This window comes from Arachis hypogaea, chromosome 11 (genome assembly GCF_003086295.3).
Source record: "Arachis hypogaea cultivar Tifrunner chromosome 11, arahy.Tifrunner.gnm2.J5K5, whole genome shotgun sequence".
NCBI lineage: Eukaryota > Viridiplantae > Streptophyta > Magnoliopsida > Fabales > Fabaceae > Arachis > Arachis hypogaea.
In genome coordinates this window covers 112,131,678-112,203,766 of record NC_092046.1, presented here as the reverse complement: position 1 = coordinate 112,203,766, position 72,089 = coordinate 112,131,678, and the positions used below count along the sequence as shown (strand labels likewise).

General features: G+C 34.5%; 4 protein-coding genes and 1 long non-coding RNA gene across 12 annotated transcripts; all 5 read left to right on the top strand.

The window, feature by feature from the left end:
- The first annotated feature begins 32,018 nt into the window (after positions 1 to 32,018).
- On the top strand, positions 32,019 to 34,706 carry LOC112722376 (uncharacterized). Of its 3 annotated transcripts, XR_003162646.3 has the most exons (3): positions 32,019 to 32,178; positions 32,270 to 32,406; positions 34,621 to 34,706. It is a non-coding gene; the product is annotated as an uncharacterized lncRNA (long non-coding RNA). The 3 variants fall into 3 exon arrangements; XR_011867659.1 differs by having other exon boundaries at positions 32,323 to 34,706; XR_011867658.1 differs by having other exon boundaries at positions 32,270 to 34,706.
- Positions 34,707 to 35,751: 1,045 nt separating this feature from the next.
- Positions 35,752 to 40,989, top strand: LOC112722374 (ubiquitin-conjugating enzyme E2 5). Of its 6 annotated transcripts, none has more exons than XM_072207086.1 (8): positions 35,752 to 36,009; positions 37,447 to 37,519; positions 38,316 to 38,369; positions 38,453 to 38,532; positions 39,208 to 39,322; positions 39,691 to 39,743; positions 39,842 to 39,970; positions 40,623 to 40,989. In XM_072207086.1, the coding sequence occupies exons 4-8, from the start codon at positions 38,454 to 38,456 to the stop codon at positions 40,754 to 40,756; spliced, it is 510 nt and encodes a 169-aa protein (XP_072063187.1). In that variant the 5' UTR covers positions 35,752 to 36,009; positions 37,447 to 37,519; positions 38,316 to 38,369; position 38,453; the 3' UTR covers positions 40,757 to 40,989. The 6 variants fall into 6 exon arrangements, with proteins under 6 accessions (XP_072063187.1, XP_025629158.1, XP_025629160.1 ...); XM_025773375.3 differs by having other exon boundaries at positions 35,758 to 36,009; positions 38,316 to 38,373; XM_072207085.1 differs by lacking the exon at positions 35,752 to 36,009 and adding an exon at positions 36,038 to 36,178 and having other exon boundaries at positions 38,316 to 38,373.
- A 2,844-nt stretch (positions 40,990 to 43,833) lies between these two features.
- On the top strand, positions 43,834 to 47,360 carry LOC112722373 (probable inactive receptor kinase At2g26730). The gene is made up of 4 exons (XM_025773372.3): positions 43,834 to 44,503; positions 44,575 to 44,958; positions 45,185 to 45,628; positions 46,550 to 47,360. Exons 1-4 carry the CDS (start codon positions 43,918 to 43,920, stop codon positions 47,122 to 47,124), a joined length of 1,989 nt encoding a protein of 662 aa, XP_025629157.1. The 5' UTR covers positions 43,834 to 43,917; the 3' UTR covers positions 47,125 to 47,360.
- Positions 47,361 to 51,356: 3,996 nt separating this feature from the next.
- LOC112721633 (uncharacterized) lies at positions 51,357 to 56,444 on the top strand. The gene is made up of 2 exons (XM_025772678.1): positions 51,357 to 53,585; positions 53,751 to 56,444. The coding sequence occupies exons 1-2, from the start codon at positions 51,357 to 51,359 to the stop codon at positions 56,442 to 56,444; spliced, it is 4,923 nt and encodes a 1,640-aa protein (XP_025628463.1).
- A 9,388-nt stretch (positions 56,445 to 65,832) lies between these two features.
- Positions 65,833 to 67,456, top strand: LOC112722372 (RING-H2 finger protein ATL46-like). The gene has a single exon (XM_025773371.3). It carries the CDS (start codon positions 66,107 to 66,109, stop codon positions 67,136 to 67,138), a length of 1,032 nt encoding a protein of 343 aa, XP_025629156.1. The 5' UTR covers positions 65,833 to 66,106; the 3' UTR covers positions 67,139 to 67,456.
- Positions 67,457 to 72,089: the final 4,633 nt, after the last annotated feature.

Here is a 72,089-nt window from a genome sequence, read left to right as displayed (position 1 = left end):
CAACTTTGCTGCACCATGATAATGAGCTGAGGATTCAACTCAAAGCTACTGACTCCAATGGAGGGTATGCAGATACTACTCCCATATGAAGCAGTAGAGGGGTTAGCATATGACCCCAGAGTCTTCCTGGACTGTTCATTTCCACTTATATCCATAATGGAGAAAGGGAGATGATGTCAAATAAAAAAAATTATTTTTATTTATTTATTTATTTAATTCAAAAATAAAATAAATTAAAATAAAATAAACAAAAATGGTTGAAAATTTTTGAAAAAATGAGGAGAGAGAAAGTGGTTAGGAAGTTTTAAAAAGGATATGATGATTTTTGAAAAAGGTTTTAAAATTTAAAAAAAATCTGAATTTTTAAAGGTAAATTTCGAAAATTTGCTTTAAAATAGAGAGAAAAGTTATTTTTGAATTTAAAGAGGAGAGAGAAAAATAATAAGATGGCACAAGATTTAGGATTTTTAGATCTGATGCTCCTTGTTTTTGAAAATTTTGGAGGAAAAACACCAAGGTACACCAAACTTAAAATTTTTATAAAACTAAACTAAAATTTTCGAAAACCAAAAGGGAAATCAACAAGAAAACACCAAACTTAAAGTTTGGCACAAAATTTAATAGAGAAATTATTATTTTTGAAAAAGATTTTTAAAAAAGAGTATACCAAACTGCCACGGACTTAGACCAACGCTCTAGCCAATTGGGGAGTAAATGTAACACTTGTTTTGAAGAATTATAAAATTTTAACCAAGAACAATAATAAGAGACTCTAAACCAAAAAGAAAAATTTTCCTAATCTAAGCAACAAAATAAACCGTCAGTTGTTCAAACACGAACAATCCCCGGCAACGGCGCCAAAAACTTGGTGCACGAATTGTGAATCACACTTTTCACACTCGTACCACTAACCAGCAAGTGCACTGGGTCGTCCAAGTAATACCTTACGTGAGTAAGGGTCGAATCCCACGAAGATTGTTGGTTTGAAGCAATCTATGGTTATCTTGCAATTCTTAGTCAGGAAGTCAATTATATTTATCAGTTGAGTTGCGAATAAACAAGAGAGCATGGATTAAAGGTTACTTGTTATGTAGTAATGGATAATATGTTGGAGTTTTGGAGATGCTTTGTCTTCAGAATCTCTGCTTTCCTCTGTCCTCTGATTCATGCACGCACGTCCTCCTATGGCAAGCTGTGTGTAGGTAGATCACCGTTGTCAATGGCTACCATCCATCCTTCCAGTGAAAAGGGTCCAGGTGCGCTGTCACCGCACGGCTAATCATCTGCAGGTTCTCAGTCGTACCAGAATAGGATTTACTATCCTTTTGCGTCTGTCACTACGCCCAGCACTCACGAGTTTGAAGTTCGTCACAGCCATCCAATCCCAGAATCCTACTCGGAATACCACAGACAAGGTTTAGACTTTCCGGATTCTCATGAATGCCGCCATCAATCTAGCTTATACCACGGAGATTCTGATTAGGGAATCTAAGAGATATTAATTCAATCTGATGTAGAACGGAAGTGATTGTCAGACACACATTCATGGATTGAGGAAGGTGATTAGTGTCACTGATCATCACCTTCTCCATAGTTAGGCGCGAATGGATATCTTAGATAGGAACACGCATGTTTGAATGGAAAACAGAAATACTTGCATTAATTCATCGAGACACAGCAGAGCTCCTCACCCCCAACAATGGAGTTTAGAGACTCATGCTGTCAAAGAGTATAAAGTTTTGATCTAAAAATGTCATGAGATGCAAAATAAATCTCTAAAAGTTGTTTAAATACTAAACTAGTAACCTAGGTTTACAGAAAATGAGTAAACTATAACAGATAGTGCAGAAATCCCTTTCTGGGGCCCAGTTGGTGTGTGCTGGGGCTGAGATTAAAGCTTCTCACGTGCCTGGGGCTGTTTTGGGTGTTCAACGCCAGCTTTAGATCCTTTTCTGGCGTTGAACTCCAACTTGCAACTTGTTTCTGGCGCTGGACGCCAGAATTAGGCAGAGAGCTGGCGTTGAACGCCAGTTTACGTCGTCTATCCTTGAGAAAAGTATGAACTATTATATATTGCTGGAAAGCCCTGGATGTCTACTTTCCAACGCAATTGGAAGCACGCCATTTGGAGTCCTGTAGCTCCAGAAAATCCATTTTGAGTGCAGGGAGGTCAGAATCCAACAGCATCAGCAGTCCTTTTTCAGCCTGAATCAGATTTTTGCTCAGCTCCCTCAATTTCAGCCAGAAAATACCTAAAATTATAGAAAAATACACAAACTCATAGTAGATTCTAGAAATGTGGATTTTGCCTAGAAACTAATGAAAATAAACTAAAAACTAACTAAAACATACTAAAATCTATATGAAATTAACCCCAAAAAGCGTATAAAATATCCGCTCATCACTTGGCTTACCCATTCACTGTCTGAGATGGGATAGAAGATATCTGCCTCTAGTAGTCTGGTCACTTCCTTTTTGACAACCTCTAAGATAGTGGGATTCAGTCTTCTCTGGGGTTGATGAACAGGCCTAGCTCCCTCTTCTAAAAATATTCTGTGCTCACAAACTTGAGGATTGATGCCTACTATGTCTACCAAACTCCACCCAATTGCCTTCTTGTGCCTCCTCAGCACACTAAGTAACTGCTCTTATTGTTGAGAAGTGAGTTCCCGTGCAATGATAACTGAAAACTTCTGCTTGTCCTCAAGGTAAGCATATTTGAGGTGTGGAGGGAGGGGTTTTAATTCTAACTTCGGCTCATGGCCAGGCTCTGGATTGTCTGGAGTTGGTGACAATGGTAAAGTACTTTCATTGTCCTCAGAAAGTGTCCCCACACTCGGACCTTGTCCTATGTACTTCTCTTCTAACTCCTCCTGGTGAATTTCAGCTACGATTTCATCTATGATGTCAGACTGGAGGATAGAATGATCTTTTGGAGGGTGCTTCATAACTCCATTTAGATTGAAGCTTACTATTCGGCCGTCTATTTCAAAAGAGTATGTTCCTGAAAAAAGCATCCAATTTGAACTTCGAGGTCTTCAGAAATGGTCTTCCGAGTAGGATTGATGATGGCTTCTATGAGTCATTTTGGGGCATCTCCAGGATATAAAAATCAATGGGAAATGTGATCCCCTTAATGCCCACTAATACATCTTCAGCAACTCCAGCCACTGTAATAATGCTTTTATCTGCTAACACAAAACGAGATGCCGACCTTTTTAAGGGAGGGAGCCTCAAAATATCATATATAGACAAAGGTATTATACTCATACATGCTCCTAAATCACACATGCAGTCAGAAAATACCACACCACCAATAGTACAATTAACCATACATGGACCTGGATCACTACACTTTTCAGGTATACCTCCCATTAAAGCAGATATAGAACTAGCTAAAGGAATAGTTTCTAATTCATTAATTTTGTCTTTATGTATACATAAATCTTTTAGAAACTTTGCGTATTTAGGTACCTGTTGAATAACATCAAAAGGGGAACAGTTACCTCAACCTTTTTGAATATTTCTACCATTTTGGGATCAGGTTCCAACTGCTTCCTGGGCTTCCTTGCAAGTTGTGGAAATGGAATAGGAATGGCGTTTTCTACAGTGTCTGCGCCCTTTTGTGCTTCTTCCTGTGATTGAGCTTCTTCTTCTTCAGCCATGTCCTGTATGTCCTCTTCCTCCTCAACATCTTCTATTTTCACTACCTCTTCAGCTGATGCGTGTTCTGGTGGGTTTGGCTCTTCCTGATTCCTCTCTTGTAATGTGGTTCCGGATCTTAGGGTGATGGCATTAATGCTGCCCTTTGGATTAGGTAATGGTTGAGAGGGGATTCCACTGGAGCTCAAAGGTTGGTTATTGGAGTTATTCAGTGATCCAATCTGTGAGACAAGAGCTTGCAAGGTAGAGTTCAAACCATTTAGAGTAGAAGTAAGGTTGTTTTCCATGGCCTGTTGTCTCCGATCAATAGATTATAGTAACTCATCATTAGAAGATGAAGAAGGACAAGTGATCTGAGAGGTCTACTATTGGTTGTGCTGTGATCCTTGGAATTGCCTCAGGTGAGGTGCTTTGTAAGGCTGGTTCTGGTTCTGCTGCTTGTTGTTGTTATTATTCCACCTCTGATTTCCCTGATTGCCTCTGCCTCCTCTGTTATTGTTATCCTTCCAGCCCTGGTTAGAACTATCTCTCCAACCTTGGTTCGAATTGTCCTGCCATCCGTGGTTGTAATTGCCACCTTGATTGTATCCTTGATTGGGACGGTCATAGAAGTTATGAGTGGCTGCCACATTGTTGTCTTCTTGCTGGAGTTGCGGACATTCATCAGTATAATGGCATAATCAGCACAGATTCCGCACACTCTCTGTGGGACTAACTGTTGGCTTTGCTGTGGTGGAGAAGGTTGAGCTTGCTGAACTTGTTGTTGATTCAATTGCATCTGCTTCAATAAGTTGGTCATTTCACAGATACTCTGAGTTAGAGCAGCAGTCTCTCTGCTAGAGGATACTTCTGCAACAGCTTTTGAACGGCCTTGTTTCTGCCTGTGATTCCGAGTAGATTCAGCTAAGTCGCTGATCAATTGCCATGCCTCATCAGTGGTCTTGTACTTTTTCATAGACCCATTGCTAGCACTTTCCAATGTGGTCTTATCTTGGGGCCTCATGCCCTGTGTGACGTAGCCGAGCAACACTATCTTGTCAATCATATGGTGGGGACATGCTTCCAGAAGATTGTTAAAGCACTCCCAATATTCATAGAGAGTCTCAGATTCGTCCTGAACAATCATGGAAATATCTTTCCTCAGTTTATCAGTAACTTCAGCTGGAAAGAATTTTTCCAAAAATTCTCTTCTAAGCGTATCCCAGTCAGAAACAGTTGCTGCGGGTTGAGTGTAGTACCACTCTCTTACTTTTCCCTCAAGAGAGAACGAAAAAGCTTTCAATAGAATAGAAGTTTCATCTACACCATCATGCCTGACAGTAGAACAGGCTGCTTGGAAATCTCTCAGGTGCTTGATAGGCTCTTGAGCAGGTAAGCCATGAAACTTAGGCATCAAATTGAGGAGTACAGTTTTTATTTCAAAGTTTGTAGCCACTGCTGGGTGATGCACTTGAAAAAGTTGCATTGTAAAATCAGGGGGCTCCAGCCTCCTGGATAGTAATTCTTCTAGGTGCTGCCATGTCACCTACACGTAAATCAACCGAATCAGCAGAAAGGGAGCTTGTTTTTTCCTCAAGTGACGTTTCAGATTCGCCCTCGAAGAGGACTAACTGACGCCGAGCTTGCCTTATTCGTGAGATAGTTCTTTCAATCTCAAGATCAAATACTGGCAAGCTTGGATCAGGAAGTGAACGCGTCATTTAACGAAAGAAACATGTAGCTCATAGTAGCAAAAATAAAATAAAATGAAAATAAATAAATTCCAATCAATAACTTAGCACTCTATAGCAATTCTCCGGCAACGGCGCCAAAGATTGACGTGGCAGAAATTGGCGAGTAAAGAAATTGTTATAAGAGATACGTTGCAAGTACAGTTCTTAACCAACTGAAAATCCACTTATCAGTTTAGAAGGGTTGTCACAAAATTAAAATTAAAATCAAAATACTGGGAGTATGAATCCCAGGTCGTCTCCCAACGAGTTACAGAAAGGTGTGCTATTTTATTAATCAGATATTTTCTAAAATGGTTTGAGTTGATAAACAGGAAATTAAATTAGAGAATTTATCTAATTTTAAATAAAAACCTTGACTGGGAGTAGATTAGTTGGAAGCCCTATTCTTGTTGGAGTACTCTCAAGATTAATTGATAATTGAAGGTTATTCTGTTTAGTTATCCCTTACTAGGTAGAGGAAAGTCAAGCAAGTTGGAAAGCTATTTCTATTCACAACTTCCAATCCTCTCCCTTGGAAAGGATTAGTGTCAGTGACTAGAGGACAATATAACAATAAACTCAATTACAATTTTTCTCTTGAGCATTCCAACTCAAGGTCCTCCTTTCAATCAACTCCCAATCAAGTTATGGAACTACTCACTCATTATGAATGTAAACTTCATAACATAAGAAGGGGAAGTAAAGAAAGACATGATAAATAATAATCAAAAGATCAATTAAAAATAAAATTAGTTCTTGTATTAATAAATTCTAAAAATAATCCAATAATAATTTTGAATAAATTGAGGACATGGAAGAGTAAGAGATAAGTAAGGAAAACAAACTAGAATAATGAAGTTCTGACGGAGGTAATAACTCTTCTCAATATCCCAATCCAAAAAGCAATAAAATCAAATCCTAAGAACTATGAATGTGTAGAGAGAAAACCTAGAGGAGAGGAAAAATCAGATCTAAAACTAAGATTATGCGGAATGAATGTTGTCCTTTGGTCTCTGCATGTTCCCTGGCTCTAATATGCTTTTCTAGGCCAAAAATTGGGTCAAAACAGGGCCCAAAATCGCCCCTAGCGAATTCTGCAGATTCTGCAGATCGCGCATGTCATGCGATCGCGTCATCCAGCGTTTTGCCTTGCCATGCGTGTGCGTTGTCCACGCCTTCGCGTCACTGGTGCAGTTTCCAATCCGCGCGGTCGCGTGAGCCATGCGTCCGCGTCACTGCAATTTCCTCTATGTCGCGCGGTCGCATAAGCCATGCGTCCGCGTCACTTCTCGCTGGTTATCTCCTTAATTTCTTGTGTTCCTTCCATTTTTGCAAGCTTCCTTTCTAATCTCCAAGTCATTCATGCCCTATAAAGCCTGAAACACTTAACACACAGATCACGGCATCGAATGGAATAAAGAAAAATTAAAATACAAAATTAAAAGTCTCTAGGAAGCAAGTTTTCAACCATAAAGCATTTTTTGGAAGGAATTATAAATGCATGCTTATTTAATGAATAAGTGGGTAAAGATTTGATCAAACCACACAATTAAACACAATATAAACCATAAAATAATGGTTTATGAGTCTCTCAAGGAATTGCAGAGAAGTGTAGTTATTATTGGTTATGAGAAAGTATCTTTTTGGGTTTTTGAGATGTGGAACAAGGAATGTAAATAACAAGGAAATAAAACAATAATTAAGAAGAGTCCAAGAAAGGATTGATAATTGGAATTCCTATCCTCATTATTAAAGTCAATTGTGATGGTAATTGCAAATTGCACTCGCTTAGTTAACCTCTAACAAATGAAGGAAAGTCAACTGAGAAAATCAACTTGTATTCACAAGTCCTAATCAAAGACTAGAGTTAGTGAAACTCAAGCCAACTAGCAAGTTTCAATCACCAACCAACAAGAGACTTATGATGATTCAAGAGTCTCCAATTAATCAATTCTAGCTAAGAATATAAAAATCTAACTTAAAACCCTCCCAAGCATTTTATCAAATACTTGGAAGGCACAACATAAAAACATAGAAAAATAATAGAGAATGTAAAATCTAAAACCAACAATTTCAAGCATCAATGATAACAACAAAAGAAGAAGCAATAAACATGAAATACCTCAAATTGCATTAAAAGAGAAATCAAATCTAACATGAGAATTCATAAACTAAATTTGCAACATAAAGCAATCAACAAGGGAAATAAATAAACTAGAATTCTAGAGCAAATAAAAGTAGAAGAGAAACTAGATTAAACTAAGATAGAAATCTGAAATTGAAAAGAATTAAAAAGAATCCTAAAACCTAGAGAGAGGAGAGAGCCTCTCTCTCTAGAAAACTACATCTAAAACCTAAAATTATGTGAATGAAAGTTGTCTCCCTGATTCCTTCACTCTGCAGCCTCTAATCTGTGTTTTCGAGCTTAGAACTAGGCCAAAAATAGCTCAAAAATCACATCCAGCATTTTCTGATACGTGCAGCACGTGGCTCAGTCACACGTATGCGTCACCCACACGTACACGTCGCTGAACTTTCTCAAGGTCACGCATATGCGTGATCCACGCGTGCGCATCGCCTAAGAGAATGGCAACTATGGCAAATTGCATATCATTTCGAAGCCCCGGATGTTAGCTTTCCAACGCAACTGGAACTGTCTCATTCGAACCTCTGTAGTTCAAGTTATGATCGATATAGTATAAAGAGGTCAGGCTTGATAGCTTAGTAATTCCTTCAATTTCTTGTATTCCTTCCACTTTTGCATGCTTCCTTTCCATCCTCTAAGCCATTCCTGCCCTATAAACCCTAAAAACACTTAACAAACATATCACGGCATCGAATGGTAATAAGAGGGGATTAAAATTAGCAAATTTAATGCCAAAGAAGCATGTTTTCAATCATAGCACAAAATTAGGAAGAAAAATGTAAAACATGCGAATTCTATGAATAAGTGTGAGAATAGTGGATAAAATCTACTCAATTAAGCACAAGATAAACCTGAAAAATGGGGTTTATCAATCTCCCCACACTTAAACATTAGCATGTCCTCATGCTAAGCTCAAGAGAAGCTATAAAGGAGTGAAGAGGAATGGTAAAACTTATGAAATGCAACCTATCTATATGAATGCAACTAAATATAAAAATACTTCTACCTACTTGGTTAAAAGTAAACAAATTCTCCAAGACAAACATAAATCAGATTCCACTAATTCAAATCACACAATAAGAGACAAGTAAACTTGTAAGAAGATAGCTCATGAAAGCCGGAAACACAGAATCAAGCATTGAACCCTCACTGGAAGTGTATATGCACTCTAATCGCTCAAGTGTCTAGGGTTAATTCACTCTAATCTCCTCTAGTCATGCTTTCTAAAACTTTGTTCTTCATCTAACTAATCAACAAATATTTAATGTACAAATGCAAACATCATGAGGGCTTTTTAAGGTTGTAATGGGGCTAAGGTAAGGGTGAGGATACATGTATGGCCAAGTGAGTTATACTTTGAATCTTTGACTAACCTAAATTTTCACCTAACACACACACACATACTCTATATAATTCTAAAATCAAGCCTAGCTACCCAAAATCCCACTTTTTCATCACATACTCATGTATCAATTTTTAATTCCACCACATATGCATTGATCTTTTTATTGGACTTAACATTGGGGTAATTTTATCCCCTATTCATAAGTATTTTTGGTTTTTTTTATTAATTTTTTATTTATTTTTTTAATGAAAGCATAATATATCAATGCATATGGTTTTTCAATTTTCACATGAGTAAGCACCCAAATTCCCAATATTTTTGTCAATAAAACACAACACATTCTCATCAATCCAAGTTCCCACAATTCCCCACACTTAATTGACACACAATCTCTATCTTAAGCTAACTAAAGATTCAAATGGGATAATTAATTATTTTTCTGCTTAAGGCTAGTGATGTGGTAAAATACAGAACAAATGGGATTAAAAGGCTCAAAGTGGCAAATAAAGGTAAATGGGATGGTAGGTTATTTGGGATAAGTGAGCTAATAACAATTGATGGCCTCAATCATATGTATGCATGCAAATACACTAAACAATGGACATATAAAATGGAACAAACTATAGATTGTAATCATAGAGAAGAAATCATACAAGAATAAAAATCATGGTTAAATAATGTAACCATATAATTAAACTCAAAATCTCACAGGTTGTGTATTCTTAGCTATAAACCATGTTCGAAATTAAAATCTTTAAACAAGTTTAACAAAAAAGTTTTAATTTAAATTAGTGAAATGCTATAAAAAGGGGTCTTGAAAAAGAACTTATCACTCCAACCAAGTAGTGGTAGAAGAACATGCACAAAATCAAACAAACATGCAATCAAACATGCAAATGCAACAACTAATTTAACAAGGAAAATTAAACATTGGTGTTGAAATAAGAAATAACTAACCCACGGAAGTCAGTATCGACCTCCCCACACTTAAAGATTGCACCGTCCTCGGTGCATGCTAAGATGTGCAAATAGACGAGTGGCTCCAACTGACGCTTTTTCCAAAGAATGTGCGTAGGAACTTGTTTGTCGCCCCACGTAAAAGTTTTCCATTTCCCTTCTTAATGGCCATCCTGAAAGAAGAGAAAAGGGAAGAAAAGTAACCCAGGAACAAAGATAGAAAATAAATAAAATATGGGTGGGTTAATGCCAAATAATGAGGGTCTCAACTACATGGTAGCTACAACATGTAAGTGAGAAAACAGTAGAAGTAAATGGCATATCAATAGTGAAAAAATTACAACAATGGGGAAGAGATAGTGGGTAATGAAAGACAATATAAATTCATGTCAATGTAAAAGGAATACATGTATCATAAAAAATTGGCATTGACAGATAAATATTATCACCCAATAGTGTAAAACAAGTCACTAAGCACCAAAATAATACCAAAAAAGGTACAACAGTTGAATAAGAACATTTAACACCAACGGAGAAAATAATAAACATAGAAAAGAAAATAAAAACATGAACAAAATTAAAATGCAAGGAAGAAAAGTATGCAAATAAATTAAGTAATATAGAATGAAAGAGAATAAGGATGAGAAGTTAAAGAAATGAAGAAAAAGAAAGTAAGAAAGGATGAAGAAAGAAGAAGAAAGGAGAAGGAAATGAAAAACAGGACACGACGCGCACGCATGCATCACGCGTGCGCGTGAAAACAGAATTAGCCATGCGACGTGTAAGCGTCGCCCACGCGTACGCGTGGGTGGCCAAAAATGCACACTGACACGTGAGCGTCGGTCACGCGTACGCGTGACTGCTCGCGCGATTCCAGCACAGTGGCAGCCCAACTTTCTGTTCAATTACCTTACTACGCCGATTTTTCATTCCACGCGTACGCGTCACTTACGCTTACGCGTGGATTGGCAAAAACTCTTGGGACACGTACGCGTGGGGCACGCGTACGCGTGGGTTGGCTTATGCGCCAGGCACCCCTCCCGCATCGTTCCAGCACAACTCTCTATCCATTTTCTCAATATTACGCGCTGACACATGACGCGTGCGCGTCATCGACGCTTACGCGTCGAGTGCAATTTTTTTTAGTAATAATAAACCAGAAATTAATAAGCAACTAAACCATAAATTAAAAGAGATAAACATAACTAAAAATGAAAATATAACTTATTACTAACATAAACAAAAAGGGAAATTAGAAAGAATTTACCATGGTGGGGTTTCTCCCACCTAGCACTTTTAGTTAAAGTCCTTAAGTTGGACATTTAGTAAGCTCCTTGTCATGGTGGCTTGTGCTTGAACTCATCTTGGAACTCCCACCAATGCTTGGACTTCCAATAAGCTTTATCATCTCCAAATAAATTCGCTAAGCCTTGATGAAGTTCTCCACAAGCTTCGAGCTCCCAAAGTTGATCCTCTTGTATGTCGGGATCCCAAATCTTATTTCTACACCCGTTCTTAAGTTGATCATCATGATTCCATCCGGGTGGTTTAGCCTTGGAATTCTCATTTAAGCACCCAAACATCCTCCTAGACCCAATCAATTGAGAATTATACCAACCCTTGCAATTAAGCCTTGAGCTTCCAACCATAACAAACCTAGGATGGTATTGCCAACCACTAACCATCTCCCTTTTACTCTTAAAACTACAGATAGCTCTAAGTTGTTCATCCATTTCAAGCAGACCATATTCAAGTGGGAAGGTAGATTTTAAGGATAAGAATTTTACCCACTTGAATGTTGTGTTGGATGGTAATGGCTTGGGGGGAGGTATCTCCAGTGGCGGCCTTGCCAATGTATGCTTCACTCTCTTGGGCTCCTCTTTGATGATCTCCACCTCTTGACAAGCTTCTGCAACATTGACCTCTTCTTTAAGTCCAATGGGGGAGGATTCAATTGTAGATAGGAATTTATCAATGATTGAATCCATCTCTTGACCAACCTCTTCAAGGTCTCCAACTATAATATTTCTTGGAGGTTGTACACCCTCCTCAGCATCAATTTCAAGCTCTTTGGAGGGAGGTTCTATGACTGGAGGTTCCCATGGAGGTTCCGCATCCCCTAAATCTTCAACCACTTCCTCTTCTTCAATAATTTCGGTTTTCTCCACTTGCTGTAGTATAAAATCTAACTCCTCCTTGATAACTTCCACCTCTTGACAACTTTCTTCAATTCCCCTTAATTCTTCAACTACTCCTTCATCTTCAAGGATCTCTCCTACCTCCACTTTTTGGGCCTCCTCTTGCTTCTCTTGAAGTATGTATACGTGAACCCGATCCATTACGTCCCTAAGACGATCCCTTCTCTCTTGTTCCATGTCAATAGCGTAATTGGGATCATGTTGCTCTTGGATTGATAGATATGGGTGAAAAGTAAGTGCACCAGAGCTTGAGGGTTGAGTATTGGGGGTAAAGGAAAGATCCACATGGGATATAAGAGCTTGGAGAGTAGAGGTGAAACTGATGAGAGCAGAGGTAAGTGTTGTTTGAAGCTCCTGTTGCCCTTGGCAAATAACACTAAAGGTATAATCTTTAGGAGCTTGGGGTGGATAGGAGGGTTCATCTGTTGGGAGAAAAGGCTCATAATATGGAGGTGGTTCTTCTTGATAAGGGTATGGAGATGGTATATATTGAGGTGGTGGTTCTGGGTATGGTTCACATGGTTCGTATGGTGGTTGGTGTGGTGGATAAGGGTTAGAGTCATATGGAGGTGAATAGTGGAAAGGGGCTTGTGCGTATGGTGGTTCAAAGCTATATTGAGGAGGGGGTTCATAGGCATATGATGGGACTTGTTGGTAACTACAAAGGGGTCCACCAAATCCATTGTCTTGGTATGAACCTTGAAAAATGGCTCTTGCTCATAGTAGGTTGGAGGGGGTTGTTGCCAAGAGGGTTGATCAAATCCTTGTAGCTCCTCCCATCTCTGATTGTCCCAACCTTGATGCATATTCGCATTATAGCTTCCATTTCCTACAACATAATTTGAACCAAACTCATAGTCAAAGGGGTGAGAATTCATAGTAGCAAATAAAAACAAAAGCTAATAGAAAATACGCAATAAAATCCTAAAACTAACAAAAACTAACAAATAACCAAAATGCAAATATGTACAATAACCAATAATAAGGCACACATTTGCAATTCCCCGGCAATGGCACCAAAAATTGATGGGAAAAAAATCGTCGGTAAAGAATTTCACAAAAATAATTGCGTTGCAAGTATAGATCTAAACCGACAATTCAACCTCAATCAAATTTAATTTGTTTGTCACTTAAGCAAATCCAATAAAAATAAACCGAAGTATTTAAACATCGGGTCGTCACTTAAGGAATTGCAGGGAAGTGTAGTTATTATTGGTTATGGGAAAGTATCTTTTTGGGTTTTTGAGATGTGGAACAAGGAATGTAAATAACAAGGAAATAAAACAATAATTAAGAAGAGTCCTAGCAAGGATTGATAATTGGAATTCCTATCCTCATTATCAATGTCAATTGTGATGGTAATTGCAAATTGCACTCGCTTAGTTAACCTCTAACAAATGAAGGAAAGTCAACTGAGAAAATCAACTTGTATTCACAAGTCCTAATCAAAGACTAGAGTTAGTGAAACTCAAGCCAACTAGCAAGTTTCAATCACCAACCAACAAGAGACTTATGATGATTCAAGAGTCTCCAATTAATCAATTCAAGCTAAGAATATAAAAATCTAACTTAAAACCCTCCCAAGCATTTTATCAAATACTTGGAAGGCACAACATAAAAACATAAAAAAACAATAAAGAATGTAAAATCTAAAACCAACAATTGCCAGCATCAATGATAACAAATAAAAGAAGAAGCAATAAACATGAAATACCTCAAATTGCATTAAAAGGGAAATCAAATCTAACATGAGAATTCATAAACTAAATTGGCAACATAAAGCAATCAACAAGGGAAATAAATAAACTAGAATGCTAGAGCAAATAAAAGTAGAAGAGAAACTAGATTAAACTAAGATAGAAATCTGAAATTGAAAAGAACTAAAAGGAAATGAAAGTTTTCTCCCTGATTCCTTCACTCTGCAGCCTCTAATCTGTGTTTTCGGGCTTAGAACTGGGCTAAAAACAGCCCAGAAATTGCCCCCAGCATTTTCTGATACGTGCAACACGTGGCTTAGTCACGCATACGCGTCACCCACGTGTACGCGTCACTGAATTTTCGCAAGGTCACGTGTACGCGTGATTCACACGTGCGTGTCTCCTAACAGGATGGCAACTATGGCGAATTGCATATCATTTCGAAGCCCCGGATGTTAGCTTTCCAACACAACTAGAACCGCCTCATTCAGACCTCTGTAGCTCAAGTTATGATTGATTTAGTACGAAGAGGTCAGGCTTGACAGCTTAGCAATTCCTTCAATTTCTTGTATTCCTTCCACTTTTGCATGCTTCCTTTCCATCCTCTAAGTCATTCCTGCCCTATAAACCCTAAAAACACTTAACAAACATATCACGGCATCGAATGGTAATAAAAGAGGATTATTTAAGGCCAAAGAAGCATGTTTTCAATCATAGCACAAAATTAGGAAGGAAAATGTAAAACATGCGAATTCTATGAATAAGTGTGAGAATAGTGGATAAAATCTACTCAATTAAGCACAAGATAAACCCTAAAAATGGGGTTTATCAGAGGTCATGGTTGACAGCATCATTCACCTTCTTCTCTTTTTCTGCAGAAACTCCATCAAATCCAGCCGAATGCTACATAAAATAAACAGAATTGCACACGACTCAAAGTAGCATCCATAGTGGCTAAAATATAATTAATTCTTGATTAAACTCAACAAATTGAATGTAAATTCACTAGGAAAAGATAGGAAAGATGCTCACGCATCAGCTTGTACTGTTTCTTGGGTTTCCATTGTCGTAGGTTTTGATCGGGCCATCAGTTTTTTTAGTAAGACTATTTTGTTCTTTTCTTACTACAGGAGGGTAGGCCAAACTGTTCACAGAAGGTGCCTAGATCTTTTTTGTTTTGGGCCTTTTCACGGGCTAGTCGCCTCTGAATTTTGTCATCTTGACAAATTTTTAAGGCAACTTTTTGGACATAAGAAATTAATTGGCCATAACTCAAAGAATCATATGGAATAATTCCATCCGGAGTTAAACTTCTGATTTTGTCCCTAACTTTATCTCCCAGTGATCTTGGGAGTCCGGCTAAGAACTTTTCTTTCCAAAATGACTGTTGGCTATCTTCTCTGGTGAAGACTCTGGTTAAGAAGGTATCTTTATACCACTTGAAATTGGACAGGAATTTGCAGTTAAGATTGGACAGAAGTTCAGCAGACCAATCTTTCCACAAAGATGGATCTCCTATGAAATGGTTTACTATAGTAAAGATCAAGGTGCTAACAGCATCAGGGATGGTTTTCCCATTCTCATTAAGAATAGGTTCACCATTATCATTGGTTTTAACAGCTGATAGGATAGCATCTTTTTCATCATTTGTGAGATAATTATCCACCATCCTTTAAGTTGCCCTGAAAATTCTGACACAATAACATTTGCTATTGCTTCTTCAGAACTTTCATGGGCCGTTTGGTAGGTCTTACATACCATTGTCATATGTTGTAACATATGCATGATGTTATACTCCGTTTTTCCATCTATGTTCCATTCATAGATGTTGTTCGCATTGAAGCTGTTGAAGCCTATCTCTCTGTCTTCCAAAGCTAGGTCAGGAGTAGTAGTTTGGAGATGATAGTGTTGATAAGGTTTAGTAAGACCTTTCCATTTTATAATAGAATTGGTCATGATAGAGTTGATTCTGGGTGAATCTGAACCATTGTCTGAGTCTTGCGACTCTTCATGGAGAACATTAATGGACATTTTAGCTAAATGCCTAGTAACTCTTGTGGATGATTTAGTGGTTTGAGGAGTGTCAGGGATGGTCATTTGGCTGAGAAGATTATCTATTTTGTGTATAAGATCAGAAGTACCTGAATCTTGTTTGAAAATAAAAGATTTGAGGTTTTGTCTAATCTTTTGGTTAATCTTAAAAGGTTTAAACAAAGCTTTTTCTAAAGGTTTAGGGGATTCATGGGTACTGACACTTGGAGAGCTAAGCTTTTGGCCTAAAGTTTGGAGATATTTGTTGGTATAGTTGGCATGTTCCATAATATTCTTGATATCTTTAGGCCCATTGGGTTCGTCTAAATTTTTTGTTTTGAAGGGTGAGGCCATGACAAGAGTTTGTTTAGTATCCATGTTATTTGTAAGAATGAACTTTCTTGTTGGGGAAAATTCTGACTTAACCAATTTCCCCTCCTGGATTTTCCAGGTGGAAATAACGTTCGCAGAATGAGATGTACTAATATCTACTTTAAAAGGATAGTCTATATTATTTTTTGTGTTGTAAGTATGGAACCATTCAAAGAAAGGAATGTGCATCTTGGCTTGATTAAGGAAGTGATAATATTGTTCCCGAAAATATGAAATTTGATGTGCCTTAAAGGTTTGCAAGTACCATCTTTTCTGAAGTTCCCATTCTTTAGAGTTGATGTTCCTTCGCAAGGCTTCCCTATCTATGACAAAGTCTTCAGTTAAAATGGACATCATCATTTAAGGAGGAATATGTTGGGGATTGAATAGAATGTTCATCTATATCCTCTTCTTTTTGGTAAACATGTCTAGGAATACTAGAGTTTGTTTGTAACCATGTAAGGTTGATTTTCGGGTTGGCCATCCTAATTTGTGAATTAGGAAGATAGGAATGAGATCTTATAGAGAAAGACCTCCTTGTTGAGGCGAAGTAAGATTTGTAAGTAGATGAAACTTCAGACCTCGAGGAAAAAGAATTTCTTCTATCAAAGAAGATTTCTAGCTTTCCAGTCTCATCTTATTTAATTTCTTGTAATTGGGGGATTATCTAGGTAGAGTAGGTATAGCACGCTCTATAGCCCAAGATTCAGGGAGATCAATTTCATCCAATTTAATGAGACGAGGTATAGTAACGTTTGCTTTGGTCATATCTGTGATAAAAAGAGTTGTCTCATGGTCGGTTATTTTTAAAAGGACTCTAGAGTTACAAGTGTTCATGACTTTGTACTGAATCCTATAAATTAAGGCTGTAGGAATGGATCCTTCCTTCATGTCAAGGCCATGAAGTTGGATGTTGAGAAAGAGTGAGTCTAAGATATTTCGATCTAACAAACTCACAGTTTTGTTGGGGAAGCAATTGAAATAGACTGGACCGTGTCCTAGGCTTGTTTCAACAGTTCCTATAATAGAATCATGAAAGTTGTTATGCCTAACATCTCTTAGACACATAAGAATGGAAGCATTTAAACCTTCTCTAATGAGTGGTTTAACTATAACCTGAACACATCCTATATGAAGATATTTATATTTACAGATATGTTCTTGGATAGATTGTTTGTTTAAAAGGTGAAATTCCTCACCAGACTTTGGTCCAAGAGGAATATTGTTCTCGGCAGTTTTGATAATATAATCAGATTTGCCGGCACATTTGGTTTTCCTCAGGAACGTAGAGTTCATCTTGGGGAATGTTTGGTATTTTCCAGTTGTCTATAGCCTGATTGATATCTTCGAAGCATACTTCTTCTTCAAAGATGTTATGTTTTGGAGAGAGTTCCTCCGGACGAGTTACTTTCTCAAAAAGAACGCTGGATTTTGTGTGGGATGAAGAAGGACGGTGTGTAAAACGACGAGAGAGGTTGCGAAAAAAAGACATTTTTAAAACTTACTAATATCATTGTCCTCCTTTGGTTCCGTAGGAATATGCCGATTAACAATAGACCACCACTCAGCCAATGAATACTGGATTTTAACTCCTTTTTTTTAACGGAATACCTAATTTTGCAGATCCATAGCCACCAGAAACTCTTAGTGTTTTGTTCTTATCATTTGTAGGAAACCAACCAAAATAGCCTTACTGCCCCAACAATGGGTCTTACTGCTACTACCTTATAAATGATAAGAAGAAACAACCTGTACTTCCAGATCTGGGAATTAGCTTTAAATATTTATAAAGGAAACATAAATATTTATAAACATATATCAGTATTCATGTGGATCAGAGTTAGTCTATTGTTAATAAGAACATTCATACTTCCCCTCATAATATATATATATATTAGCATAATGTCTAGCAACTAATTATATTAATTAGCAAATACAAAACTATGAAAAAAAAATAAAATGTATACCTCTGTCTAAATTCCTTAACCTCTTGAAGGTCAGCATTAATGTATAAGCTCGAGTTATAATTTGTATTAGATATGCCCATAGTTCCTATAAAAGAATAAATGAATAAAATACGATGACACTAATATTTGAATAGAGAGTACTTAGGTTACATTATTGGATAAATTAACATGTAGTTTAACATGTATGAAGACTTAAATAAATGAATAATTTATACTTGAGGTGAAATAAATAGTTGTAGGATGATTATAAATTCAGTAGAAGGCTATTTCTCCATGTGTTTTACCAGTTTATTAGTAAAATTCTCCCACAAAGTACACCTTATTTTACCCTTAGATTTATATAAACCGATGGATATAGTGATGACAACTAATGAATAATTTGTAAATAACAATTAAAAAAAATCCATCTCAACTTAAATAAACATACTTCATATCATCAAGCTCAATCATCATGTATATAGACTTCTTTCCATTTTTTTAACTCTATTATATCACCCTTTCTGGTTAACAATCCAATGACATCTGTATAAAAAAAAACTCATAAGACCATAACGATGTTATAATCACATAACTAAAAAAAATACAACAAATAATGATATTTGAGATGTACATATCAAGTGAGATTGGTGATTATCATGATTAAGTATCATTTCATTTGAGACAAAGTGAAAAACATTGTTAGGAAAGTTAATATCCCCTAACGAACGATATTGAGTTTCCCTCTTGAAGAAAATACGGAGAGCATGGGTTGTTGGCTTGTACTTCTGATCATTAAGTTCAAGTGAGAAATTAGCAATAGAGTACACCTTACCCTCAATTAAATCATGTTCAAAGAATCCCCTCAATTAGCAATAGAGTACATCTTCTAACAGAACACTGTATCCGATGGCCCTAAAAAATTAACAAATTGTGCCAAAAAAAAAAGAATTAAAATGAAGGATTGCATAATTACATGTTTTATATTTCTCATATGAATTAAAGGAATTCATGATAACAAAAACTTACTAATTCATCCATAACAACCAGCTTCAAGTTGGGCTTCTTAAACTTCTCTTCACCTATAGTAATATACCATATTTTAATAACACGAATTTTGATACGCCAAACTTGATTAGTAGTAGTAAGGTCAAGATCTTTAAGCATGTTGAATGGAGATGTCATACTACAATGATTGAAACAAATACTACTAAGTGTATAAATATAAAATGGATTTTTATAAGATGCAAGTTTTTTTTCCAAAAGCCTAATAGGATTGCTAGATGACAATGAGATTATATAGAAGAAGATATATATGCAAACTATAAACATATATTCATGATAACTACCAAAAAGAATAAATATTAAATGATATTTAATAACATGAATGATGAGTTGCTTGAAAAATGTTAGTGAATATTGATGAATTCATTAATTATAGCTTACTGTCGTAAGAATAAAAAAGCTAGATTCATCAATGCATGTTGAACATGTTGCTTATTCAAGACACTTTACCTAGAGAATAAAAAAAATAAATGATTATTTCAAGCAAATGGTGTCCCAAAATCTCATCTAAGTTAAGCTGAAGTTATAAGAAAGTAGATTATGTGATAAATTTCAGGTAACAGTTACCAAAAGTATAAATGACTTTATCTCTTTTGCATCTTCTTACAGAATCATTTATGTGATATGTGATTTATGTGATCATGTAAAAGAAATAATTTTTTTATTATAACTCTTATAATAACCCTTATAATTATAATCAAGTATGGGTAAATAGTGAATGAATGTGTTTACAGATAAATCTGCTATTAATTAATAAATGTGCTATTAACTACTTATAAGGACAATACATATAATTCTAAAAATACTTCTATTCAGTTTTATACAAAGTGGATGTTAAGGGATTAATTGTTAATTGTTGTGCCTTAAAAGAAGATCTAGAATTCATATGTATTAGAGTTTTATTCAATTTGATAAAGATTGTAATCATAATAATAACAATAAAATTATAACAATCTTAAGACTCGTTTCATTTATTTCAATCTTAAAACAAAACCTGCAATCTAGTTGAATGGTGGAAGAATTAAACATAAAATTGAAACATTATAAAACATCTAAAAGATTATTGAAAACCGAATACAAAGCAATAGACCACATGAAAAAACATGATGATCCCAAGATTGTAACTGAATAAGTTCACGATGCTTGGTTTAATTTTCAAATATAAAATTTGTATATAGATAAAAACTACATGATATGTGACATTAAATTAATACAGATACACACAGTAAAAAAAGGATAAAAGTAAAATAAATACCCATAACAAACATGTTCAACTGTAATAGACATAGAATGTCTAACAAATTCTGATTAAGAATTACTGAAACAATAAAAAAAATTTAATCTCTTAATAATTGGAAACAAAAACTGTAAAAAGAGTGCAAGTAGGAATAAAAAAAAGAAAATTAAATTATATGAACAAATTAAGGAATAGTTAAATCTTAATTGTAGACAACAAAAAATCAAGGGGAAAAGAATCTATAGATATTGAAGCATTATATAATGTATTATAGATTATTGAAAAGAGAATAGAAAGTAGCAGACCACATGAGAACACATTCACCATGATGATCGGAAAATTCTAACTGATTAAAAGCATGATGAATCATTTTATTTTCAAATATAAAATTTGTATATAGATTAGAACTACATGTTCTACGACATCAAACTAAATATAGATATACAGAGCAAAAAACAAGGGTAAAATTAGAATAAATAACCATCACAAACATGCTAAGGTTATATATAGAATGTCTATTACATCCTGATAAAGAATTATAGACAAAAAAATAAAATTTAAACTCTTAATAATCTTTAACAGAAACTGTAAAAAAGTTCAAGTAGGAATCAAAACAGATAAGTCAAATATTGGAACAAATTCAATAATGGTGAAATCTTAATCTTAAAAAAAAGCAGGGATAAATAAAGAAACACCAATCAGAAACACATTAGTCTACTATTAAACTGCAACATTGCATTGAATATAGGTTATACCTAACAAAAACACATAAATAAACCCCAAAAAAAGAACATTATACAGCTAACGATATATAGTGGCATTAACTTGTAATAGCAAAGCTTTACATTCCAGAATTCTAGTTACAAATTTGTAATAGAGAACTTCTAATCACAATTAACTAATGGGATAAAATAGCAATACTCATTACTGTCTTATCAATAAAAGATACACTAAACCTAACAACACTGCCACCCTTCAATTTATTTCTTTGACAATATCTAGATCAACCCTTCCTGATGAATACACCATTAGGCCTCTCAAAATTCCTTCTTAGTTTCATCACATAAAAAGATCTGTTACTTTGTTTAACCTTGATCTTATCAAGCTTAGGTGGGAAAGCCTTCGTTGCGAATTTGGCCAATAGCAGCTGATAAATTAAAGATAAATGGAAACATAATCAACAAAGTGACTTTGATGGCATGGAAATTAGTCTTTTAGAATAAAATTGAAATAAAGAATTTACCAAAATACATACCATTGAATAATGGTCAGCCTGGTATGGTGTAACAACCTTAACAATAGAATAAACCAAAGGAGTTGCATTTGATTTAATGGATGGAAAGAGGTTACCTGATAATGGATTCGAATTATTGTTCGCAACCGTTACTTCCAAATGGTCCAATGCAACATGCATTTCTTCTAAAGATACCAAATTATTCTCATATACTTCCTCTACACATGGAGTAAAATGAGATATGTTTACATTAGAAGGGTTTTGGGTACATTCTGATTGACTAAATCTCCAAATAAAATAGTTCATAAGATGATTAGAAAATCTTAAAGTTTGCATAAAAGACAAATCATTCTGAACAATGAAAGGAATTTCATTGGACAATATTGAAGGCATCAATAGATGATTTTCAGATGAAGGTTGATCTATTGATTCAATCATTTCATCAGGAAGATCCGTTGGAAATGCAGGAGTTATATCAATTAAAGGAATGTATAAGCCCCCCTCAATTAATCCATGAGCAGTTGAATCCACATTGTTTTCATGGACGGATAATTTCTTCTTATCCAATAAAGACTTGAAGGGGACTATATAGTTAGAAACTACGTGCATGTTATGGTCCATTGCTTGATCAATAAAAAATTTGTCACGACCAAAGTATTTCACCTTCAGCCAACCACCATAGTTAAGACGATATCTCTCCAATAGTTGCTTATAACCTTGAACTATGATGGCAGTTTGATCCCTTTTTTGAATTGTTATGTTGATCCCATCACCATTAGCATCGATGAACAACAAAGAGTTAGATATAACGTACTTAAAGCTCCTATAGAACAATGCAGGGATCTCTCCAACGTCTTAAATTTGTATAATGACAAAAAAGAAGAAATGATAATCAAATAAAAATAATGGGGAGAAAAAGATAAAACTGAAAAATAAATAAAACTATTTAAAAAATTGAAAGTATTATGTGAGATCAAGTGAAGGATAGTATATAATCATATCAGGATTAATTTCCAAAAAAAAAGGAGCCTGAAAGTAGTTGTCATACATCTTGGCAGATATGGAAAAAGAAAATGAACAGATAAGAAAAGAAAATGGTAATTTTAAGGAGAGTATTGGATATTTATTCAGAAGGAGTAAGGATAATTAAACCATGTTAATCTCCTTGCATTAAATTGAAAAGTGGATACCTATTATATTAAAGCAACATTCCACCCAATTAACTGAAATGCAAAAGGCACGCGGCATGATTCAATTACGATTATCAAAGGAAATAAAAAGGGTACGTGTTGAAGATACAAGTAGAAATGATTACAAAAATACATTGTAAATCATACATACACAGAGGTCATAAATGAATTAGGGAACAATAAAGATCTAAAAAGCATGAAAGAACAAATACAAACAAAAGTTGATGAGAAAGCAAATGAAATTAAACATGAAATGAATGAAGGGTTATCTTATTTAGAAGTACAGAATAAAAAAATATAGAATAATATTAGTACTCTAAAATTATATGGAAATATTTATGATTTTATTTTTTAAAAAATGATTTATTAATTATATAAAAATATTAGTCTCTAATAAAAAAAATTATTGCTAAGATGAAATATTGATAATATGCATTATAAAACACATAATGCGTAATGATTTATAAAATTAATTATCTTCATAACAGTTAAAAGATTTAAATGTTAAATATGTATTATTTTTTAAAATACTAAAAAGATAAATTACAAAATATTGAAAATCATATTGCATTTCTATTAAACTTTTAGACAAATTGTTAAAGATTGCAACCATAATCATTAGAGTACTAAAATATGTATTCAAATCGTTTCATTTATTTCAATTTGTAACGAAAACTGTAATCTCGTTGCAATGGAGAAGAATTAAATATAAAATTGAATTATTATAAAATGTTTAAAAAATTACTGAAAATCGAAGAGGATAATTAGAAGGAAGAATTAAATTTTTTAATTTTTTTAAAATAAATTAAAATTTTTAAATATTCATGTTGTCAATCAAGAAGAGAGTTAAATAATAAAAAAACTAAAGCACTTGGCAATTAGATTGAAAGAAAATATAATTTTATCAATACAATCATCTATAAGACATAAGCCTTATTACTTAGTGCACACATGCATAGGGACACAGTAGTGGAATTAATTGGGTAACTAGATAGCATATGAAGTAATTTGTTTGTTTTAAAAAATAATAATTGTAGCTTATATAGACCATAAGTAGATTTAAATAAAATGAAATTTGATCAAAATGTCACTGACCATAATAAAAGTAAGTACAAAAGCATGGTATTCTATTTTATTAATGATTAAATTTAAACTAAATCATCAACACTCGTGTCAACAATTACTTAATATGGCAACAATGTACTTATATATTCTATAAACTTTAGAAACAACATTGGTCTCTCATTTGATTTACAATAAAAATGAATGATAGAACAAATTTAATATGTATATACAAACTATTTTCTAATGGATTGAAGTTGAGAAGCCTCTCAAAGTACTCATTTGGAGTTTCAGTTGTATCACTTGTATAGCAAATCTTTCAAAAGGACTAAAGATTACTACTTCCCTGCATCCAAGTCTGAAAAAGGCAAGTGCTACCAAACCAAACCTGTTATCCAAAGAAACAGATAGTATACAATTTTGATTTCTATAGATTGTTATAAATAAAATGTCTCTTTGGCAAAATGTAACATGACATGTATGGTTCAGCTAAACTACCAAAAATAAAAAACAAAAGATATTTAAATAGTAAACACACCAATAATAACATGAAGAGAAGTTACAAATTCCAAAGAAAATATAAAATCCAAGAGAGGAATGGGAAAAGGTGGAACTAAGATGATAAACAACATGGATTAAGGTGTTCAAGATACACGTGCTAAAGGCATTTTCAGTTTAGTAAATCAACAAACACCACATATGCATTCCAACCCAAAAAGTTAAGTTTTCTAGCAAGTACAAGTATAGTATACACAATAATAACACAAATACACAATCATCATATCACAGGATTTTATTAAAATTGATAACCTATGAAGTAGACGTTCTAAGTATAGAAGGCTTAAGGGCACTATAGAGACCACTCCAACCCTCACTTCCAATTACCCGACCAAAAAAATACAAAATTTATAATCAAATTAAAATATGATTCGAATAAGGAAAAAATAAAAGACAACAAAATAAAAATAGGAGAATAAAATTAGAATAAAAATATGAAGAGTGCCAGGAGCAGAAGTAGTGACTGTATTGGAGGACTTAAGAAGCACCCTGCTTGTTCTTCTTTACAATATTTGTAAGTAATTGGTAATAATTGCAAGTAACTTATTTACTTCAAGAATTTTATAAGTCATTAGTTAAGATCATGTTACATTATTAGAATTATAAGCAATTATTATGTTATTGTAAAACTTTTTAATATAACAGCACTTATAAAAAGTAGCCACCACACATAGAATACAATACATATAAGAAAAAAAACTAAATAAAGGACAATTATTTGCAACTTTCATTTTAATTTGAGGAGTGTCGATTAAAAAGTCTGCTGCATATTTTATATTTCCATGTCAATTGGCATGGTTATGAGAAAAGAGTGCATATAACCCATCATAAGTTGTGAGAAATTAACAATTATAATTTAAACCATAAAATAAATTAATAAGTGGGCAAGTGAAAATAGGATATGGGAGGGATAGCTTATGCATTTGTTTTAATCCAGAATCAAGAAAAATTATGGTGTAAATTTCTCTAATTGAAACCAATTAAATAATATGATAATCCAAAATCTTTAAAAACAAAATTATATCCCTCAAATGGAAAAAAACCGAAACACGGTATATAGGCAAATAAAAAAGGACACACAACTCTTTTAAAAACATATAAGAAAGAAAAGACAGATATATCACTTAATTATTCAAGGACTCTATCATATCCGATTTATTAATCACATGAGCAAGTCTTTTAAGAACTTCTTAGTCCTAAATCATTTTAGAAACATAAGTGGTTATTTTTCTAGAAAATTGGATACACAATGCACAAAGCTGAATAAAGAGGACCAAATTACTAAGAGATGGCAGCTTAGGTTCTTTACCTAACATCAGTATGTAATTATGTAACATAACATATAAAATACAGAAAAATCAGAGTTGTATCAAATAGATAATAATCCAACATATAACATTTTTCTATCAACTGGTCAACTAAATTCCCAAATTCACAACATTCCTTAATTATCCAGCTTATGCATATGGATATGCTCAAGCACATACAGAAGCACCAAAAAAGGAAAAAGAAATAAAAAAGGAATAACTAATTACTAATCACAAACCTGTAAAGTGAAAATCCTATCTTCAAATTGCACCTCCTTTGATAAAAAAATATACTCCAATAATTTTCTTATACTAATTGCTAAACTTCTTATTCACATGTCTAAATTATATTTATTAGAGAAATATAAGAATATGAAGCCCCTTGGTATAATGTTAAACTATACAAAAACAAATCACAAAAAAATACAATAAAATTGAAGACAATCAAATACCAAAAGATACTGATTCATCAAAGAAGTCTTTTCCACTAATTTACGTAAACTCAAGCTTCTACCACGATTGAAAGTGCACAAATGATTTAAATTACTATTACATATAGTGAAAATTATTTTGTAGTATCAACCAATTGTGCATATGTATCAAGAAAAAGAGCTGAAAATAAAATGCTATTTCAGTCGTTGAAAGACAATAACCAGTAGAAGTGATAAAAATACAGAATTCAAGGGAGAAAAATTCGATAAATTAAGCTAAGTAGGTAGCAAAAAAATTATATTTGTGAAGGCTAAAGTAAAGATCTGCAGATAAATGATGATCACAACTAAAAAAGAATAGTAGAACAATCATGAATGAGATAAAAATTAAAAGTTAGGAAGCAAATGAAAGAATTGTTAAACTATTAAGAATTCAGATAGCCAACAAAATATCTCAACCGCAAATTTATAAATCTATAACAAAGAAAAAAAATATTGAATCAATAAGTCACCCAAATTGCAAAACAAAAAGATTCTAACCGACTAATATTCAAATCCCAAATCCAACAAAACCAATTAGGGATCTGCCAACAATAATACTTATCTCACAGAATTTGTTGGTTAGTCGGTTGCAAAATGTCCAGAAATCCCCATAGTTCTAGCATGCACGACCAACATCAAATCCTCCACTTTGTCCATCACCAACATGTCACCCATAACCACCGCTCACTGGGACCACCGTTGCCTTAGACTCTGCCATCATCATAACTGCTGCCGCCGCCACCTTATCCACCACCCCTGTTGTCCCTTCCACCGCGACGATTCCCCTAAAGGTTGGAGCCATCTGGTACTGATATCAACCATCTTGGTGCAAAAAAAAATATACCCTATAATCCCCTCCCTCAAGTCAAAATATGAGCAAAAAAATTTGAAAAAAATAGAATCAGAGAATTGAGAGGGAAATTGAAAAAAAGGAGAAAAATATACCCTTCTTGCTGTGATTCAAATTTTAAATTTTAAATTTCACCTTTTCAATACTTGTTAGGTGAAAAAAATAAATGTTGAAGTAAAGAATGAAATAAAAGTAAATGAGAAAATCAGGGAAAGAGAAAAACTTGAATAACTGAGAGAATAAAAGAACAGTAATACAGAATTAATGAGGGAATGAAATACCACAAATGATATAATTTGCAAAGAGAACACCATAATAAATCTAACTCTGAAGCTTTCTCCTTCAAGACACGTTGAATTTCTACTACCTGACAACTTTTTATTAATAGTTTAGTATTGATATAGACTGACAACAAAGATTTTAATTATAAAATTTAATAACTATAATTACTTTCATTTTATATGATATGCTTAAATTAGAGATAAGGTGACATCTAGTTAACATTCAAATTCTTTTTTTTCCTAACGAAACTAGTAAACATAGACTTATAGTATGTTTGAAAACATATACTTACATTAATTCTTAACCTTGGATTGAAAATAAAAAGACAAGAATTCAAATTGCATATCTAGAATTTCTTCAATATATTAAAAGTGAATTTTTAACTAAGCTTATTAGAATGAATAAAAATACTATTTGTATATTAAAATTAATCATTAAAATTAATTACCATATATGTATTATTTAACTCATTTTTAATATATATTTTATATTCTAACATATTTTATATTAATAGTTAATTTGATAACTAATTTTAATGTACACTAAGATTCTAAAAATCGAATGGATTTATTGATTCAACCGGTTTAACCGTAATTTAATCGAAATAACTATTTTATAATAAAATAATAATTAAAATATAAATAAACATACTAAAAAATAATTATAATCTGATATAAACTTTAAAATATCATTCAAATTATGCAAGTATTTAACTTAATTCATGCATTTACTAGAATCATAACACTGCCGCAACTAACACAAATACAAATTAATTGATAAACATTCATCTTGTTGTGACATGGATGTCCATTTAATGATATGTGACTTTCTTCATAATATGGGCGGCTCACTATTTTAATAGTAGAAGGCTCAAGTTCTCAAGAAGAATTAACTTAATGAAATTTGAAAAAGTGAACTTTGTATGCATATAAATAGGGAGAGTATGGTCTGAGACAGAATACACAAGATTAGCATAAAACACTTCTCTATATATATGTACCTTACAACATATAAAAGAGTGAATTATTAAGAAACATATGAATTATCTTAGTTATATTGAGATAATAATTTTAGAGAATATTAATACTAAAGTTCTCCATTTACACTTCTCTATTTTATATTTATCTTCTCTTATTTATTTATTTTATAACATTATTAGCACAAGGCTTTGATCAAAATTTAGGAAGATACAGGTAATAAGTTTACATTATGTCAAAACTCTCTCATCTTGAATTTAATTCTTTTAATATATCCAGAGAGGCAGAGACAACTACTTATTATGGATGTTAGATGTCGAAATCTACATTGATTCAATGGATCTTGGAGATACCATTAAGGCTGATAATAAAACATCCCAGAAGGATAAAGTTAAAACTATTATCTTCCTTCGTCGTCATCTTGTCGAAGGACTGAAAAATGAGTATCTCACATTAAAAAATCGTTCAGATCTTTAGAAGAACCTTGAAAAAAAGTATAACCATCAAAAGACAATGATACTTCCTTAAGCTTGATATGAATGGACGCATTTGCGTCTACACGATTTTAAATCTATAAATGAATACAATTCAACAATGTTCTAAATCATCCCACGAATGAAATTATGTGGAAAAAAAACTGATATGATATGTTAGAAAAGAAAAATTATAGAAGAAAAAAATTACCTTTACAAGAAAGAATCTCTAAAAAGATTTTATTAAAAAGAAAAATTATAGAAGAAAAAAATTACCTTTACAAGAAAGAATCTCGATACTTGATTATTGTATATATGCATCTCATATGTAAATGTATTTCATCTACACTTTCAGAAGCATGGTGACTTATTTTTGTTTAATAGTATACGGAGTTAAGCTTCAAAATAGTTTCTGAAGTTGCATCGAGCCTCAAAGTAATCCCTAAAGTTAATAATTATCTAAATTCATCCTCGAAGTTGCACTCCGAGACTCATAGTAGTCCTTGAGGCATTTTTCGTTTATCAGAATCTTAAAACGACATTGTTTAGAGAGGGAAAAAAAAAAGAAAAAAGAAAAAAAAAGCAGCGTTCACCAAAACATTGGAAACGACGTAGTTTTGTGTCTATTAAAAAAAAAAAACAAACTAAAGCCTAAAGCCCCACCCTTCCCTGAGCCTTCCCTTTCCCTTCCCCAACCCTTTCCATTTCCCTTTCCCAACCTGCCCTTTTCCTTCCCCTTCTCTCACTCACAACTGTAGAGGCAAGTTTTCCTCAACCTTCTCTGTCGCCGGCCTCAATTTCAGTGCCGCACCGGTCTCCCCTCCCCAACCTAGTCTTTCACACTCCCAATCTGCTTCTCCCCACCACCACGAGATCGAGGTGCTCTCCGACCTTGCCGTCCAGATTTCGCACTTTCTCACTATTTTCAGGTGTTCCGTCAACCGCCCCCACTCCTCCGTCGCCCTCGTCATTGCTCTCGAGCCCGCCGCACTCGCCGACGACTCCAAGGCCCACCAACAGCTCCATAACGAGGCAGGCGCTCCAGGCCACAAATAGAATATCTCTCACGGCCAGCTCCAGGCGCTTTCCACTGTCCCGGCTGACAGCCCCTCCCTACTTGTCACCGTCTGCTCTCTATTCTCCTCTCTGTCTTCCTCTACATCCTTCTTCTCTTCTCAGCAGCCAAGGTGAGTTTTTTTCTTTTTTTTTTTAGTTATTTAATCATTATTGTTTAATATTTTAGATGATTATTGTTACTGATGATTGTGTTTTAATGTAGTTGTCATGGTTGATTTTTTTGTTTTTGATTCTGTAATTATTGCTGTTTTTTTTTGTGATTGTTGCTATTTAGGTTAATTGATCTTTTCTGATTGTTGCTATTTTTTTATGATTTTTTGTAATTGTTAGTTTTCTTAACTCTGTGATTTTTGCTGGTTCTGATGATGTCGTTGTTGTTGCTACTATGAAATTGAAGAAGAATAAGCACAACAGTGTGAAGAAGAGAATTGGTGAAGATAATTGGGGATTAGTTTTTTTTTTATAAATATAAAACGACTCGTATTTGGGATTAGGTTTTTTTTTTAATAAATACAAAACAATGTCGTTTCAGTCCAGCTCAGTTTTCTGGTAGCAAGGATGGACGAAAATTATTTCAAGGACTATTACGAGTCCTGATGCAATTTTAGGGACGAATTTGAGAAATTGTTAATTTTAGGGATTACTTTGAAACTCGAGTGCAACTTTAGAGACTACTTTAAAACTTAACTCTAATATATGTTAATCCATTAACTAAAAATTTACATGTAAAATCCAACTTTTTAAACAATATAATCAAATTTCATAAGAAATATCATTAATTCACATTTACAATCAAAATAAAATAAAATATAAATAATATTAGTGGCTGATATTTTGTATTAATATAAATTTTGATATTATGTTATAACCATGTTTAATTATTATGTCGTTAAATATTTAATTATTCTGTTGTGAAAAGTTTTGACTACATGACCATGCTACCAAAAAATATAAAAAATATTATGGGCACAATAAAATTTATACGTATATTGGCATGTGTTATTTTATACCTTTTTTAATATAATTTCGTATTTAATATATATTTTATAAGAATAATTAATTTGGTGATTAATTTTTGCGGTATATTTAGCATAATTGAAAAATATATAAGTAAAACTTGATATATATATATATATATATATATATATTCATGGTTTATAAATGTAGCCAAAATGATATATGATATTACTTTCAAGAGAAATTCTCTACATATAAGCGTTTTTTTATACAAGTCTTTATAAGTGCACCTTCTTCTTCTTCTTCTTGCGCACGTTCTTCTTCCTCTTCCTCTTCTTCTTCTTTTCTTTCGTTTCTTGCCTTCTCTTTCTCCTTCTTCAACCATTACTGCACATTTTCACTGCACATTCTTCTTCTTTTTGCTGCACGTTCTTCTTCCTCTTCCTCTTCTTCTTCTTTTCTTTCGTTTCTTGCCTTCTCTTTTTCCTTCTTCATTTACGTGCTTTTCTCTCTGTTTTCTTTCTTCGTTATTCTCGATTTCTATTGTTTTTTGACATCAAACTCTGAAATCGTTTTTGAAGAAGAAGCAGCAGAAGATGAGGAGGAGAAAGAGAAAGAATTCTGAATTATGCATAAGGTGTACTTCAACGAATTTTGGGTGTATTTCTTAAATCCTTTGGGTGTAGTTTTTGTAATCCTTTGGGTGTATTTCTGTAATCCTTTGGGTGTATTTCTATAATTGTTTGGGTGAATTCCTGTAACCGTTTGGGTGTATTTTTGTAATCCTTTGGGTATATTTCTGTAATCGTTTGGGTGTATTTCTGAAGTTCCATTATCTTCAAAGTTGGCAAGAAACTTGTTTTCATGGAGGAAGAAGAAGAAGAGTCGTTTATAATGCATGGTGAGTAGCGCGCTTTGGAAACATGCGTTTATTTACTCTTGAATGTGGGAGTGTAATGCGTGTTTTTTGTTGGGCTTGTGCCAACTTATAAAACTTGTAAGCCAAAAAGACTTGTATGTGTAGCAGGCCTCTTATTTCAAATACAAATAATAGATGAATTAATTTCGGCTAATTACCATGATAATAATAATGCAAGTGTAATAATAAAGAATTAAAATCAACATTAATATTTACAATACAATATTGTCTTATAATTTGATTTATAATTTGATCCCATACAGGTTATTAAACTTTGAAATGTTTGGCTTGCTCAAATAGGCAGATATCATCAACACAACACAGTCAAGGCTATTAGTCAATAGTCAACACTAACTTCTCCCCTTGTTTTTGTTTCAATAAGCCTAAATTTCATTTTCACCCAACAGAGGGTAGTGGAGTGAAATTATTCAACAAAAGAAAATAGTTCAACAGGTATGAATGTTTTTGACATTTTGATTTTAAATGCACTTCGTCTTCGTGGCTGAAAAAGAAATTCCTTTGGCCTTGGGTTCCAATTTTGTAGGTTGTTCGATCAATTAGGGTTTAATCTCTTACGATTATTTGATCCAATTTCAGCATTGAATATGGCCGTCTCGAAATCCGGTGCCGGAGAATTCTTTCCAGACAAGAAGCACGTCAGAAACTCTTTAGTCACCGTTGGTAAGTATTTTTTTTTTTTTTAAATTTCCTATTTTGCATTGTATATAATCTAGGTTGGGTTTCACGCGTTCAACTTTATTCTTCACATTTTTCGTGCATCTGATCCTTCTTCTAATTTATTTATGTATTTGATTCTTTATTCGTTAAATGCATTGGTGTGAAAGAGTTATTTGATGTATTTGGGGATAAGGAATTGCTATGAACTATGTTGGATATGAATTAGGATCGACCTAATCACCTAGATACTTTGGAAAATAAATTCAAGGGGTTTTTTTCATTTGCCGTTTCAACGAATTAAGATATTGACTATGAAAAATGTCTAATTAGTAGAAGGTTCTAATATTTGGAGATATTCCTGATGAATATTTTTGTTTGAAGATGTATAGGATTATCATGCGTCACTCTCCAGCATGCCATAATTGAGAAACTAAGATTTTACCCATTTTTATATTTAGAATATTGATGCTCAATTTCTCATGATTGTCACTATTCTTTTGATTCTTAATCTGCTTATCTGCCACGAATTATTGTATGGCAATTTCTTTTAAAAGTATGAGGCATGAGTGCAAGTTTATTTGAGTATTATGCATGAAACCTGGCCTGAATTTACCAACTTTGAGTTTGATTAAAACTAATCAAGTTACTTAGTTGCCGTTGCTGACCATCAGGGACAAATGGATTTAGATGATAATAGTAAAAGTTGGACATTAGGGTTTTCACTCCGAAGGGTAAAGAAACTTGTGCCTTTTTGTCAAGATTGAAATTGAGATGGACAATAGGGGCTTTAACTTTAACTTTCTAATGATTATGCAAATATAAAAGCATAGGTGTCTATATCTACATTTATAAAAGAAAGAAGAAAAAAAGGATTTCATAATTCATAATCAGATTGGTTTTTTATACATGCAATGGAGTAGGAATTGTCAATTTTGGAAGATCAAATTTAGTTAACATAGTGATTCTAATTGCTTGATCCTAATGTGTGTGTTTTTCCTTCATTGTTGCTGATTGGAATTTGGAGAAGGTTCTTTGTGCTTCTTGTGTCTTACCATTGAACTTCTGTTGCTGTCCTTCAAATTTGATAAAATCTAGTTTGTTAATTTTAGGTGCTTTTATTACCACTGGTGTGCTAACGGCTAGATTGATTAGTTTTAGACGAGGTAACTCTCATTTAGGGCAGAAACTAATGAGGGCTTGTGTGGTGGTCCAAGGCGCTACGGTGGCTCTTGTGGTTGGCACTGCCTATTATTATGGAACCCAATTTTGTCAAGTTGGATCAGTTTGAATTTAAGTTAAAAAAATATTAAGCCTAATTCAAACCAAATCAAATACATACATTTTAATTGGCTTGAGTATATTTTTCGTTTAAATTCAATCCCACTCGATCCTATAACACTTCTAATAAATGATGAGCACATTGTGGTTGCTTAGAATTAATATGTCATTGATACGAGTCCAAGTACCAATCCTGGCCCAATGGAGGAGACTATGGATGATGAAGGAGTGTTTGGGTTGAGTAATTCAGGTCTCCAGTAGAAGAACAAAAGGGAAGTAGAAGAACAAAAGGGAAATGAGGCAGTCAGATTGGATGAAGGACTATGAAGCATGAAGGAGCGTAAATTCGTCGGTAATAATTTAACCTGACGAATTCGACGCCTTTCCCGCTGGTAAATCCACCGCTACTCTGCGACACTAAATCCGACAGTATTCAGCGTTTTTCTTGTAGTGGATGTTGCTGCTGATCTTGCTGAAACGATGGAACCACTCGCGATTACTCCTCACAAACGACCTAAAAGGAGCAATCTGACTTGCCTGATCCAGAACGAAAGGGAGGTGCTGAGATTTTGGCGGAGAGACACAGAGGATGGCAAGGAGAGGTAGCTGGAAGAGACGTCACCAGAGGAAATCGTTGCTGGAGAAGATGTCACCAGAGAAGATCGTCGGTTGGAGGAGATCGTTGAAAAACGCAAGAGGATCGAAGATCGAAAATCGTCATACACGTGTTTCAACTTTCAACTAAAGTGTTTTTGAAATTAGGGTTTGTCAATTTGGGGTTTTTATATACAAGTGAACCGTCGTAATAACCAAAATCGCCACCAAATATTACGGCAGCAACCAAAAACGTCGTAATATCCAAATGTTACGGCAGTTCTTTAAAATTGCAGTAACATAAATGCCATTTTAAACTGTTTTTATTTTTTATTTTTTTTGTAGTGGATGCGTGAAGGGAGCCGGAATAATACTTGAGACAATAACAAAAGTTAATTATGTAATCACCTAGTGAAGAGATTTATATATAATAGAGAAAGGAGTCCCAAAAGATATGTAAAAAATATCATATATCCTTAAAGAGTCTTTCTTACTCAAAAAAAGATAGTCTTATTTTTTATTGTCCATATAATTCACACATATTTCTATTAAATTCTTTTATTTGGCGTTGTTGTTTATTACTGTAATTTTCTGTATTAATTATTGTTTCTAGAACTATTTTTTTCGTTACATTGTAAAAGAGTACCAAGTAGATTATCAAACATGGTAGTAGTGATTAGTCTCTTGGATGTATGACTTAAGTCCTAAAAAATCAAAATGTGATATCAAATAAAGTATGTGAACGATGTATAATTTGGTAACCTCGGGTAACAGACAAAGCATAAAATCATCTCTATTAAAGTTAAAAAAATAATAAATTTGTCTTACACTATTTGAAAAATGTGACAAATGAATTATTTGTATAATTTATAAAGTCCGTATACACGAGAAAATTAATGGTGAAATTACAAATTGAGAAAATACTCTGGTCCTGAAGTTACACTCGAGTCTCAATTTAGTCCTTGAAGTTTCAATTACTTTAATTTAGTCTCTGAACTTTTCAAATTTTAATCACGTTAGTTCTTACAGTGGTTTTCGTCACAGGGTCAATTGAAAAATTTGGAGACTAAATTGAGGTAATTAAAACTTCAAGGACTAAATTGAGTTTCGAGTGTAACTTCAAAGACCAAATTAAGTATTATCTCCATCAATTTGTCTAAAAAATAATTTATTTATTATGAAATAAATCTATTTATCACTATATCCTAAATAATTATACAAAAATGAATATAATTATATAACTATTAATATTTTAAAATTAATTTTTATATGAAATAAATCTATTTATCACTATATCCTAAATAATTATACAAAAATGAATATAATTGAATAACTATTAACACTTTAATAAAAATTAATTTAGGCAAATACTAGTATCTTGTATAATATTTGCTGAATGAAATAATTTGAATTTTTATTTTTTAAAAAAGCCTGGTGGTTCAACATAGAAAAAACACGTGGTACGTAGGACGTAGCATTCATGTGTTTCAACTTTCAATGTTTGCGTCTCACAACACACATGACGCCATCTCGCTATATATCTGTTCCTCCTCATCTCTCTCTCTTTCTCTCTTTCCTTCGATTCCTCTGTAATCTTTCTCTTTAATTTTTATTCTTTTTATTATTATTATTCATCACAACACCCCCACGCCATTCGCTAAAAGACGAGAGGGTTTCAACTTTCACGCAATCCGTTCCTTCCCCAGAAATTTCTACTCTCTTTCTCTCACACTTGTAAGACACCAATCCTCAATTCCCTCTTGCTTTTCATTTCTGCAATAATTGAACCGTACACTTCAAAATTCATATGTCTTCTTCTTGTGTTCTTTGTTTATGTTGAAATGCCCCCACCACCATCGATCTTTACATCACAAACTGTAATTTAATATTTTTTGCAACAAGGGTATTGCTCTTTCTGCGTAGGCTTAATCACAAATTAGTTCCCCTTTTTCTAATAATTTATTATTATTATGATTATTATGATGAAAAAAAAGAAATAAACTTTGCCTTTCATTGCCGCACTCCTTGCTAGGAACTTGGTCATAGTAAAATATAAGAAATTCTGGGTATTTGTGTGTGCACAACATATTCTAAAATTAACATGTTTGTGGTTGGACCGAAATTAAGCAGGTAGTTGTGCCACATTATGCATCATACGCTTTGTGTAGCTCTTTTTAGGCCTTGTTTTGCATAGCTTATGAGACTATGTTCTTATTTACACCAGTTCAATTTTTTCCTTTTGGCCTTCGGAATTTCCATATTATGCATCATACTCTGGAGTCTGGACAATGAAGATGCTTTTGCATCCATCTTACTCTGTGTAATCTTGATGATATAAATCCATGATCATGTGCTATAATGATGAACAATTTATTCCTGTTGTGTTTATGTGTGTGTGTCTGTCATGCTAAAATCTTTAGCACCTCTATACTAGTAGTACAGAACACCAAAAAAATGTGGATCTAGAGAAATAGCATTGTGTGCTGCATTGATATATGGTGCCAAGAAACGCCATTTGCAAAGGAAAATACATAAACACTTGTGTATTCCAGATACACAGCATACACAAGTGTTTATGCATTCTCCTTTGGTGGGTGAGTGAACCATTAAGAGTGCCAAGAGTGAAGTAGGTATCATGTCTGATAAATACATAGTAACTGAGTCTTCTCCTTCGTAGACCCTAGGATATCCTGAGCCTTTTTGCACTGTAGTCTAGCTCATTAAACTGTTTTTAGCTTTTATACTTAAATCTCTCTCTGACATATTGCCAAGATACACACTATGAAGTACCCACTTCATAAACATTGATCACCTTTTTGTTTTTTCCAGTACTGGTCTGAATACTCAACATTAACACTAAAGTGCAATTTTCCTTAGCACAGACATAGAGAGCTAATAGGTTGGTTCGACCAAGGTTGAGAGCATATAAAATTTCTATGAATTTTCCGTTAGCTTAATAAAATTGTCACCTTACAAGCCAGTGCTGATGCCTAGTGATATATTGAGCTTTAACAACTACTTCCCGGTCTTTTTAATTTAATGGAAGTTTATTGATCCTATAAGGATTACATTGTAATTGAATTTTGTTTTAATCTTTTGATGCTGGTGAAGATGTGAACAAATATGTGCATTGGATAGAAGCTAACTTTACTTAATTGCCCTTTGTGTCAGGTTGAAATAAGGTGATTGTTGTACTCAAAATGTCATCTCCAAGCAAGAGAAGAGAAATGGATGTAATGAAATTGTAAGTAGATTGTTTTACTGTGTGTTGATAAATACATGCTTCTGTTGTTGTATTGATTTCTATAGCATTTTCTTTCAAGACGAAGAATATCACTATTATTGTTAAAATGATTGAATGCATTGTTGGCACACTGATATGCTAATGAGGTATTATCTGATCTTGAACTTAAGTTCATATATGGATTGATTTTCTTTAGTTTTACAATCTACCTTTTGGAGAATAATTGTAGTTTTTATGCATTGAAAATTCACTCATGGCTTTGGGATGTTCAATTTTATATAAAGGCTTATCCTGCATTCGTGGATTAAGATGACCATCATATTCATAGATGAAGAGTAAGATTTATGAACGGTGAAATAGCCCTTTCTCAACTATACTTTAAATATGTACCAGAACAGAAATATCAAGTAACATTTAAATGTTTCAAATACATTATTAAATGATGAGGCTTATGAAGCATCAACATTTCTATTAGGATGCATAAGACAAAGAGAAATGCTACTCAGCTAGACCATTTTTGCTAGAATTCATGGCAGAAATCATGGGTGTGGTAGGATGGAATGAAGAAGTAGGATGTACTCACTCATCCTTGAGTCAATAACATTCCACAACCCACACATGATTCTGCAAAACATTTCTGGCTCTTCATCTTTGTGGATAGGGCTCAGACCTTTCATGGACTTGGCATTGCTCTAACATCTTGATTACAATATCATCATCAATATAGGAAGCATATAAAATTACTGATTTGTAAAAGCATGTTCATATTAGTTCTCTTCTCTGTTGTATCTGATAGGTGAGACTATCACTCTTAGCGCAATGATGGCATCTAATCACTTCATATATAAGTGTATGTATGTATGTACATATCTATATATGTATATGAATATTTGCAAAATTTCATAGCCATATAAAATATTCTCCCATTTTCAGGATGATGAGTGATTATACAGTGGAGATGATAAATGATGGGCTAAGTGAATTCAATGTGGAGTTTCATGGCCCCAAAGAAAGTACGGTGGATACATTCTAGCTAACTTAATTTTTTGTTTTCCAAAACTGCACATGTATGTGAATGATCTCTTATTAATTGATGCTTGTTAGACGAAGAGTTTCCCTTTTGACCTTTTTGAATGATAAAAAGGGGGGTTAAGCAAATGACCATTATCAGGATTTTCTTTCTCTACTGGCAGATTCAGGAACTGATGTGCTGTTTAATGCATTTTTTATTCCTAATGATACAGGGTTTAAATAAAACAAAGGTGTTATTTAAGTTATTTAGGGTCAGTAGCTTGCTTCTTTTTTTTTTTTTGTCCTTTTTTTATTTTTTTTTTTAAGTTTATTTATTAGGTAGTTATCATATGGTGGGTAATGCTTTTCAATTTACATGTCAGATAATAATTAGAGTAAGTTGTAGTAACATTTGAAGATATTCTGTGAGTATTTGTATTTGTATAAAGTTGTTATTTTTTACTAAATTTTGTCAAATAGTAATTGGTAAAATGAGCAAAAAAATTTCGAGAGAATAAAGGAAAAAGACCCTTTAGGTTTATGAGTGAGAGAGACTTGGAGCAACGGCTAAGTTGTCTCCATGTGACCTCAAGGTCATGGGTTCAATGCAAAGCTAAATTACTCATCTTTATTCTATTTTGGTTCCTTGATTTCTTACATTTCTGTGATTGTTGCAGGCCTCTATGAAGGCGGAGTCTGGAAAATTCGCGTGGAGCTGCCCGACGCATATCCATACAAATCCCCCTCTGTCGGCTTTGTTAACAAAATATTCCATCCAAATGTTGATGAGTTGTAAGCACAAGATAAGCTTTAATCATGATCCTTCCCCCCCCCCCCCCCCCCAAAACAAAAAAAAGACCAAAAAAAGTGTGTTTCTAGTGGATACAGTGTAGTTCAGGCATATTAGTCCTGTTAGCATTTGATTCAATGATCCTTTTTATTAATTGCTTTCTTTTATTTGCCTAGTGTTAAAAATTGATAGCTCACCACTAACTTTGCACAGACTCTACTTGTTCTTGCCATTGATTTGGGGTTATTGTGCAAGAGTTAAATGAAATTTGATTTAAGTGTTCAGTCATGGCAACTACTTGCACTTGATAAAGAGTATGAGCACATGTGGATTACAACTATTCTTCCTTGTGTATTTGTGAACTGTGCAGATCTGGCTCTGTATGTTTGGATGTCATCAATCAATCATGGAGTCCAATGTTTGGTAATTCAGTTATAGGCTGTTCATAGTTAAAGTTTCATGTAACCAACATTTAAAATTTCCATTGCATTTAACCAAGGTTTCTGTTTTTTCCCTCTCAGATCTTCTAAATGTCTTTGAAGTATTCCTACCACAACTATTGCTTTATCCGAATGCTTCAGATCCTCTCAATGGTGATGCAGCATCATTAATGATGAAGGATAAAAAGCTGTATGACGAAAAAGTTAAAGGTTAGCATATTGTTTATTATTATAAGACCAGTGCCTACTATCTGCTATATTATTTCTTATTAATAATATGAAAATCTTAAATTCATTATGTTTTAATTAAATGGCTTAATTACTCACAAACTGAACCATATTTCTGCAATTCACCTATAGTATAATTTTCTAGTGGTGATAAAAACATTAACCTTCTTTTCTCATGATAATTCAGTAAGTTTACATCATACAAAGCTTTATTGTTACATATTTTGAGTAGAAGCTTAACTATTCAAACTTGACATTAGTGTTACCTCTTATGTGGTTAGATAATATTACACAACACTTCTTGATTTTTCATGCTCCATGCTTATGAAGTAGGCTAGTGTCACTTTTCGTAAAATACAAGGTACTTTGAGTATTAAATTTCAGGGGATTTTAATGTATGCTTTTACAAATAGAGGGGGGGGGGGTGTTCTTAATATTGTCTAACCCTATGAAAGCCAATGTAATTTACCCTAAGTTTTTTTTTTTTTTTTTTAACCTATGACAACTTCATATATCTGATTAAATATAATATAATGTAGTTTTTTTATTAAAAAATAATAATTAAGGTGGTTTATTTTTGTGAAATGACTAAAACTTATGTGAAAATATTGGGCTGGTTAATTGTGGGGAACAGAGTACTGTGAGCGGTATGCAAAGAAGGAACATATAAGCAAATCAAAAGCTGAAGAAGAGAGTGATGAGGATGATATCAGTGAAGAAGAATGTGGGTCAAGTGATGATGACATTCCTGGACATGCTGATCCCTAAAATAAACTGGTTTATTACTTAGTGATCTTGCACCTTTTTCAAAAGGTCCATGTAATAACAATTAGAGCTCCTATTACATGTTTATTTTGTCCAATTATAAGACGTAGGATTAAAGATATGACTAATTATTTCTCCCTGTAAAATTACAGTTCTTATTCATGTACTCAGTTAAATAGGTTATATATATTCAGTAAATGAAAAGTGAAAGATAATAATAATGTTGAGGTTTCACATTTTTGTTCCCCCACCCCATCTCTTGTCCTTTTATCTCCTCTTCCTCATCTTCATTACTTTTCATAATCTTTCTGTTGTTATGTCACTTATATGTGGATCTATTTTGGTGATATTTTAGCAGTATTTATTATTTGATAATCTTACACCTATTAAGAAGTTAAAGCAATATTTAGTTAAATACTTTCTCTTTAGTACATATGTGCTAAGGGAAAGGGAATTTCTTGAAGAATGATCTAGTTGTTGAGTGTTCATATTTTATTTGATTTTTGAGAATTCAACTTAGTGATTTATGTTGATTATGTCTATTATGTCTGTCTATTTGGATACAATCATTCAATCCTTACGACTTGGATGGTAAAACTTTCAGATTAAAATGCAGTTATATAATCTAAGAGACTTAAAATCTCAACAATAATAGTAGAAGCAGTGTTTTCTAAGCTTATATTGTGTAAACGCATGCGTCTCTCTTATACAATTAACTAAATACGAGTTAATACTGAAAATGGCCTTAAATTTGATTTTAATTTAATTTAATTTTTGAATTTTTAATTGACCCAAATTATATCATAAAATTTTAACGCGTGTCTTAAGTTGGCTCTTTCGTTCATTTTCGTCACTGGAAAAATGAACAAGAAAAAACTACAGCTGCGCAATTCTTCTTCAACGTCGTTGTCAAGATTAAGAAATTTTGATGTCATGGTAAAAAATTTTAATACTATTTTTTTGTTCTATATTTTTCACGAACAACCATCATCATTAATGTTTATTGTTTCATCTTCTAAGAAGAATGAAAACAAAGACAAAGAAAAAATATCAAACAAAAAAAAGAAAAAAATACAATAAAAAAATTATGTAACTTTTTATTTTATTTTTTAATTTATCTTTTTTAATAATAAATGCAAAAAAATTTTGAAGAGAAAACACAAAACTTTATAAATAAAAATAAATTTTATACGAAGAAAGAAGAAGAATAAAAAGAAGTTACAAAAAAAAAAAAGAAATTGCAGCATTATGTCTAGAATTTTAAAAAATTATAGTGTCAAAACTAAAAAATTTTTGTGTCAAAGTTAAGAGATTTATGTGTCACGATTAAAACATTCCATCCTACTTTTCACGTGAAGAAGTGTGTGATTTTAGCGAATGTTTGTAAGCGATTTTTGTTAGATTTAGACTGGACTTGTCTAATAAAAATATAGAGACCACTTTAATAAAAACATTAAAAATGTCTTTTTTTTTTTAAAAACATTCGCACATGTCATGTTATTATTGGATATTCTTATTAAAATCGGTTAATAATTTATTTTTTATTATAAACCAGAACAAAATCAGTTTATCATAGTGACAATAATAAACATAATTGTCTGCATTATAATTATTAGACCCGATTTGATCCGATTGAATTATATCATCTAAACCAAATATCTTTAAATTTTTTGATAAAAAGACAATTATATCCCTGACTTTTTGTTTTTCGGACATTTAAATCCCTAAAAATTTAAAAATACAATTAAATCCCTAAAAAAATTGAATTTATTGTTATTGTTATAAAAAAATCGGTTTTATTCTAATTTGTTAAAAAATTAAAAAATAACCAGTTCATTAATACGTCCAATAATAATGTGACACGTAAATATCTTTACAAAAAGACATTTTACTTATCTTTATAGGAGCATCCCCTAAAAATATTTGGATGCCTAGCTAAATTTTTGTATTATATGATTTTGCCAACTACATCCTCCCGGGGTTGTCTTTTTAGCAAAGTTTTTGAATTATATGATTTTGCCAACTACATCCCCCCGGGGTTGTCTTTTTGGCAATATTGGCTTTCGAGTATTACGAAGAAGGCATTTTAATTACGGGATTTGCTACTTTCTCTAACGGTTTGGAAAATGTTACGTTTGATCATTTGCAATGAACTATTGATGAGTATACTACTCAGTATACATGCATGCAAACTCATGCATAGTATTATCATTTTTAAATGCAACTGCTTGAGGATTTTTTTTTTTTTTGAAATATGATAGATGACTATCAGAATTTATTATTTTTTATTATTAATTAGTTACTAATGTTTAAAAATATGAAATAAAATATGTTATTGGATTACTAAATTAAAAATATTAAATTAAAAGAATTGAGTTAATGATTAAGTGATAATAAAAAAAATAAATTTTAATGGTTTTCTAATATATTTTTTTTAACATATAACTTATCCGATTTTGGTCCAATGAGACCTCCAAAAATTCTTAGTCTTAACACTTTGCCGGTGGCTAAATATATAAAGAAAAAAGAATTCAGAATTTAACTCTTTCATGGAGGCCAACGGAGAGAAAAACTAATTGACACTTATAACTCGTAACCCTTTCACGAAACCAGTAGCCAAATTTTATACTTTCATTATACGTTTTTTAATTGGAATGCTATGTATCATTATTCATTAGTGCCTTAAGTGATCTATATATAATTATTAAAACAAAAATGTTAGGTATACATAAAAAATAATTATTAAATTAACTATTATATATTTATATTGTATTATTTAATTATTTATAATATATATTTTTATTTTAATATATACTTTATATAAATAATTAATTTTTTATATACATAGAGCATGGTTGGTTAAAAATCATTCGTAAGGATAGATCATGACTATCTATTGTCTTACTAAATATAAAATATCAATTATGTCTCTATGTTAAGTGCTTAAGTTGCGGGCTAGGAGAAATAATTTATAATATACTATCGAAACTGAGAGACAAAAAAATCTAGAGTTTGGATTTGGATGTTTTCATACTTAATACGTAAATTTGAGACGATGATTATTGAATAAGGCAAAAGAGCATTGACCATCTGTTGGTGCTTACCAAAGATTATTATATATACAAGTTTTCATCATTGTTGATGTGATTTCGATCACTCTTCTAATGGTTCAAAAACCACTGCAAAACAAAGCAACTAACCCAAGAATAATGGTTGTGATGAACCCAATCTTGGCACTCTCCATTATTACTACCATTTTATTCTTCTCTCCAATGGCTTATTCAGAGAGCAAAGTGGTGAAGAGCGCATTGGTGAGATTCATGGACAATCTTGCACCATGGAATAATAATTCAGAGAGAGAAGCACCAAGGTACTGGGGATGGAACCTTGACACAGATCCATGCGCAGATAACTGGAAAGGTGTGAGTTGTTCCTCAGATGGAAGTGTGAAAGCCATTGTTCTTGATGATTCAAACCTGAGTGGAACCCTAGACGCCACCTCTCTCTGCATGGCGAAATCTCTTCAAATTCTGAGCCTGAAGAGGAACAACTTGCAGGGATCAGTGCCCGAAGCTATCGGAAACTGCAAGTATTTGACCCGTTTGTTCCTCAGCGATAACAACTTCTCCGGTGATCTTCCGATTTCTCTTCAACATTTATGCAGCTTGAGGTGGCTTCATGTTGCCAGAAACAACTTTACCGGTCCCATTTCCGATAAGATACCTGCCTCAGTCTTGATATCCTTTCTCGGTAAGCACGTACTTTTCATTTTGATTATGTATTAACATTTTAAATCTTAAATCATAAATACTTGTATATAGGTGAGAATAACAAGTTCACTGGGGAGGTACCTGATTTTGACTTCACGAAACTCATTCAATTCAACGTCTCCAACAACAACTTGAAGGGTCAGATTCCTGACGTGAGAAACAAGTTTGGTGTGGAAAGCTTTTTTGGAAATCCTGACTTGTGTGGATCGCCGCTTCCAGCGGCGTGTCCACCTAGTCCCTCACCAAGGAAAGAAAAAAGACTATTTATCACCGACGGCGTGGCGATTTACTCTGGCTACATCATTCTTGGCATCACCGTGGTGGCATTCTTTGTGTACAAGCTAGTGAGGAAATCCATGAACAAAGTGGAAGCATCCAAGGCTCTCAACAAGAAGGAATGCCCAAGGCATCGATTAACTCGTAAGGATCCTGCAGGTACGCTTCTGCCTTCTTTCATCTATCTCTTTACAATTATCTTATCTGTACACACAAATTTATCTACTAACATAGAATATACATTAAAAATAAATTAAATTATATATACTTTTTATACACCAATATATAATAGCTAATTTTTTATTTTTTTATTATATTTTTTAATTTAACATACATGGATAATCTTCGAATTATATATAAAGAATTAAGGATTTGTAACATACAGGAGGCAATAATGGTGAAAAGAGCAGAGAGGATTCTTCTGAGAGCAAGGGCCGTGGCAGCGTTGAGATGAGATCAGAGCCATCGATAGCATCACTTGAGAGTGGAATAACATTGAGCACATCAACGCTGGTAGTTCTGTCAAGCAGGGTATCAAAGGCGCTGAGGTTTGAGGACTTGCTGAGAGCACCAGCTGAGTTGATTGGGAGAGGGATGCATGGGAGCCTCTACAAGGTGATGCTGGACAACGGTGTGTTCTTGGCCGTGAAGAGGATCAAGGATTGGGGAATCTCCGAAAGTGATTTTCAGAGGAGAATTGGGAAAGTTAGCCAAGTCAACCATCCATTTGTGTTGCCACCTCTTGCTTACTATTGTTCCCGCCAAGAGAAGCTTCTTGCATATGAGTACATGGACCATGGGAGTCTCTTCAACATGCTCTACAAAGTTGGTAAGTTGTTTTTCTTGATTATATTTCTGTATTATTTCTGTAAAATATTATAGCATTTTTTGTTAATTACAAGTGTCTCCAATTTTAATGGAAGAATCATGAATGGTCTTGTATGCCAAAGTCAATTATTATACCTGAATAAAGAATAATCACAATTTTTCATGATCACTTTTCGTTAATATTGTGAAATAAGTATAAGAAACCAATTTTTAATTAGTCCATAGCTATTTTTTTCTGTTATTGTAAATTACTTTAAATTTTTTTGAATGGTTTTTAGAATTTAAAATTTAGAATTTAGGATAAAAAGTGATAGCAATTTGTTATTCGATGGTCTGTTTATGACAGTAGACGATTAACAGCGGTTAGTAATGATTGACCAATGATAAAAAGTGAGGTTACAATATTAAAAAGAAAAAATAAAAAGCTATGAAAAAAATAAAAAGATAATTTTGAAATAGTTGATTCTTTAGTTGAATTATAGTTGTAGATCTCTTATTTGATTTTTAATCAAGACATTAGATAATATTTTGTTGTATGAGCCTCTATTCATCCACATGGCATCTTTTACTTTCTTATTTAACGTTACATTGCTCTTTATAAAAGGTGTTCGTTCTGTCTCAAATTTAATATACGAATAGTATACTATCTTATGAGAAATGTTAGAAAATTATCATTTATTATTTTTTATTTATTAATTAAATTTTTTTAATCTAATAATTCAACAACATATTTTAGTTTATATTTTTAAACATTAATAATTAACTGTTGATAAAAAATAATAAATTTTAATAATCTTCTAATATTTTTTCTATTTTATTACACTAACAAGATTTGTTCATATTTCAATTATAAACTCTATTGATAAATGATAAGTTCATTATTTTTGTTTGCTGCAATAATGATAAATGATTATTTTATCAGGATCACAAAATGGAAAACCCTTTGAGTGGGGAAGCAGACTAAACATTGCTGCAAAAATAGCAGAAACTTTAGCTTATATGCATGAAGAACTACGAGAAAGTGGAATAGCACACGGCAACTTAAAATCAAGCAACATTTTGTTCAACAACAACATGGAACCATTAATAAGCGAATATGGGCTAATGGTAATTGAACACCAAGCTCTGAGATCACTCTCTCACAGCAAGAGTGTGAGGAACAGGGTTCTAACTGCTGCACATGCATATAGCACCTTCAAAGTTGATGTATACGCCTTTGGGGTGATACTCTTGGAGCTTCTCACAGGGAAAGTGGTTCAGAATCAAGGGGTTTTTGATTTCGTAAAGTGGGTTAATTCTGTGGTTAGAGAGGAGTGGAGTGTTGAAGTGTTTGATAAGAACTTGGTGTCAGAAGGTGCGAGTGGAGAGAGGATGATGAACTTGTTGCAGGTTGCATTGAAATGCATCAATCCTTCTCCTGCTGATAGACCAAGCATGAGTGAAGTTGCATTGGCCATAGTTGCATTGAAAGAGGAGGAGGAAAGATCTTTAACATAGGAACATGCTAATTCCACACAAGGTAGCAGAGAGTTATGTTATTTGAAATGGACATATTTTATTAGCATTAGCAATATTTTGTCTTTTTCTCTAAATATCACTCTTAGGTCTACTATCTTTTTATGACAACATTATTCTTGTTAAGGAGCTACTTGAGTGGATTTTTCTGTGTCTTTGTTAATTTCTCTTCCAAATTTTAGTTATATATATATAAATTCTCTATTAACTTCTACTTACATTTGGAGTCTTCAAACTTTGTTGGTTTTTAATATATTACAAAATAACGAAATTAGAATTCTCCTTCTATTTTTGATAATATCACTTTAAATATAAATTTTTTGTATTTTATATTTTCATGAATTTGAAAAAAAAAATTAAAGACATGGTCAAAATAAGAACGATAATATTATTTTCTATAAAATATAGTTAAGATTTTTTAATTAATAATCATATTAGATGTTAATCAAAAATCAACTATCAAATTAGCTATCAATATAAAATATATGTTGAATATAAAAATATATTAAAAATAAATTAAATAATATATATTTATAAACAAATACATGATAGTTGATTTGGTGGCTAATTTATTATGTATAGATAGCATTTTTAGTTTTTATTCATAATTTATTTTATTTGTTTAATTTGATTAGTATCACTTTTAGAATTTAATAGCCATAACACTTTAATTCATAGTATTTGCAATGAATACAACCTAGTTTGCTAAATGAACTTTAGAAAGTTATGAAAAAAACAAAATTATATACTTACTAACCACTGTATATCTTTTAGTTTAATGATAAGCGCTTGATCCAATAGTAAAATCTATATAATTGGAACGAAATTGCTGGCCTAATAATATGACCAACATTATTTTAGTAGATACAATTCTGAAAAATTATAATTATCTTGGTTAAACTTACAATAATACGACAAGTAGATTATTATTGAGAGATTTTAAGATGGATTTATAAGTCTTTAAGAAAAAAATATCAAATAAGTTTATGAAGAAAATTTTATGTTGGATTTAGAAGTTTTTTTTCTTTGAAAAAATAAGTACCAAATAATTTTTTGAAATATTGAACACAATACATTTTTTTCGTCAAAGACTTATAAATTAAATTTATCGTTATAATTGCCAATGAGTTATATCTCAAATAGTATAATCTCTTCATATTCTTCTAAGAGATCTTGAATTTGAGTCTTCCTATTTTTGGTAAAAAAATAAAATAAAATTTATCGTTACAATTTTTTACAAACTTATTTAATTTTTTTAGACCTAGTCTATCATAATATTTTTTTAAAAAAATAAAAATTTTTAATAACAAAAAATATTAACAAAAAATAACTAAAAATTATTTTATTTATTATTTATTAAATATTATAATAACTAATAAATACTAAATAAGATAAATTTTGATTTTTTTTTCCTAAAAATTCGATACTTTATTGTTTTCGAAGACCTATAAATGTATATGAAAAATTTGTTATTAGCACATTGTTTTGTTAAGCAACAAACAACTGAATGCGCTGATGTAGCAGCCCATATTATTTCTGACTTTGTGCTGGCAGAGTGAAGATCGACCATTTTGGACAGACAAAATCATAGGTTTTATTTAGTTGCCATGCGTGCAAGAAATGTGTGAGTATGTGACCCTACCATTAGCTTTTGTCTCTTTATGATCTTCTATGTCACCAATGGAGTTAGATAAAATATTAGAAGAATGTCAAAAATATTTACATAATAAAATAAAATTAAAATAAAATTTTAGGAAAATTTAAATTAAAATTTATATATTTATGAATGCTATTTTATCATTTCTAAAATAATATGTAAGTTATCCTTTTTGATAGATCACATTTTAATTAGGTATTTATTTTAATTTGAGTTACTTTTTCCATTCTTTCGTCGTCGTTGCGCCTCCCAACCATTACCGTCTCATTCGTGTTTTATTTTCTCTTCCCAAATCATTCTTCTAGAAAAGGTACTCCAACTCTCTCTAATCACTACAATAATATAGACTATTTTATAGGATTATTATGTGTCAAAAAAAATTAAAATTCGTCAAAAAAATAAATTTTGACATTATTTTAACTATGAAAATATGTTAATAAAAGTTTTGTCAAAAATAGTATTTTTAACCTATAAGTAATTGTAAAAAAAAAGTTTAAATCTTATTTTGATAAATATTGGCCGTAAAAAATAATTTGTTAGAAAAATTTAAGAATATATTTTTTGTGATACTTATTAACCGTAAAAAATACTATTTATTTTTATACTTATTGACCATAAAAAATTCTCAACAAAAAATTTTAACAAAGAATGAGATGAGATCTTGAAACTGAAGAATAAACTGAGATTTTGAAGATGAAGAATGCGTATTATGATCCTAAACTGAGAGTAGTGTGATGCCAAAATTGACGGAGCTCAACGAAGAAAAGGAATAATAGAGTAAGTTGAAAACAAATAAGTGTCAAAATTGAGGAATAATTTTCTACAATCAAATTATTCATCAAAAAAATATAGAGAATTTGACATTTGTGATATTTGTCAAAAATATATATTAATTTTTACACTTAACTATGGCTGTTTAAAAAAATCATGTTAAAATAGCTCTTTTTTCTTGTAGTGAATTGCGTTATCATTACGTCTCCCAAGCATCACCGTCTCATTGGGTGTCTTATTTTCTCTTCCCAAATTATTCTTCCAGAAAAGGTATTCCAACTCTCTCTAATTGCATTTACTCCTCCCCCGTTGTACTCCATCATCGTTGTCGTTACGCCTCCAAGCATTACCGTCTCATTGGATGTCTTGTTTTCTCTTCTTAAATCATTCTTCTAGAAAAGGTACTCCAACTCTCTCTAATTGCGTTTACTCCTGTTTATTTCTTCTTCTGTCAGGCCGTCACCTTAACTCAGATTAAAATAAACACACAATTAAAATATGACATATCAGAGAGGGTAACTTACATATTACTTTAGAGAGGGTATGATAGCATTCACCATAATTTATATGTAAAAAATTAAAATTAGAGGATCGTTGCCCTCCTTTTCCACTATGTAATAGTGTCACCATTTTCATAGAGTAGACACAGATGGGATCTAATCTACATATTTACGAATCAGATCAGATCGAATATCAGATATATTTGTAAAATATTAAAATATAGTTAAAATTTTATTTTTATTAAAAAATATCAATAATATCTTTTTTTATTCTTTTAAACATGTTTACTCTTAAAATAATATATATCAAACATATTTTTTAAAATAATAAAAATAAAATAATACAATATATATGATAATTATTAGTTGAAATAAAATATAAAAAATATTTATTTATTTTTACGGATTCGCAAATATGCGGATACCTACACAAAATCTGCAATTCAATCTTATTAATGTGTGGATCTGATCTGATCCGATCCGATCCGACAGTCTTATAGATCGAATCTATATATATCCGTAATTTTTATATCGAATTCGAATAAATACTATGGATATGTAAATTAGATTTGATCCATGAACACCCTACATTTTCAAACATGTGAAGTTGTGAACATACAATTTGACTTTTGATACGGTACCTGTATCCTCGGTCACCCGGAATACTCGGCACACAAATATCCGAGGCTGACGTCACGTTAAACAAGCTCGGAACAAAAGCAGATAAGCTCGGCCTCACCCATTCAAATAAAAGACACGTGCATCATAAAGCTCGGTCCCGTATCAGCCGTCCGAAAATCTCGGCACGTGATCAGGACCGAAACAGCATCACGCAACTGAAAATAGGAAACGTGCTAAACTAGTTTATAGCACCAAAACAGAATATCTCAACTAACCTATAAACTAGGACTTATCCACTAACGGGCAGAAGACAACTTCTATAAAACCTAGCTAACATGCTTGGCTAGGTCTCAGGTTCCACTACCAGTTTCCATATTCATTTATTCACTCTCACTTAATCACTCTCTCTTTCTCTCTTTTCTGAGACTATTACTAACTTGAGCGTCGGAGTATCTTTTGCAGGTATTCCCGCCGCGGTGTTTGTCCATCGGCCGACGTGAAGCCCTTCCTCTCCGTCGACGACTCACTCGGAAGTGCTTAAGCTCGGCCTACCCAGTGTTCGGACGAATCACTTGGCGCCCACCATGGGGCCGGAGTACATCTAACCCCACTGTTTCCTTTGTTTAGTCTTTCACCTTATTTTGCAGGATCCCCGATCCTCGGACATGGCTGACAAGGAAAATCCACAACTTTCACAGGATGACCTCCTAGCTCAGATCGCTGAGCTTCAGGCGGAGGTACGAAGGATAGCCGAGCTCTCAACACAAAGTAATGGAGAGAACTCCAAGGGCTCAGCTCAAAGTACGGCGGACCCTTTAAACATCGTCCCGCCAAAGGAAAAGCTCACCCTTGACAACCCCTTCTCCGAGGAGATCACGAATTACCAGATGCCAAAAAACTTTACGCTGCCCACCGCGCTGGAGCCGTACAAGGGATTCGGCGACCCCCGAGCCCATGTGAAGAAGTTCCAATCGATGATGTTCTTCAACGGCCCGAACAATGAGCCCATCCTCTGTCGAGCATTTCCCACTTACCTAGATGGTGCAGCGTTACTCTGGTTTTCTAAACTTTCTGCAGGTTCGATCTCCTCCTTTGAAGACCTCGCCAGATCATTTATTGATTACTTCGCTGCATCAAGAATATATGTACATGGCTCGGACTTTCTCGGCACCATCAAACAAGGTCAGCACGAGAGTCTGAAAGACTACATGACCAGATTCGCTGACGCCACTATGGAGATCCAAGACTTGGACCCAGCCGTTCACTTGCATGCTCTCAAGGCCGGCCTCAGACCTGGCAAGTTTCGGGAGACCATTGCCATAACAAAGCCAAAGACGCTAGAGGAATTCCGAGAAAGGGCGGCTGGGCAAATGGAGATCGAAGAACTCCGAGAAGCCCAGAAATCAGACAAACAGCCACATCGGAGAGATGAGGAAAGGACTTTCAGATCGCCAGGCAACAGGGACACAAAGAAACCTCCTAAGCCCGCGTCAAAGTACAACACATACACCAGATTTAACACCCGAAGAGAGAACATCATCAGAGAGATTCTCAACGCCGGAATCATAAAACCACCGGCCCGAGCAGGGAACTACCAGGATCAACGATTCGTGGACAAAACAAAACATTGTGCCTTCCACCGAAAGTTCGGTCATACCACAGATGGCTGCATCGTTGCGAAGGACCTCCTGGAAAGACTAGCACGCCAAGGTCTCCTGGACAAATACATTGAAACCAGAAAGGGCAGAGGAGGAAACTCGGACAGGGCAGAGCATAAGCAAGCAACGGCTGACGACAAAAAAGAGAGGACGACTCCTGATCCGCCAAGAGGAGTCATCAACCACATATCAGGAGGATTCGCAGGCGGAGGAGAAACAAGCTCGGCCAGGAAGCGGAGCTATAGAGCGATGATGGCAATCGAAGGAACCATACAGCCAAAGAAGGGCAAAGAACCAGACGTCACAATATCCTTCAACCAAACAGACTTCAAATCGGCAAGCCCTAACCTCGACGACCCCGTGGTAATTTCCATCCAGGTCGGAGAACTGTTGGTAAGAAAGACATTATTAGATCCAGGTAGTAGTGCTGACGTTTTATTTTACTCTACTTTCACAAAAATGAAATTATCAGAGAAATTGATACAACCCTCCTCTGGAGAGCTAATTGGGTTCTCCGGAGAAAGAGTCCCCATCATGGGGCATATATGGCTAAAGACCACAATGGGAGAGATCCCTATGTCAAAATCAATTGATATTCAATATCTAATAGTAAACTGTTACAGCCCTTATAATATTATACTGGGGAGACCCGCACTGAACATATTCAGGGCAGTGGTGTCCACATTACATCTGTGTGTCAAGTTTCCAGTGCAGGAAAACAAGATCGCTATGGTGCATGCTGACCATCAAGAAGCTCGGCAATGCTATAACGCTGGTCTAAAACCAGACCAAACAAAACAGGAAGCTCGGCCCCAGGTCCAAGCCATCCAAACATCTGCCAACACAGCAACACTAACCGATCTTGACCCAAGGGAAGACCTCGGCGAAAGACCTCGGCCAACGGACAATCTTCAACAAGTAACACTAACAGCAGACGACAACCAATGCACATATGTTGGAGAAGCCTTAGAAGGGGCAGACCGAGCAAAGCTCATTCGCATACTACGTCAGAACGCCGACCTTTTCGCATGGACGCCAGACGACATGCCTGGAATAAATCCAGAGGTCATCTGCCATAAGCTAGCAATTGACAAAACAGTCCGACCAGTTGCACAGAAGAAAAGGAACCTCGGAGAAGAGAAAAAACAAGCAGCACTCGAAGAAACCCAGAAGCTCCTCAACGCAGGCTTCATCAGAGAAATTCGCTTCACCACATGGTTGTCCAACGTGGTAATGGTAAGAAAAAACTCAGGTAAATGGCGCATGTGCGTCGACTTTACAAACTTAAATAAAGCTTGCCCAAAAGATGCATATCCACTGCCTTGCATTGATAAATTAGTTGATAATGCCTCTGGTTATAAAGCTTTGAGTTTTATGGATGCATACTCTGGATATAACCAGATTCTAATGCACCCAGAAGACCAAAGCAAAACAGCTTTTATAACAGAACACGGGAATTTTTGTTACAAGGTAATGCCCTTTGGCCTAAAGAATGCAGGTGCGACATATCAAAGGCTAATGGACAAAGTGTTCCAACAACAGATAGGCCGCAATATGGAGGTCTACGTAGATGACATGGTAGCAAAAACACCTTCGCAGGGGTCACACTGTGACGACCTAGTAGAAATCTTCAGACAACTCCGAGCATATAACATGAGACTCAATCCAGACAAATGCGCGTTCGGAGTACAAGGAGGGAAGTTCCTGGGATTCATGTTAACATCTCGAGGCATCGAGGCCAACCCAGAAAAGTGCAGGGCCGTGCTGAACATGGCAAGCCCAAAAACGGTAAAGGAAGTCCAGCAACTTGCAGGACGAATAGCTGCCCTGTCACGTTTCCTACCTGCAGTGGCAAACCGATCTTATCACTTTTTCCAGACATTCTCTAAAGGCAGGAAGTTCAACTGGACAGACGAATGCGAAAATGCTTTCACCGAACTTAAACAACACTTAACATCACCACCAATCCTCCAAAGACCAGAGACAGGTAACCCACTGTATTTATACCTATCAGTATCTAACCATGCTATAAGCTCGGTTTTAGTAACAGAAACAGGAAGAAAGCAAAACCCAGTATACTTCATCAGTAGGGTGCTACAACCAACAGAAACAAGGTACCCGAAGATAGAACAACTGGCGCTAGCACTAATCACCACAGCAAGAAGACTGCGGCACTATTTTCAAAGCCACACAATCATAGTACGAACGAACCAACCGCTAAGGCAGATATTAACCAGACCCGAGCTCGCCGGCAGATTGATAAAATGGTCGGTTGAGCTCTCCGAGTTCGACATCCAGTACGAACCAAGGAAAACACTGAAGTCACAGGTGCTAGCCGACTTTATATCGGAAATGACTAATGATACACATAATACAGAAGTCAGTTGGAGCATACATGTAGATGGAGCGTCAAACAAAGAAGGCAGTGGGGCAGGAATACTACTAAAAGAAGGAGACAAGGTGGTGGCCGAGCAGTCACTACAGTTCCGCTTCAACGCAAGCAACAATCAGGTAGAATATGAGGCCCTACTTGCTGGACTAAAGCTCGCCCTACAACTACAAATACCTCGAATAACAGCCTACTGCGATTCTTCCTTAGTGGTACATCAAATAAAGGGCGAATTTCAGGTAAAAGATCCTTTGTTAGAGAAATATTGGCTCATAACAAAGGATCTAATTTCAAAATTTAAAGAATTTGATATTATCCATGTAAACCGAGAACAAAACACCAGGGCCGATGTGTTATCTAAGCTAGCCACAACTCGGCAAGCCGAAAACACATCGGCACTGTCCCAGCTAACACTTAACAGACCAAGTTTTGAGCAGGATACGATTCTAAGTATTACACAGGTCTCAGATTGGCGAACACCTTTTCTCGATTACATCAATACAGGCACCATTCCAAAAGGTGAGCCAAACTTGCCGCTCTTCAGAAGAAGAGCAAGCTTCTATACAATGCTCGGAAACACCTTATATAGGCGAGGACATTCACAACCACTGCTCAAGTGCATCAGCAAAGAGGAAGCCGAGGAAGTTATGGCTGAAACACATGAAGGAGTCTGTGGCAACCATATCGGCGGCCGAGCATTAGCAGCAAAGATCTTGCGAACAGGATACTATTGGCCGACGATAAAACGGGACTGCATCACAAAAGTCAAAGCATGTGATAATTGTCAAAAGCATGCCACCCTCTCAGAGACCCCAGCCGAAGAGCTCCATACCATAGAGGTAAGCTGGCCTTTCGATACGTGGGGATTGGATATCCTCGGACCCTTTCCGAAAGCGCCAGGCCAGGTAAAGTTCCTCTTAGTGTCAATCGATTATTTCTCTAAGTGGATAGAAGCACAACCACTAGCACACATAACATCAGAAAAAGTGCGATCTTTTCTATGGAAAAATATCATATGCAGATTCGGTATCCCAAGAGAAATAATCTCAGATAACGGAAGACAATTTACAGACCATAAGCTCGCCGCCTTTCTGACAAACTTTAACATCAAACATCACTTCAGCTCAGTAGAGCACCCGCAAACTAACGGACAAGTTGAATCAGCTAATAGAATTATCTTGCAGGGATTAAAGAAAAAGCTCGGCGAAGCTAAAGGGGAGTGGGCCGACCTCATTCCAGAAATTCTATGGAGTTACAACACCAGCATTCAATCTGCCACAGGGGAAACTCCCTTCAAATTGGTATATGGCGCAGAAGCGCTCATTCCAGTAGAGGTCAGCATCCCAACACTAAGGACCGAGCTCTATAATCAACCAAACAATCAACAAGCTCGGTCAGTCGAACTGGACCTCGTAGAAGAAGACAGAGACATCTCCGCCATAAAGCAGCGAGCCAGAAAACAATACCTAGAGCAAAGACACCACAAAAGAGTAGTTCACAGGTCTTTCAACAATGGAGACCTTGTACTCAGACGAACAGAAGATGCACGAAAACCACCAGCACATGGCAAATTAGCAGCAAATTGGGAAGGTCCTTTCCGAGTTCTCCAAAACCTCGGAAAGGGGGCTTACAAATTAGAAACCCTTAGAGGAGAGCAATTTCCGGGAACATGGAACGTCTCCTCTCTAAAGGAATATCAATCGTGACATAGCCTGTGTAATAAGCGAATGATGGCACTCTTTTTCCCTCCGACAGTTTTTTCCCAAAACACAAGGGTTTTACTCGGAAAGGGTTTTAATGAGGCCGGACGCAACAAACCATTGTAGCCATACAACTTAATGTGCAACCAAAACAGTTCTCATTTTGGCAGTTAGCATACATTTCAGCTAGTAAACACTTCAAATTATTCGAGCATAACCCTCGGAACCTTAACATCACGAGCCGAGCTTATCCCTCGGAAAACCTCCACCACAAAAATAAGTCAACGTTATTCCCAATGAACAAACCAATCCGAGCCTCATACTCGGAATTCTAAATGCGCATACCGAGCATAATACTCGGACAAGTACAAACTAACACATTTTTACGATGGTCTCCACCATACGTTCCAACAAATAAAAATTTCAAAGAAATCCGAGCTTCATACTCGGAAAGCAACATACGCACGCCGAGTATACTACTCGGAGGAAGTACAAACAAACAATATCATCTAAATTAGTCAAACAAATCTTACCGCATTTCCATTCAAAAATACAAGTACTACGTTTAGAACAACTACTCTCATTTCTAACAAGTTCACCTAAACAGAGAATGGCTTTGGCCATCTTCGATACACATATACGATTACTTCCAACACACAATCATAAGTTTATCCAAAAAATCAAAGTTTATAAGATAAGTCATCATCAAGCCGAGCTATATGCTCGGAAAACAAAAGTATCGCAACCGAATTACATACTCGGTACCCAAAATGTTATCGCCAAATATTCGAAAACATAGTTCAAGATAAAACAACCACAAGTTTCAAGCATGCTACAAATATACAAAATAAACAAGATCAAATACTAAAAGCCTAGTCTGCCTTGTCACCTATGCTAGATCCCTCACTCTCACCAGCACCTTCATCTTCAACAAGTTCACCGTTAACAACCACTTTCATGACATCAAGTTTTGAAGGATCAGCTTCCGGACACACCACCTTGACCTGGGAAACAGCACGGTCAAACCCTTGGGCAAAAGCCTCATAAACTCCGCCTTCCAACTCTTTGACCCTAGCAGAAAGCTGATCGTTCTCAGATTCCACAACCTTCAATTTTTCAGACAAGGACTTTTGAAGTTTTTTCTCATCGGCCAACTCCAACTCCTTTTTCTCCATAGAAGCAACAAGCTCAGCAATTTTCTGATCTTTTTCCTGAATGAACCCAGACAGCTCTTCTACACGGGAAGCTTCAATCTGCTCCCGATCCAGGGAAAGCTCCTGTGCTCGGCCAATGGCAACAATCCGAGCACCAATCACCTACGACAATAAAACAATATAATAAGAGACATCAAAAAGCCACAACCATAAACAAAATAAACTATACCTGCAGAAACCGACTAACACCAGCTCGGCCGACTTCCTCAATCATTTTCATATCGTCCGGAAAACAACACAGTTCGTCAGCCATAGTACTGAAAGGATACAACTTTGCCCACAGAGACCTAGCGTGCTCATTCTCGTCATAACCGTGAAGCCTTTTCTGCGACTCGTATGCAGACTCAACCTTCTCCAAAATCATAGAAGACTCCCCCTTACCCTCCAAAACCTCGGCAAGGCTGCCCTGGGCTTGTCCCCTCTTCCTCTTATGTTTCGGCCCATGATGAATCAAGGCAGCTACACCTTTTCCAGCATTCGAAGACACCTCCTTTTCACCTTTCTTGCGCTGATTGAAGAAAGATTTCAGGCCCGCGGTTGTAATGGCAGGAGCCCTCTCGGCTGCAAAACAAAAACAAGCAAATAAAAACCAGAAGGAGCACCTTATAAAGGAAAGACAGAAGCATGGCAAATTACGTTACCTATGTGATCATAAACAGCCTGTCTATTAGTATCCCATTTCAACATCTCGGCAATCGATAACAACCCCTTCGGACCCAATGATTTAAATAAGAAGCTCATCATAATATCATCATCTGGATGCCTATCATCTACGTCTAATACCTGATAAGGTTCGGGACACCAAGACAAGGGGAACTTTTCGACCAAGTGCTCATTCAAATAGAAGGGAAACTCCTCGGGCACACTCCTCACCTTAACAAACATCGACTTAAAATCCTTAAAAGAAGATTTATACAGACCAAAGATAGCCCGACGCGGATAACTACTAAGATTTACCCATAACCCACGTCCCACCCCCTTAGCTTGAAACAACGAGAAGAAGAGCCTCAGAGAAGGGGGGTAATCTAATAACCCCATCAATACCTCGAAAGCCCGTACAAAACCCCAAGAATTCGGGTGCAGCTGGGTAGGGGCGCAGTTCAACCAGTATAAGACCCCACATTCAAATTCGGTAAAAGGCAGTTTGACCCCCAATTCAGTAAACAAACAGCTATACATATAAAAGAAAGACCAATCCCTCAACTGGTCACAGACTCGGTCCTCTTTACCACACGGCAACAACTCTATCCTAATGTTACTACCCTTTCTAACCCACAAGTCTGACCCCAGTAACTTTACTGACTCCTCATCATCAAACTGAGATGCATATTCCCTCACCCTGGCATCAACCCACCCACACGGATCAACCACATCACAGTTCTCCATTGCAGACAAAGAAAGGAAAAAATAAAGCACAAGAAGGAAGAAGAAAACGTGAATTCAGCACTGACCTTTGCTAGACATTCTCAGACAAGAAACCAAACCAAAACTCCTTTTCTCCAGAAAACAGCAGCAAATAGCATTTACAAAAAGCAAAGGTAATAAAGGAGTAAGCCCAGTAACCTAAACGGTTACACAAAAACCCCACATTTAATCCTCGTCGTCAAAAAAGAGAGGAATTTAATGACCTCCAAATCCGACGGACAGGGGTACCTGGGGATGCGGGGCACGTTTCACGTCAATCATGTCAAAGAGGCGCGAAGAACGAAGCAAGTATTAAACACATAGAAAACCGTTTCGTAGTCCAAACAAGACCAAGCCGAGCTTGGGGGCTACAGCGACCATATGCGACAAACAAATTCGGCAACCGAGGATCCAATACTCTTGGTCCAAAAGCTCGCCTTAGTCCTGTCCACACCAAGGCAAGCTTGGGGGCTATGATACGGTACCTGTATCCTCGGTCACCCGGAATACTCAGCACACAAATATCCGAGGCTGACGTCACGTTAAACAAGCTCGGAACAAAAGCAGATAAGCTCGGCCTCACCCATTCAAATAAAAGACACGTGCATCATAAAGCTCGGTCCCGTATCAGCCGTCCGAAAATCTCGGCACGTGATCAGGACCGAAACAGCATCACGCAACTGAAAATAGGAAACGTGCTAAACTAGTTTATAGCACCAAAACAGAATATCTCAACTAACCTATAAACTAGGACTTATCCACTAACGGGCAGAAGACAACTTCTATAAAACCTAGCTAACATGCTTGGCTAGGTCTCAGGTTCCACTACCAGTTTCCATATTCATTTATTCACTCTCACTTAATCACTCTCTCTTTCTCTCTTTTCTGAGACTATTACTAACTTGAGCGTCGGAGTATCTTTTGCAGGTATTCCCGCCGCGGTGTTTGTCCATCGGCCGACGTGAAGCCCTTCCTCTCCGTCGACGACTCACTCGGAAGTGCTTAAGCTCGGCCTACCCAGTGTTCGGACGAATCAACTTTCATAGAGGCTCGTGAACTTAATCACCACTCTAGAACCACTTTGATTAACTAACAACGTTACTAATCATTTTGCATATGGCTCTAAGGCATGCATGTTTGGTATATCACAATTTGGAATTCAAGAATAATAGAATAAGAAGAAAATTTAGAGAAAAAGACCTGCACGATGACAGAATTTGCACATAGTCACTAAAGAACTTTTTGGAATACTAATTTTAGCGATCAAATTTTTTTTTGTTAATACTTAACGATAGATTTAGCTGATATTGCAACAGAAAAATTAGGAAACAAATTTTCCTTAAATATTCATAATAATTGACGAATAAATAACTATTTTGAATTATGATGTATTTAAGTGCTGATAATTCTGATTATGACTCATTTAAATAAATTTTGTAACTAGAAAAGATTATATTTGTCTAACATTCCTAACCAAACATTAATCTGGTGAGAGATGTTATTAGTTCTGATTCTACGTAGCTGTTATCATTATTATCAAATTTGGCTCAATTCGGCCGGTTCGACTGAAAATTCGGTCACCCGATCACCTGGCCGAGTCGAACCACTTGTCGAATCGTTTATGCAACAGAGCTGGTGAAATCCGATTTGACCCGATGGGTTTTATGCGAACCTGGTGACCCGGCCAGTTAATCAAACTCGGTCTGGGTCGTGTTTATTATTTTTTTTTCTTCCTGAAACGACGTCATTTCAAACCAACCCCACTCCCTCTTTGAATGAACCCTAGCCACTAATCTGAGACTTCTGAATTCTGATTCTGAGTGGAACTAACCCCCAGCCAACATCGTCTCTCTGTCTCTACTCTCTCGAGCTTGGCGTCGACAGCCCCTCATCCTCACTCGTCACTCTCCCGTCTCTCCCCTCACCTTGTTAGTCGTCAATTCATCACTCTTAATTAGTCTCTGGATCTCTCACCGTGACCCTGCGTTCACTTCGTCAGAACCAGTGAAGCAGCATCTGCTCCCTCGGGTGGTGCTGGTGGTCGTCTTCTCAACCAGGTGAGCTCCAATTTTCGGCCTTGTTCTTTCTCTAGTTCAATGTTGATTTCGGTGAATCTGATGGTTCTTGAATGTTATTGTTGCTGTTTTATTTAGTTTTGAGTTGTTATTGCTGTTCTTTCTCTAGTTCGATGTTAATTTCGGTGAACCTGAGCAAATTTTAGAGCTGTTGCTGTTCTTTCTGTTTGTTGAATGTTGGTTTTTAGAGTTGTTGTTGTTATTCATTATCTGGTTCGATGTTAATTTCGATGAACATGAGCAAATTATAGAGTTGTTGTTGTTCTTTTTGTTTGTTGAATGTTGGTTTTTTAGAGTTGTTGTCTGTTCTTTCTCTGGTTTGATGTAAATTTTAGTTAGAATTATTGTTGAATCTGGTCGTTGCTGCTGTTGTATTTGATTTTTTAGAGGAGTTGTTGAACCTGAGAAAATTTTAGTGAACTTTGGTTGAATAGTTAAATTTGTTGTTGATTATCATTAGTGAACTTTGGTGGTTGTTGATTATCATTAGTTGTTACTGTGTTGTTGTGTTTCTTTTTGTTCATATCCTCGCACTTTCTATCCAACGGCTTTCCACATAATTTCTCATTACCTGCAAATGAAGAGGCATTGTTGAATCTAGAGCCCAATGCTGGAGGTATCTCACTGTCAAGGTTGTTCCCAGAAGCGTTGAAGTAGACCAAGCCAGGGATCATAGAAAGATTACTAGAAATTTTCTCACTGAAGTTATTAGCAGAGAGATCCAGCATTGTTAGGTTTGACAGATTTGTCAATGCTTCTGATATGTTCCCTGAAAGATGGTTGTGATCCACTAACAAATATTTCAATGAGGAGAATTTGGAAATATCCCCAAGCACATCCCCAGATAAATTTTTCCTGCCCAAATATTTTTTTAGATCATTAGTTATATTTAAAAATTGATATTGAATTATTAATGTTTGTAAAGGCTTATATTTTTAATTTTAAGACATTATTTTAATTTTATTTATATAATTTTATTTTTGTTAGTTATAACCAGATTAATCAGATAAATCAGTGACCCACCAATTAAACCAGTGACCTGATAACCCGGTCATATGATCGGATTGATTATCGGTTCGGTTCTAATAACTATGACTGTTACTGATCCAATATGTCAATACTTTATTTTAATTAAAAATTTAAATAATTAATTAATAGTAATTTACTAATCCTTTTGCATCCACTAACTTTTTTGGTTGAAACTTGAAATAACAAGCTTGGGGTTTTATTCTTTCAAAGAGAAGAAAGTTCTTCAACAATGGCAATTTTCATTCCCTTCTAACCCAACGGACTTCATCATTCTTCGCTGGCGTCTATCATTTGTGAGTGTGGCCGGTGCATCGTTGCAGCGATTGTCTTCGTCGGGTCTCCAGAACCTTCACATCGTCATCCCAGTCGTCGTTGTCGTCACCTGCGAACTGTGCTACTTTCAAGTAGTCGTTCTCGCCTTTCCGGCGTTATCGTCAATGTCTCTGTTCCAGTTGATGCAGTCCTATACATACTCCTCATTTTTCCAATTGTTGTGTTCGTTGTTTAGTTTAAAGCATTTTGTATTTTGCTGCATTCGTAATTTAGTAATAATTTGCACAATACTAGACTCTATCAATACCACTTTCAACCCATAGTAACATCTCTCACTCTCATCCAAATTCTTAGCCCTCTTTCTCTTTGAACCAGTAGTTTTTTTAAAACTGTTGCATCTCGCATTAGATGTAACCGAGTTTGTGGTTTGATGCATAGACATTCTTCCAACTACTTCAAAAAAGTTTTCTCAGACTTTGATAAATAGGATTTCAAATAGGGAAAGAAAACACACACTTATGAAAAAGAAATACCTAAGGTCATTGTGGTAACATCAAAAAATAATGCCAGGCTGGAATGTGCATTAAGCCAAGCTAAAAGAATAATTGCCAAGTAAAAAGCTAAGCAAACGGCATCACAAGAAAATTGACGTTTGGTCAAAATTGTCAGACGGAGTTAATCTTTCATGATTGTTAAGTCTATTTTTTTTTATGGATAGTATTATCAGCGTTTTAATTTTTTATGATCAGAAAATAGTATTTACTCGAAAATTGACAAATAAATTTGTTCTATCGCTAAAATTTAGGTAATCCAAAAAATTTCCAGAAGTGCATCACTACTAGATATTGATTTTTTTCCCCAATGCTCGTGATATTGTCATCGGAAAGTTTTATATTAATGCTCTCCTTAGTTTTAGAGACTTATTATTAGTTATTACACTGCTAGATTTGGAATATAATTTATTTATTTTATTAAATTACCATTTTTTGAAGAGACTTCAACATATTATATGCAAGAAGAAAATTTTAATATGTATGAATAAGATAGATAACTGCTACAATATATGTACACTGACACGGATACATGATACGATACGATACGAGACATGCCGATACGTGAATTTTAAAATTTTATATGACACGGGGAATATAAAATATTTTTTAGATAAATCGTAGTGATATTTTTATATTTTTCTTAATATTAAAACATACAAAATTTTTTAATTATTTTTAATGTCTTATTTTAATTATATAAAATATTTAAAATATTTGTTTTTTTAATAAATAATAATATATATTATTTTTAAATTTATTTTAAGAATACATGTTAAAAATAAGATAGGACATGCTGACACGTGATGGTATTTAAGTGTGTCTAAGCGTATCCGGCAAAAAATTTTTTATTTTAATTTCATTAAAACACGGTTGAACACAACAAACATACGTATCAAACGAATATCGATAAATGTCGTGTCCAAAATGTATCCGACAAACGAACATGATAACTCATCGAGATATCTGCGCCTAATAGGATAACTGTGATCGGGGTATAAGCGTTACAACAGATCCGGGAACGAAAATAGTTTCCCTTTTTTCCCATTTTGTCTCTACTCTCAACCATTCATCAAACATAAATAGTAAATGTGCTGCTATCAAGGCATAATTGACGTGAAATGGCGTGAGCATGTTACTGGGTTGTAATTATTATGAGCAATGATTTTGTTTGTGATCTACATTTGGTGAAAAAGAAGAAACCACTCAACAAAACAGACAGCTTTAGAGTTATGTAGTACAGTAAGTTGATTCTTTATGTTGTGACTATCAAATTGGCTGTATAGAGGTCAATGTTTCAATCATTTGACTTCTTTTTCTCTCTTTGATTTTCCTTCTCTGTTTTTCCTTGTGACACATATAACTAATAATGATACAAGAGTGAGCATCCTTGGAGAAAGTGTTTGTGCTCCAATTAAAGTTAATGTAGTAATCAAACCTACACAGTGTCCTACATGTAGCCACTTCTAATTGTTAAAGTCTTAATATCAAACAAGTCAAACATTCTTTTGATAGGCTTATGGTGCCAAAAAGAAAGGAATATATATATATATATATATATATATATATATATATATATATATATATATATATATACAGAATTTTTTTTGTTATAAAATAAAAAATATTTATTTTAAAAATAAATTAAACTAATATTATTTTTTAGAATTCATTTTTTTTAGCTTTTATGAAGTTCGTCCAATTTTTAGTTTTCACAAAATATTCGTTTAAGGTTTGGACGACCTTCATGAAAACTCAAACAAACAAAAAATAGATTTTAAAAAATAATGTTAGCTTACTTTGTTTTTAGAAATATTTTTTATTTTATAATAAAAAATACATTTAATACACATTTAAATACATTTAATAACACTCATGAAATAAATCTCATAATATATTCGATCACAGATAAATGCATCTTAACTTAAGACGCATTCAGTTAAGACTCTTAACTAAGTGTTTGAAACAAAAGTAAAATACAAAGTAAAAAATATTTTATAAACAAAAAAAATTAATTAGAAAATTAGTAACTATATCTATATCTATACATTTTATTTTTGTCTCATCCTTAAATATTTTTTATTAAATAAGAAGTGTTGCTTGCATTCTTTATTAGATAAACAAATTTTAGCTCTTCATTAATTATATTTAGGATTTAAATTTTAAAATTTAGAATTTAAAATTTAAAATATTTATTTTTTATTTATTATTTTTTTATCCTTAGTAGTAAGTTAATTTTCAAAGAACGTTACATTTATTTTTTTCCAAAGCGCATTAATATTTACTGTTATTTTTCATATTTTTCTAATATTAATTAATACTATAATAATAAAAGTTCATAAATAGAATAATCAATTTTTTTTATAATATTATTATTTTTTGTATAAATACTAAATATTTATCTGTGTATATTAGTTAATGATTAGTTTTTGGAAAAGTTTAAGGTGCCAGCAACTTTGTTAAATTCTGATCACCATATAATTAGCAAAGAAAAATGAGTCATTGGATGAAATTTCAAACCAATCTCACACCATTAAAACTATGGTGGATACTACCATGAAGATTTTATTATTGTCTTCATATAAAGATACTTCTTTTTTACCATTAGATGATGAAATGTATGGTTTGATTTTGATGTGTTGCAAAAGTGTTAATTTTTTTAAAGTGTGGCTAAACAAATAAAGTACACTTTTAACACAAGAATCTTCATAAAAAGATGTTTTTAGCATCTTCATTTGAGTAGTTGCCTAAAACTATTATTGATGGCTATTTGATGGTTATAAATCACGAAAGTTGCTACCCCTAGCATTCCTCATAGTTTTTTATGTGGAAGTATGATTGATAACAACTTTGCATGTATGTTACCAACCGTCCTCTTTTAGGCACTCAAAAGGGAAAAAAAATTAAAGGAAGCACGAAAGAAATTTTCTTTAATTTCCTTCTACAAAATGTGCATAAAGAGGCACTTCTTTTCTCTTCACATACATATATGAGTGACGGATCAGTCTCATTCATTTCTCTTTTAAGAAGATTTATTCCATGCTACAACACAAAAATCTTTGTTCCGTTCAACATCATCATCATCATCAGTTTAACATTCATATACATACGAATCTTCCAACATGCGTGGTATCAGCTATTTGAATAATAAGTACTCATCACCATCTCCATTCCAATCTCATTCGTATGATGATAATAACATGCCGCCATCATCATCTGTAATTAGCAGAATAAGTCCACTCATTCTGTTAGTTATAATAGTCTTAGCAGTTATCTTCTTCGCTTATGGCCTTGTCCATTTGATTCTATGGTTCTTCATCAAAATCCTATCATCATCGTCGTCGTCGTTCTTGTCGCCGTCTACTCTCTACAACTCTAACAGATTCCAAGAATCATCGAGGCGCTCCCGCGCGATTCAGAGACAGCTTCACCATCTCTTCCGAATGCACGATTCCGGACTAGAACAATCCACCATTGATGCTCTCCCAGTGTTCTACTACCAAGAATTGTTGGGGATGAAAGAACCATTCGATTGTGCAGTGTGCCTCTGCGAATTCTCTGCGAATGAGAAGCTGAGGTTGGTTCCAATTTGCAGCCACGCATTTCACATGAACTGCCTCGACACATGGCTTCTCTCAAACTCTACATGTCCTCTCTGTAGAGCAAATCTCTCTAGCTCTATCGTGAATCAGAATCCAGTGTTGCTTCGTGTTGTTGAGGAAGAGAATAAGAATGGTGGTGAAGGGAGTGAAGAGGAAGACGAAGGTGGTGGTGGGAGGAAAAGGGTGTTTTGTGTAAGACTTGGGAAACTGAGGAACAGTGAATTGATTCAGAGAGAAGAGGGTAGTAGTAGTAGTAGTCGTATAGGGTTGGATGGGAGAAGATGCTACTCAATGGGTTCATATGAGTATGTGGTTAGAGAATCGAATCTGAAAGTGGAAGTGGTGTTATCATCTCAGTCTCTTCATGTTGGTGGTGAAGAACAAGAAGAAGAAAATGATGATGGAAAGAAGATAGGGAAGAAGAGAACCAGAGGTGAGAGCTTCTCAGTTTCAAAGATTTGGCTATGGTCCAACAAGATCAAATATAATAATCATAGATCCAATAATGCAGATGCAGATTTTCCTTTGTCACCAATGTTAGGATTTGGTTGAATTAGTCCCACATTACTCAGGATAGCAAATGGAGTGGGTGGCCTAGGCTATAAATATGAGGCTAAGTTCTCCATTTGTTTTTGCACTAGTCAGAAATACTTTAAGCTTGTATCTGATTTTTCTTTTCCTCTGTACTCTTTATTAGAGAGTGTTGTGAGGTGTAGTTAGATATTTGCTTTGAGAGAGTGTGGGTGTACTGGGGTGCCGGTGAGAGAAAGAAGTCTATGTGTTGTAACAATTTTCACATAGTGATATTCTCTGGTTGTCATTTGACAACGGCCGTGGTTTTTCTCCAGTAATTGGAGTTTCCACGTTAAATTCTTGTGTTGTGATTGTGTCTATTTTATTTCTCTGTCAAAGGTATTTTCTCAAGGGGGAATGGTGTCTTATTCCCAACAACCAATAACAAAGAAAGCACTATTAATCTAATTTCGGAACTTTGAAGAAGAATTCTGTTTGATACCAATTTCTAGCATACTTTAGTTTTGTTGATACCACTTTCTTATTCTAATTTTACTTTTTCTTTTAATTGATTATATACACAAAGGCTGATTTTAACTTTTACCGAGAGAACATTTTTCTTTCCATCCAAAAATTCTAGAGGGTCAGCAGGTTTTTATAATTTTGATCATTATTTAATCAATACAAATATTAAATACAAATAATCTTCGATTTTTTTCAGATTTAGCGAGCATCTGAAATAACTAGTAAATTACAACTTTATTGCACCGCAATTAGTGCATTAGTATTTGCAGTCTTAATATTTTTTGCTGGTTAATTTCATTATCACAAAGCTGCTCTAAAATTGGCTTGATTCCAAGTTGTAGAATCTATGTTAAATCACCATTTAGCAGGATTACTAGGACTTGGAAGGCTTTCTTATATAGAGGGAGCTAACCTCTATTCCGCTATTAAGTCTGGGATCGAGCCCAGCTTGACTTTGTCATCCAACCGATACCTTACTTCTTTAGTTCCAAAACCTTACAAGGGGAGTTCCGCTAACAAAGCTTGCTTGGATTTAGTCTTTTCATTACCTATACCATCTTTCAGTCATATTCCCGCTCCATCGTTTATATTATAACTGATGGCAAAAGAAAGAGAGATTTATGTGCCTATCTCATGTGGTTTTGAATCTAACTTATGAAAAATATATATACAAATTGTATTGATTTATGTATGTAAATTCTGATAAAAAAATATAGAAAAACAATGATGATTGTAAATAATATGAATAATAGATTAAAAAAAGAATGCAAATTAAAAATTAAGAATTTGATTCTTAATTAATTATTTAACTTCAAATTTTAAAATTTGAAAAAGTAGGATTAGAAATTAAACATATTTACACTACTTACGGTTACTTCCAATTTCACCATAATATTCCAATTTCTGGACCATGCCCAAAACTCGCCATTGGTGCCGAAAACAGCCGTTCCGACGCATCATAATACCATTATTCCCCCTAACGTCGTTCAACCGCTGTCCGTGCACATCGCCGACATGGCCACAGTTCAAGGATGGGCAGACACGAGGAGCCTCAGCCTTCATGTCATCACCGGCCGCTGGTTCCTGGTGTTCGCCTCCTTCTTAATCATGGTAGCCGCCAGAGCCACCTACATGTTCGGCCTCTACTCCAGCGAAATCAAAAGCACCCTCGGATACGACCAAACCACCCTCAATCTCCTCAACTTCTTCAAGGACTTTGACAGCAACGTCGGTGTCCTCTCTGGCCTCATCAATGAGCTAACCTCACCCTGGGTGGTTCTAGCCATCGATGCAATCCTCAACCTATTCGGCTACCTCATGATTTGGCTCTCCATCACCAAAAGAGTTGTGAGACCAGCGGTCTGGCAAATGTGCTTATACATTTGCATCGGCGCTAACTCTCAGTCATTCGCGATCACAATTCTATTATACTCTGTGATTTACTATGATGATACCAAGGCTTTGATTCTCTTCATTGGTTGGCTTTCCGCCACAATCTCCGTCGTTTTTCTCTGAACAATTCGGTATAAGAAGCTGGTTCATCAGCCTAACGAGCTCAAAGTCTTCTTTAACTTCCTTTACATTTCTCTTGCACTCGCCGATTTCTTCTCATCATGATCATTATTCAGAAGAGGGTTAACTTTAACCGGTACAAATTTTCGATAAGGCATTTATTGGAGGTTTTATTTGCATGTGGATGGTCATTTTACATACAAAAGGAATGGTTATTTTTGTTGCAAATTCATTATTATATTTTATTTTACATACAAAATGGATGGATGTTTATTTTACATAAAAAGGATGAATGTTCTTGTTGTAAATCCAATGGGAGGCTGGTGGGACAACAATAGCGCTGATAGGATTTTCAGGAGATGCAACAGTGGCAAATGGTTAAAAATTTGAAAAGGTAAGGTAAAAGAATTTTTTGTTACTTGATTGGGTGATTTTTTTTTGTTGGGCCAAAAGGTAATGTGCATTTCCATGAGGATGAAGTTCAGCTCGTTACCATGGCAATGGTTGTGGTGGTTTCACTTCGACTTTAATCACAACTCGCTCTCGTGAGATGATATAAGTCCATGGGCTAAATAAGCTTATTCGGGTATGAGAAATGACTTAAAGTTAGCAACTGTTATTGCAATTAGATATTATTATGTACTATGTAATATTCTTTGTGGTTTGTACCGGTAATATTGGAGGTACTAATGGTGGCTGTATTTATTATGAAATTTTTTCGAAAATGAATTACAATTAGCCAATTATTTTGCTAGAGTTTGTAAACTTTCAATACTCTTCGTCGTATACGTATGAAATATATTCTTGGTCATGGTAGTGTCTTCAGGGTCCACTGCATAAAGAGACAAATTTGTCACTGCATCATCGATTTGTGGAAGTGCTTTTGTCTCCCTTGCTGATATATAGTTTTGCTGGAGTAAGTCGTATCAACTAATGCTTGTGGTTCTTATTTCATAGAAAATTTAAATAAGTCAACACTAAATTCCATCAAAGTATTTTTTTAAAATAAATAGCATTGATGTTGAACGAGCTAAAGTGTAGCATCAATGGGCAAAACGATTAAATCTGTAGAGGTTTTAATGGTTTTTGGCAACTGTGGCCATAATGTGTTGGTCACAACCATGGTTCTGAAAACTGGACCGGACTGGCCGGTTGGACAGGATCAATAACTGGCCGGTTATATGAAAACGACACCGTTTTGTGCTAAAACTTAAAAAAAAAAAAGAAAAGAAAAACCAAATGTGCAAGGAGCTGAAGCCTAAAGCCATTCGCCCATTCCATTCGTGAAACCCCCCTTCCCCCATCATTCGTGAATCTCCCCCTTTGAAGCAAAAACCTAGCCGCTTCTTCCTCAAGTTCCTTGCCGCCGTCGTCCCCAAGTTCTCCATTCTCGGCACCTCTGCTTCTTCCTCTTCCCCAGGTCCGGAACCCAGGTAGCTCGGCACGTCGTCCACTGGCTTATCTCTTCGTGGCTTGGAGGTTGGAGCAGCTTGCCGTTTGCCGTCGTCTCACCTGTCACCGTTGTCTCTTCTCTTGTCGGTTGCCGTCTGTGTCTTCGTCGAAGGTGAGTGGCCGTGCTTTGCTTCTTCCTTTTAATTTTGCTCTAGTTACTGATGGCTCTAGTTACTGAATGCATGGTTCTTCTTCTTCCTTTTAATTTCTGAAATTTTTGCTCAAATAATTTTTCTAATGTTGCTAATGTTCTTCTTCTTCTGTCTTGCTAATGCTCAGTTTAATTTCCAAAATTTAATTTAGTGTTTAATTTAGTGTCATCACTGCCTTGCTGAATGGTGTTGCTAATGTTCTTTTTCTTCTGCCTTGCTAATGCTCTATTTAATTTATTGTTGTTTTAAACTTTTGAATTTCTGCCTCGCTAATGCTCTATTTAATTTCTGCCTTGCTAATGCTTTATTTAATTTCTGAAATTCAATTCAGTGTTTAATTTAGTGTCATCATTGCCTTGTTGAATGGTGTTGCTGTTCAATAATGTACTGGTGTGCTGTTTTAGTGTTTTATAATGTATTTTTATTTTCAGTGTTTTGTAGTTGCTGAATGCTGATTGTTGAGTTTAGATATGGTGTTATTGATGATTAATTTAGTGTCACCCTTTAAATGCTTGTTGCTGAATGTTGCTGCTTTTTTTAACCTTCCATACATGTTGGATACACCCAAAGGTAACAATCTTTTCCTTTCTTTAATCTTATCATCATCATAACAATGGTGGGACTTCAATGAATTGAGATTATTCAAGTTTTGATTTTGGGGTGTAGGTAAGGTGAAGAATCCAGACTTTCTAAAAGGGGTTTCATCTATTTGCAACAAAGAAGAACATCTCATTGCGGTAACTCTTATCTTCTTCCTCACTTTGGATTTTAAGTTTGTTGTGTTTTTTTCCAACTTTTTCTTGTCTATATTTTAGGATTTCAAAAGTTGAGTGAGATCTTTGTATGAAACTATCGATCTTGTTGCTGATGTAAGTGTAGTTGTAGTTCATCCCTCACATTATATAATATAGAAGCTATTATCACTCTACCTCAAATATATAGCAGAGGCTATGCTTATTTGTGTATTATAGGGTTATATTATCATGTTGTGTATGTGGCTTTCCATGGATGAAAAGACAAATAACTTTGTGTTTGATGTGAATTTGTAGGGCTACAAGAATGTGAAGGACATGGGAGGTGGTTATATGGAGTGGGTCAAAAACAAGTTTCCAGTGAAATCATCATTAGGGAAAAAGGATCTCTAAAGTGTTGTTGATGATAGGAACATATTTTCCATCTTTGAGTTGTACAATTGAAATATATAGTTCTTCTTGTTAATTGTTTGTATCCAAAGTATTTGGCATACACAATACTCATTAATTACCCGGGAAGACATCTGAATCAGGGGTATAACTTTTTGAGTTTGTATTTTGATAAGATCATATGAATTTGGTTGATGATATTTTATG

What these genes read in the sequence shown, in the direction of transcription:
- LOC112722374 (XM_025773373.3), top strand. Translation starts at nt 37,476, where the DNA reads ATGTCATCTCCAAGCAAGAGAAGAGAAATGGATGTAATGAAATT. An exon ending in ATCATGGAGTCCAATGTTTG is followed by an intron (nt 39,744 to 39,841) that starts GTAATTCAGTTA and finishes TTTCCCTCTCAG; the next exon opens with ATCTTCTAAATGTCTTTGAA. An exon ending in GTATGACGAAAAAGTTAAAG is followed by an intron (nt 39,971 to 40,622) that starts GTTAGCATATTG and finishes TGTGGGGAACAG; the next exon opens with AGTACTGTGAGCGGTATGCA.
- LOC112722372 (XM_025773371.3), top strand. Translation starts at nt 66,107, where the DNA reads ATGCGTGGTATCAGCTATTTGAATAATAAGTACTCATCACCATCTCCA.
- LOC112722373 (XM_025773372.3), top strand. Translation starts at nt 43,918, where the DNA reads ATGGTTCAAAAACCACTGCAAAACAAAGCAACTAACCCAAGAATAATG. An exon ending in AGTCTTGATATCCTTTCTCG is followed by an intron (nt 44,504 to 44,574) that starts GTAAGCACGTAC and finishes ACTTGTATATAG; the next exon opens with GTGAGAATAACAAGTTCACT. An exon ending in CAACATGCTCTACAAAGTTG is followed by an intron (nt 45,629 to 46,549) that starts GTAAGTTGTTTT and finishes TTATTTTATCAG; the next exon opens with GATCACAAAATGGAAAACCC.
- LOC112721633 (XM_025772678.1), top strand. Translation starts at nt 51,357, where the DNA reads ATGGCTGACAAGGAAAATCCACAACTTTCACAGGATGACCTCCTAGCT. An exon ending in GGTTGTCCAACGTGGTAATG is followed by an intron (nt 53,586 to 53,750) that starts GTAAGAAAAAAC and finishes GGATATAACCAG; the next exon opens with ATTCTAATGCACCCAGAAGA.